Below are 64,106 nucleotides of genomic sequence, written 5' to 3' on the forward strand. Positions count from 1 at the left end.
AAATGTTGAATGAGGCCAACGCGTGTTTTTTTTGGGTTGCTTTGGCGCGCACAAGCAAACAACACACATCGCGTTCCTCAACAACGCTAATATAGAACAGACGAATTGTCTGTTCTATATTAACTAGCTTGTTAGCCCGTCCAAGGACGGGTGTGTTGCAGTAAATCTGAAATATTCAATAGAAAAATTGTTCAGCTCATGATTATTAATGAGGGGGGGGGGGGTTGCCCTTCATATTTACGTGCTGTGAAAAAGGGTCGTTGCCCGAAACGTCGCCTATTTTCCCTTCAAGCACACAGTTGTTGACAGCGCAGGCTTCAAAGCGCGATGTTGTCAGCAGATGGCAGTGGCGTTCCATTCTCCCGCCGCTTATCGACAACGCGCGCCTCCACCCACGGAGTGGCGTCGGTGGAGTACGACAAACATAATCCCCAAGCCCGATAACGGCGGTCGGGGAGGCCCTCATCCAGCAGTGGATCGATAAAAGATCGATAAAAGATCAATGAGAGGCACGTGGCATTGGACTCATTGACTCCATTGATTTCACGACATCGGGAGCAAGCCGCCCACGTGTGTCGCTTTACGACTAACTGCCTTACGGCAGCCGGCTGTCGTGAAGGACGCGTGACGGTTGAACCGTCGTAAATGAAGCGTTACGGCAACATGTCGCAAAGCGTGACTGAAGCTGGGTCGTAAAGTGGGTTTACAGGGGAGCGCTTTGCGACAGTCGTCTCCAGCCCAACGTGCAGCGGTGTTGTGGTGAGTGTGTGTGGTGTGTGTAGTGAGTGTATGGTGAGTGTGTGTAGTGTGTGTGTGTAGTGTGTGTGTGTGGTGTGTGTAGTGAGTGTGTGTAGTGAGTGTGTGTAGTGTGAGTGGTGAGTGTGTGTGTGTGGTGAGTGTGTGTGTGGTGTGTGTGATGAGTGTGGTGAGTGGTGAGTGTGTGGTGTATGTAGTGAGTAGTGAATGTGTGTAGTGTGTGTATGTGTGTAGTGTGTGTATGTGTGTAGTGTGTGTAGTGAGTGTGGTGTGTGTGTGGTGAGTGAGTGTGTGGTGTGTGTAGTGAGTGTGTGGTGAGTGTGTGTGTGGGGTGTGTGTGTGTGTGGTGAGTCTGTGGTGTGTGTGGGGTGTGTGTGTGTGGTGAGTGTGAGTGGTGTGTGTGTGGTGAGTGTGTGTGTGGTGAGTGTGTGTGTGTGGTGAGTGTGGTGTGTAGTGTGTGTGGTGAGTGTGTGTAGTGTGTGTGGTGAGTGTGTGGTGAGTGTGGTGTGTGTGTATGTGGTGAGTGAGTGGTGAGTGTGTGGTGAGTGCGTGGTGGGTGTGTGTGTGGTGAGTGTCTGGTGATTGTGTGGGTGTGGTGAGTGCGTCTGTGGTGTGTGTGTGTGGTGAGTGTGTGTGTGTGATGAGTGTGTGTGTGTGTGTTGTGAGTGTGTGTGTATGTTCAGATGAGCGTGTGTGGGGAGCGGTGGTGTAGCGGTTAGCGCGCTGCACTACGAACCCGGCCACCCGAGTTCGATTCCCGCTCACGACCACCACCGGTGACGATTAACTAAACCGGTCCAGAGCCTCCCCTAGGTCGACTCAGCCTCAATTAAGTACCTGGTGCGGTGTGTAGTAAACATTGCCACTGGGGAGACAAAGGCGGCCGGGCGTGGTGCTGGCCAACCACCCCCTCGTGTGCCGTGCCGGCCTTCATATGTGCTCGCTAACAGCACTTGCCCCTACAGTCTGTTAAGGCTATATGGGGGATCTTTGTGTGGTGAGGGTGAGTGGGTGTGCTTGAGAGAGAGGGTGAATTGTCAAGGTATATATTGCGAGTGGTGTGGTGAGGATGTGTGGTGATGGTGTGGTGAGAGGGTTTTGTGAGAGATTCATTTGTGTGGTGAGGTGATGGTGAGTAAGTTTAGGATGTGAACTCGGTGGCAAGATGTTAACTCCCTCGCCTGGTATACAGGAGGTCGTGGGTTCGATCTCGACCCTTGACGCCTGCTGCGGTATATTTGGAGTTTGCGTGTCTCTCTCTCTCTCATAATCACGGTGGCTAGGAGATGTTAACTACCTCGCCTGGTATTCAGGAGGTCATGTGTTCGATCTCGTCCCTGACGCCTTCTGTATATTTGAAGTTTGCGTGTCTCTCATCATCATCATCACAGTGGCTTGGAGATGTTGACTACCTTGCCTGGTATACAGGAGGTCGTGGGTTCGATCCCAACCCTGACGCCTGCTGTATATTTGGAGTTTGCGTCTCTCTCTCTCATCATCATCACGGTGGCCATGATATGTTAACTACCTCGCATGGTGTACAGGAGGTCGTGGGTTCGATCCCAACCCTGACGCCTTCTGTATATTTGAAGTTTGCGTGTCTCTCTCTCATCATCATCACGGTGGCTAGGAGATGTTAACTACCTCGCCTGGTATACAGGAGGTCGTGGGTTCGATCCCAACCCTGACGCCTGCTGCTGTATATTTGGGGTTTGCGTGTCTCTCTCCCCGTGGTCGCGTGGATTTTTCTTCGGGTCCTCTGGTTTTCCCCTCCACATTAAGAACCCACGTTCCTTCAGAGTAATTGGCTGCTATACATTTCCACACGCTAAGCATTCATTTCCGATAGCCAGGTCGCTTCTGAAAAATAACTATACAGCTCAGTGGGCCTCACCTGGTTAACTAAAATGTCGTTCATTTTTGGCCATTCCCACAGAGTTCATTTGAACACTTTTCTAACTAAACGTTCCAATCTGCTGTAAACCGTAAGTGCGTCAATGATCCCAGCCCAGAGGTCGCAAACGGGTTTTGATTCCTTACCCGTACCCGTACCCGGCCGCACCAGGGTCGCAAATGGGTACCCGTACCCGTACCCGGCCGGGTACGGGTACCCGTTCCCTACCCGTACCCTACCCTACCCGAAATGAGTGACAAACGGTTACTCACCAGTGACTCACGGCCTACCCGTACCCGTACCCGGCCGCACCAGGGTCGCAAACGGCTATCCATACCCGGCCGGGTACGGGTATCCGGGTATCGGGTAGGGTACGGGTATCGGGTACCCGGTTGCAACCTCTGTCCCTGCCCCCTCTGCGCTGGAGAAGCCGGCCCGGTCGACGGTGGACCGTGCACTGCATAATGCGGTAAATATATTTCCAAACGTCGTCTTTGTGGAGCGCGTGGCAAGTGCGTGTACATTTCCACGGCCCAGGTTCACGACGTCCCGTGAGCCGTCTTGTTGAGAGCGTGGGGGGCACGGGGGCTCCTCGACTTACGAGCGAGTTTGGGGTTCCAGAGGCGTGTTGGTAAGTCCGCTTGTTCGTAAGTCTAACTTTACTCCGTTCGATTTCAAACGTGTTGTGCGGCGTGCATACTAAAAAACGGGGGATGGCTTTAAAAGTTGCGTGATCTCCTGTAGATGTGATTTCGGTCATCCTGACAGTGGCTTTTGTGGCTGGCCATCGAACAAAGACGGTGGCTGCATAACGCGCGGTTTCAGATGCGCTTTTGCGGCCGTCTGGAACGCTCTTCCTTCCGATATTAGGAAGCCGCTGGAGCTACGCAACTTTAAAATCATCATCTAGATTGACTTGACAAACTCATTTATTTAAAAGTGATTTTAACGTTTAGTTTGTTATCCCTCCGCCGCACCTCCGATTAGCACGGTTGGCTACATACGGTGTGGAAGAAGTTCAGCGTACATACGTATAGCAAGCAGGATGACAACTCGGGGAAATTTGTTAGCGTCATCAAAATCGCCTCCCCCCCCCCCCGATTTTTTTTGTTGAGTTGAGCAGCTTGCTGTCTTCCAAAGCAGAAATGTCACTTTTTTCAGTGAGGCACTGATCAGAGCAGTCTGTGAGTGAATGCGATTTGTCACACGGAGCTCATATCTCTTTGCCATTCATTTCACTGAAGTTCAACGTGCATACGGACGAATGCTAACGAAGGAACGCACAAATGCACATTTAAAACCGTCCACAAAGGTAGCTAAGTGGGCTAGTGCCCACTTAGCTACCTTTGTGGACGGTTTTGCCAGGGCACGTCGTGCGGTAGGAGCGAAGGTGGCAGCCGACACAGAGGGCATCCACCGTGGAGGTGGAGCAGTGAAATCCGTTTGGGGCGCAAGCTGCCGAGGCAGTGGATCGTTGCGAACGCGGAGCCCGTGGCGGGATGATGGCAGCAACCTCGAGGGGTGGGGTAGAACGCGTCGAGCAGCTGATTGAGCGCGGCTCACGACGACGACGACGCGCGCGTTTGGCGACGTACGGTGCCAGAGAGCTTCACAACGCGCACACGAAGGCGGCGTTCATGACGGCCGTCGCGAGATTGTTTTCGCGATCCGCTGCCAACTGCTTTTTGTTTTCGGGGCTTTGTCGCAGTGACGGGCTTATCGGCTTGCGCAGCGCTCGTGCGCTCCGTTAGTCAGTCGCCGGACACGGCGTGGACTTTTTTGCCAGCCCCCCCCTCCGCCCCGCATGCAACATTTTCAACCCGCGACGTTTTGCGTTTTGCTCGCAACAAGTCACGACGGAGCGGCTGCACGTCGACGACCGGGGGCCGCGTTTTTGGGTCGCGTTCGCGCAATCCCCTCGACACAAAGCCTCGTCGCGCGGGGGGAGGGTGGTGGCGGGGGGGGTGGTAGCGGGGGGGTGGCGGAACCCTCGGTTGACCCCGCGTTGCTGGTTACAGGTTCGCGTGTTTGGAGTGGGGCGCCGAACAAAACGAGGGCTGAGGTGGACGCGGCCACGTTTGTTTGAGCGACCTCTCGCAAGGGGGGGTGGGGGGGGTGGGAGTAGCGGGGGGGGGGGCTCCTGAGAGCGCTGCCTGAGAGAAGACGAGGAGGGTGAGGAATGTCGGTCACCCCGGGCTGCAAGCCCCGGCATGCGTCCCGCACCTCCAGCTCGCTGGCTCGCAACGCCGCTCATGAAATATCTGACGTGGAAATCCTTTAATATGTATAAACAAGGGGGGGAGAGGCTTTTTTTATATATTCACCTTTGTGTTCTCGTGCAACGTCAACACCTCCTTTGGGTTTGACCGTTTTGGCCGGCACCTCACCTGGCTTGCCAATGACGTTGGCACGTGCGTGCGTGCGTGTGTGTGCGTGTAGCCGTGTGGGCCCCCGACTTATGAAATGCAAGTTCCTGTTGAGTTTTTATTTTTATTGCAACAGGAACAAAACAAGCGGCGTGTTTGCTCACGCAAGCCCCACCGACCCTCGAGGGGGCCTGTTGCGTAGCATTTGTTGCAAGGTGACTCGCCGCGGTAGCAAACCTTTACGGTATTCGTATTCATAATAACGATGCACGTTGCGTGATCGGAAGGGACTCGCGGAGTCTCACAAATCCTCAGGTGGATCCCGCTACGTTTGGGCGCCGCGGTGGCTAGGATATGTTAACTACCTCGCCTGGTATGCAGGTGGTCGTGGCTGTGATCCCGACCCTGATGCCTGCTGCTGTATATTTGGAGTTTGCGTGTCTCTCTCTCTCATCATCATCACGGTGGCTAGGAGATATTATTTGGTTCTTTCGGTTAAGTCAGATAAAATAATAATTCCTGCAGTCACGAAAGTTCTAAAATTAAGATTGGCTAGGAGATGTTTACTACCTCGCCTGTTGTGCAGGAGGTCGTGGTTGTGATCCCGACCCTGACACCTGCTGCTGTATATTTGGAGTTTGCGTGTCTCTCTCATCATCATCATCATCACGGTGGCTAGGAGATGTTATCTACCTCGCCTGGTTTACAGGAGGTCGTGGGTTCGATCCCGACCCTGACGCCTGCTGCTGCAGATTTGGAGTTTGCGTGTCTCTCGCTCTCCCCGTGGTCGTGTTGATTTTTCTCCAGGTCCTCCGGTTTTTTCCCTGCACATTTAGAATCAACGTGCGCTTTGAAGTATTTGGCTGCTATACATTTCCACACGATAAGCCACTTCGTTGGGCTATCACTTGTGGCCAGGTCGCTGTATAGCTCAGTGGGCCTTACCTGGTAAAATAAAATAATGTTTAGTTTTGACGTTGGGATGTTTGGCCAGTTTCCCGAATGAGAGTTTGGGGGGAAACCGGAAAACCCAAAAGGACAAAACGCCGCGCTGAACTGCGTGGAGGTTATTCCCCAGCACCACCATCTCCTGGCCGCACCGCGTGCACCTCCACGCCTACAACACCTGGCAAGCCCGGATCGGTGGCGGGTCACCGAAGCGAGCGAGTTGTGACGAGATCGGACGCGTCCCGCCGATCGATATGACTGCGGGGACAAATGACGGTGTCCAGGACCGCTGGACTTCGTCTAAGCGAAGGACTTTTTAAAAGTTTCCTGTTTAGGAATTCCCCGCTAATGATCCCCCGTGGCACCGCTAACGAAGAAAACGAGCGTGTGGCACACCTGAGATGTCTCGATCGCATCGGAGTATTTGTCTTGCGAGTGAAGCTTCGTCTGCTTCGTGGTCAAAGCCCCAGACACACAGTGCCTAAGCTTGTGCAAGTGCCGTTATTACTTACCGTCACCGAAACAATCGCCACCATCGGCTACCATCACCACCAGCACTTTCCCCACTACTACCAGCAGCATCACCACTGTCATCACCACAGCCATCACCACCACCATCATCACTACCACCACCTTCATCACTATCCTCATCACTACGATCACAACCCACAACACCGCCATCACCGCCACTGTTGCTATTCGTACCTCCGATTAGCAAGGTTGGCTATGTACGGTGCGAAAGAAGTTCAACATACACACACGTACATACACACACGCATACATTACTGCTACCACACCGTAACTTGCTGACCTGCCCGTACTGGACACCCGCAAAAAAGTGCTGCTCTCAGCTCGTTGGATTCCTCCTCGAGTCTAAATAAAGATTCTGATTCCAAACTTGCCACGAGTCTAATGGTGATCTTTGCGCGATCCGCCAACCCCCGCAGACGTCCGCCATGGACGAGGAGGAGCAGCGCCTGTACGTGGAGCGCCTGCGGGCCGAGTTCTACGCGTGCTGCTCGCCCCGCTCGCCCCGCTCGCCCTCACCGCACGGTCACCGCGACGATCACCGCGGCGATCACCGCGACGATCAACGCGGCGATCACCGCGGCGATCACCGCCGAGAGCCGGAGCTTCGCTCGGACCACGCGGACAGAACGACGTCCCGAGATGGAGACGGGGTAGACGGGAGGATAGACGAGCGGGCAGGCGTGAGGTCGAGCGAGCGGGTGGACGTGAGCCCCCCAGAAGGCGGAGCGGACCGGCGGCTCGGAGCGGACGGCCTCTGGGAGCTGTGCCGCCGGCTGGAGATGCAGGACAGCGCGCCGCTGCTGCTGCAGACGCTGCTGGGAGGAGGAGGCGGGAAGGTGTGTGCGTGTGCCGCTTTGTGTGTGGGTCTATGTGTGTGTGTGTGTGCGTGTGCCCGGGGGGTCAGGCTTTTATGACGTCTCCTGGCCAAACCCCATTTGGCGGAGCCAGGAGATTGAATTTTAACCCTCGGGGCTCCTCCAGTAACAACGAAAAACCATTGCGGATGGCCACGTGGAATGTTCGAACGCTCACTGCGGAGGAGAGGCTGCCACTCCTCTGTCGGGAGCTGGACCGGTACCGCCTGGATCTCTGTGGCATTCAGGAGGTCCGGTGGACCGGTTCTGGCTCCTGCCACCATGAGGGGTGGACAGTCCTCTACTCGGGGCAGGAGACTGCCAAACAACAGGGTGTGGCTCTTCTTCTGAACAAAAGAATGAAGGGGGCGTGGGAGCGTGGCGGTGAGGTGTGGGAAGCTGTAAGCCCCAGGATACTTTGGGCTCGCCTTCCCATCAACCAGAGGCGAGGAGTGGTGGTCGTGGTTACTTACGCCCCCACCGAAGACGAACATCCGTGGAGGGATGCAGGCAAAGCCGATGAGTCAGACGCTTTCTATGACCTACTGTCACAGGTGCTGGCTAAAGTGGCCACTCGGGACAGAGTCATCTTGTTGGGTGACTTCAATGCCCGAGTTGGTCATGATGCTGGCACCTGGTCTGGAGTGATTGGAAGGCATGGGCCAGATCAGCTCAATAACAACGGTAGGAGGCTGCTAGATTTCTGTGCAGCCCATGGGCTTGTAATTACCAACACGCTCTTCCGGCATCGGCGCATCCACACAACATCATGGATGCATGCCGGGTCCAAGCAAGAACATCTGCTGGACTACGTAGTGACGGACCAGCGGATGCGAGCCCATGTCCTTGACACCAGGACCTACCGTGGAGCTGATCTGCCCTCTGACCATCGACTAGTCATCTGTAAGATGCGCCTGCCATTCTTCCACTCCGGTGGTGGGTGTACACCCAGGATCCCATTCCAACCAAAAGTGGCCTGGTCTAAGTTAGCTGATGAAAGTTGCAAGCGAGAATTTCATCATCGCTTGCAGCTGGGGTTGGCATCGTCCCCCACTCCACCTGATGTCGAGGGTAAATGGGCGAGGTTTAAGACTGTGACTCATGCAGCTGCAATGGCTGCTTTGGGTACGCGGTCCAGACCTCCCCGGGAACCCTGGCTGACGGAGGAGGTGTTCAGGTTAATTGAGAAAAAGCGACAGGCCCACTCTCATCGCCTACAGCATCCCACGTCAGAGAATGAGGAGGTTTACCGCAGCCTTCGCTCGGAGGTTCGGAGAGCCGTAAGGCGCTGTAAGGATGGGTGGTGGTCGCGGGTTGCTGAGGAGATGGAGTCTGCCTCAGTGGCCCGCGATCACAAATCACTATTTAACTCCATCAAAAAAGTAACCTGCAGCGCCACACCTATTACCATCATTAGAGGAAAAAACGGTGATCCAATCTCCGACCCCCAGGAACAGGTTTGCAGATTTGCTGAGCATTTCTGTGAGGTCCTGGGGGAGGGAAAATCTCTCAGCCAGGAAAACATCATGGCACAAAGTGGGGATAACCCTGCTGAGGCTGCGGTGCCTCAAATATTGGAAGAGGTCACCCCCTGTGAGTGGCTGGCTGAGGTACCGGCTGTTGAGGAAGTACTGAGGGCGATCCGGAGTCTGAGACCAGGGAAGGCACCGGGCAGAGATGATCTCCCAGGCGAAATGCTGAGGGAGGGTGGCGTTTGTGCACAGACTGCCCTATATGACATCATAACAACAGTCTGGACCACTGGACGGGTTCCGCAGGACTGGAAGGATGCCCTGGTGGTCCCCCTCTTTAAGAAGGGGGACCGCACAGACTGTAACAACTACAGGGGCATCTCACTCCTCAGTGTGCCGGGTAAGGTCCTGGCAAGGATTATTCAACATCGCCTTGCTAGGCATGCTGAGGAGAGGCTTGCGGAGCCCCAATGTGGTTTCAGGAAAGGGCGGTCCTGCACAGATGCCATATTTTCTGTCCGTCTGCTACAGCAGAGGTGTAGGGAATTCCAAAAAGACCTACATCTCTGCTTTATTGACCTGGTCAAGGCCTATGATACCATCAGTAGGACTGGGCTCTGGGTTGTTCTTCGTGCTTTCGGAGTCCCTGACCCTCTGCTCACGATCATTAAGGACCTTCATGATGGTGAGCGGGCCCGGGTAAAACTACGTGGCCGGGAGTCGGAGCCTTTCCCTGTACACCTTGGGGTGCGACAGGGATGTCCTCTGGCTCCCACATTATTTAACATCTATTTCGACTGCGTAGTTCGTGAAGCCTTCAATAGCTGTACCGGGGGAATTACCATTTGGTACAGATATAATGGGAGGCTGATCGACGCCCGGGTGCGATCAAGGGATGGCTCCCTATTGGTCAACCACGTTATGTATGCCGATGATTTGGTAATAGCTGCTCATTCAGAAGAGGAGTTGGAGACGCTGCTGCTGAGGCTGGAGTGTGCCACTAAGAGGTGGGGCCTTACCATCAGCCCCACCAAAACTAAGCACCTGCCTGGGTATTTTGTACCATCGGGCACTCCGCCCCCACAACTCCCAATCGGTGATGGGGCAGTTGTGGAGAGAGTAGAGAGTTTCCCATACCTGGGCAGTGTGCTCATGACCAGCTCCAGTTTATCAGCAGAGGTCTCACTCCGAATCAGTCGAGCGGCAATATCTTTTCATCGGTTGCGTAACGCTGTGTGGAAGCTACCTGGTCTGTCGCTCCGCACGAAGCTTCAGGTCTTCTCGGCCACGGTCATTCCCTCCCTTCTCTACGCTTGCGAAACGTGGACCCCCCTAGTGGAGCATCTTCGCCGGTTGGAAACATTTAGGCTGGCCTGCCTACGATCCATCCTGGGTTTGACCAGGCTGGATTGTGTGAGGAGCTCACAAGTCCTTGAAAGATCTGGGCAAAGTCCCATCAGTGAGCTCCTCCGGCAGGCAAGGCTGCGTTGGCTGGGTCATGTAGCCCGCATGCCCAGCCACCGCATGCCTAAACAGCTTTTGTTCGGCCGGATCGAGGGGGCTAAACGGGCGCGGCACGGGCTAGAGAAGAGATGGAGTGATGTGGTACAGGAGGACGTGGAGCTGAGTGGACTTGCCGATGACTGGTACCAGCGGTGTCAAGATCGGCCTCAGTGGAGGAGGCTCGTGAAGGACGCTACTGGGCAGTTGGAGGCAGTCGCCCTCCAACAACAACGGAGGGCGGAGGAGCGACGCTCACAACAACGAGCGGAGCGCCGGGTGGCTAAAGCACAGCAAGTTGGCACAGTAGGGGGCACAGGTGGTGCATCAGCCAGTCATCTCGGTCATCTCGGTCAGTCGACCCGTGGCACCTGGGTCTGCCCCGTGACCTCCTGCCAGCGGGCGTTCGACACTTCACGTGGCCTCAAGGTGCACATGGCCTGGCACAAGCGTCGTGGTGACGTCACCGCCACTTAGTGGCGAATGGCGGTTGTTGTTGTTGTTGTGCCACTGTGTGTGTGGGTCTTTGTGTGTGTGTGTCTATGTGTGTGTGTCTGTGTGCGTGTGCCGCTGTGTGTGTGGGTCTTTGTGTGTGGGGAGCGGTAGTGTAGCGGTCAGCGCCGCTGCACAACGAACCCGGCGACCCGAGTTCGATTCCCGCTCACGGCCAACACCGTTGACGGTTTTCCGAACCGGTCCTGGCCCTCTCCTAGGGCGACTCGGTCTCAAATGAGTACCTGCGACGTGTAAACATCGCCACTGGAACAATGAGAATCCGAATATTTAAAGGTGGCCGGGCGTGGTGCTGGCCACCCACCCCCTCGTGTGCCGTGCCGGCCTTCATAGGTGCTACTCGCTAACGGCACTTGCCCCAACGGTCTGTTAACGCTACACAGGGGATCTTTGTCTCTGTGTGTGTGCCGCCGTACGTCGGCAGGTGTCGTTTGACGAGTTCAAGGAGGGATTCGTGGCTGTGCTGTCCAAGGTGCTGACACTGAGCTCCTCCTCGGACGAGGAGGACGATACCAGTTTCCTCGAGCCCGGTGCGTCGCGCAGAACCACACCGCAATCGCACCGCAACCAAACCGCAACTACAATGCAGCCACACCGCAACCAAACCGCAACCAAACCGCAACCACCCCACAACTACAATGCAGCCACACCGCAACCAAACCACACCGCAATCACACTGATACCACACCGAAACCGCACCGCAATTGCACCAAAATTACACTGCAGTCACACTCAAGCCGCACCAAAATCGCAACCGCACCCGAACTACACCGCTTATCACAGCGCAACCACACCGCCATCACGCCGCCATCACACCGCAGCGCAACCGAATCGCCTGTTAGGATCTCCGCGATACGGCGATGCTCCGAAACACCGTACGATGTCAGAGCCGCGACCATCGCCTCGTTCGTTTTTGGGAAGAACATCGTCGCGTCTTGATGAGCGTTCCTCGTTTAATATTGCTCAACGATTTCATTTCCCAACAAAATCATCCGTTCGAACGACGGACTTCGAGTGACTGCACTTGTCAATAAATCCAGCTGTCGTTTCCGTTAGTTTAGCGGGGTGCAAAATAGTGGGGCGTTTTTTTTCTTCCCCCCCGCCGACGCATTTGACGTCGCGGTTCGTCGCCCCATCGCTCGTGTGGCTGGCCGCACGTGTCTAGTAACGCACACGCGTGTCTAGTAATGCACACGCGTGTCTAGTAACGCACACGCGTGTCTAGTAACGCACACGCGTGTCTAGTAATGCACACGCGTGTCTAGTAACGCACACGCGTGTCTAGTAATGCACACGCGTGTCTAGTAATGCACACGCGTGTCTAGTAACGCACACGCGTGTCTAGTAATGCACACGCGTGTCTAGTAATGCACACGCGTGTCTAGTAACGCACACGCGTGTCTAGTAATGCACACGTGTGTCTAGTAAAGCACACGCGTGTCTAGTAACGCACACGCGTGTCTAGTAATGCACACGCGTGTCTAGTAAAGCACACGTGTGTCTAGTAACGCACACGCGTGCACGTGTCTAGTAACGCACACGCGTGTCTAGTAATGCACACGCGTGTCTAGTAAAGCACACGTGTGTCTAGTAACGCACACGCGTGCGCGTGTCTAGTAACGCACACGCGTGTCTAGTAACGCACACGCGTGTCTAGTAACGCACACGCGTGTCTAGTAACGCACACGCGTGTCTCATAACGCACACGCGTGCACGTGCCCAGTAATGCACACGCATGCGCGTGTCTAGTAACGCACACGCGTGTGCACGTGCGCGTGGCGGTTGAACATTTTTCGCCACCGCACGTGCCCAACCGTGCCGATCGGAGGTGCGGCGGCAGCGGTGGGAGCAGCCGCCGCCGTCGTCACCATCGCCGCAACGATGGTGACGACACGCGCCCCGTGCGCTTGCTCCGACTGTCGTTAATAATGCACGTCCGTTCACGCAGCACTCGGACAGCTGCTGTTGTCTAAACACAGCCAGACGCACGCACGAGACAATGACAAAATATCCCCCGTGTAGCCTTGAACAGACTGTCGGGGCAAGTGCTGTTAGCGAGTAGCACCTATGAAGTGGGTTCGTGGCCAGCACCGCGCCCGGCCGCCTTTGTCTCCCGAGGTATTCATTTGAGGCTGAGTCGACCTATGGGAAGGCCAGGATCGGTTCAGATAATTGTCACCGGTGTTGCCCGTGAGCGTCAATCGAACTCGGGTCGCGGGGTTCGTGGCGCGGCGGCGTAGCGCCGCCCGCTACGCTGACGCTCGCACACAGAAAGACAAAGTCACACGCGCCGACACACTCGCTCGCACGCACACCCACAGGCGCCGCCCTTTGTTCAGACGCACCACCCCCACCCGCCCGCCCACCCGCCCACCCGCCTCTGCTCGCAAAACAACATCTGTTGGCCCCGAAGCCAACTCGGAAGCAGCGCGTTGACTTTGAGAGTGCGCAGGCGGTGCAACTGCACGGGGTCCCGCTGGCCGGAGGGGCACAGACACAAAGCGGGGAATGGAAATTGCACAAAGAGGGGCGCCTCCCCCCCTCCCCCCCCCCATCCAATTACTTGCACCGGAGCTCGCGCCAACTGTGTGCCACGCCAGTAGCGGTGCCACCTGTCGCCCGCCACCCTCACGCCCACTCACGGCTCTCCCTGGCGGTGGCGGTGACGCCGCTGTTTTGCCGCCGTCTTCCACCGCGGCCGTGACTCGTGAGCGGTCCTTCGCGCTTGCTCCTGTGGGCGCCTGGTGGTCCTCCACCGATTCCTCCTCCTCCCGTTGATCATCCTCATCGTCGTCGTCCTCCTCCTCCTCCGTCGCCGCGCTGGTCCCGCGCGTGCGTGTTGCCCGTGCGTTTGTTTCTCCCATCTTCATATCATCGTCATCATCGTCGTCGGCGTGCGTGCGCGCGCAGTGCTGGAGACGCGGCCCCGCATGGTGAGGGGCGGGAAGCGCTACGGCCGTCGCTCCGTCCCGGAGGCCGCGCTGCGCCGCTCGCCGCCGAGCGGCACCGCAGCCACCGCCGGGGACACCGGGGGGGCGGCCGCCGTCGCGAGGGCCGGGGGGCGCGCGCCGTGCCGCTCCACCTCCCTCGACAGCGTCGACGTGAGTCCACGGCTCGGCAACGCGCACTCCCCGCAGCTCGCCAACACTCGCTCGCCAACACTCACCAACACTCACCAACACTCGCTCACCAACACTCGCTCGCCAACACTCGCTCGACAACACACTCACCAACATACACACTCATCAACCGAAGGGTCGCTGACAGCAGGTCTCGGGACAGACCCACCTGTGCCCCCTACTGTACCAACTTGCTGTATTTTAGCCGCCCGGCACTCTGCTCGTTGTTGTGAGTCTGAACCACCTTACCGGGTCCCCCCCCCCCCCCCGGCACTGACCGGCGCGGTGAAGTACGGTCAAATCACATCCGCGACCAACACGGCACGGAGGAAGCTCCCTGCCATTCAGCAGTCGGGCAACACGGAGAGCCGTAAAAACACATATTATAATAACGTCATTATAATAAATCCTCCTGTACAGAGTTTGCCGAGCGAGGAGGAGGAGGAGGAGCTGATGGGCGAACGCGACCTGGAAACCGAGACGCTGGAGTCTGAAGGTGACGCTCGACCCAGCTACACCGGCTCACCCGCGACCAGCACCGCGCTCGTGCCGGGCTGGTGCGGCGTGTTGCCGTGCCTGGCGCTGGCGGTAGTAGCCGTAGCAGGGGAGAGCGGTGGTGCAGCGGTTAGCGCGCTGTGCTGCGAACCCGGCGACCCGAGTTCGATTCCCGCTCACGGACCACCGGTGACGAATATTTGAAACGGTCCTGGGCCTCGCCTAGGTCGACTCAGCCTCAAGTGAGTACCTGGTGCGGTGTGTAGTGAACATCCCCACTGGGGAGACAAAGGCGGCAAGTCATGGTGCTGGCCACCCACCCCCTCGTGTGCCGTGCCGGCCTTCATAGGTGCTCGCTAACAGCACTTGCCCCAACGGTCTCTTAAGACTATACGGGGAATCTTTGTCTTCGGTAGTCGGAGTGGTCGTGGTGGTAATGATGGCACTGATAATGATGGTGGTGACGGTGGCAGCCTTGGGTGAAAGAGATGGTGGTTTCAATGTTGGTGGTATTGTGGGTAGTGCTGGTGGCAGTGATGGCTGCGTTGTGGGTAGTGCTGGTGGTGGCGTCGGCGCCGGCGGCCGTTGTTTGAATGGGAGTGGTGGCGGCAGCAGCAGCAGTGGCGTTCCGCTTGCCGCGTGTTCCCGCAGGCCGCCTGCCCTCCTCCGGAGTGGACTGCTACATCCGTTCGCCCACGCGCACCTCCACGCCTCGCAAGGTGGTGAGACCGTGCGCCACTGATGCCTCCCACGGCTGTCCACTGGTGCTTGTCCCTCGCAGTCCGTGCCAGGCGCTGTGCCGGCTCATTGGTCCATGTTATCATCGCGCTGACGAGATGTCAACTACCTCGCCTGGTGTACACGAGGTCGTGGGTTCGATCCCAACCCTGATGCCCGCTGCTGTATATTTTGAGTTTGCGTGTCTCTCTCTCTCTCTCCCCGTGGTCCTGTGGATGTTTCTCCGGGTCCTCCGGTTTTTCTTTCCACATTAAGAACCAACATTCCTTTAGAGTTATTGGCTGATATAAATTTCCACACGCTAAGCAATCATTCGTGATAGCCAGGTCGCTTCTGAAAAATAACTATATCGCTCAGTGGGCCTCAGCTGGTAAAATAAAAAATAATTTAGTTGAATAGCTTTAGATCTTGTCATCCAGTTTAACTTGGGTTGTATTACTTCTTACCTTTCACCATGCCTTGTAAGAAGGCGGCCGGGCGTGGTGCTGACCACCCACCCCCCTCGTGTGCCGTGCCGGCCTTCATACAGGTGCTTGCTTAACGGCACTTGCCCCAACAGTCTATTAGAGGCTACACGGGGGATCTTTCTCTTGTGTGCGTCAGGGCTGCCGGGCAGTGACCCCTCCCCTCTCCTTCCTCGACGATGGCTCTGGGCTCGTCCCGGCTGCCCGATTGGTCGACTTCTGGCAGCAGGAAGGAGTCCCCGATCCACAGGAAGTGCTGCAGGTAAGAGGCATTGTGGGTAACGAGTGTTAGAGCATTTGATGATGATGATGGTGGTGGTTTTGTATTCGTGTGTGTTTGTGTGTATGCGCAAAAACAGCGCTTGCCTCAACGGCCTGAATCTTTGTCTGTGTGTGCCGTGAAATATATTGGGGGGGGGACATTTTGAGCATATTTGAATATTGGGGGGGGGGGGGATATGTCCCCCCCCCCCCCAATATATATTATAATTACGGTGTTAGGCCTACTCTCCATCCATCCCCCACCAGGTCAATTTGGCTTTGAATGAGCATCTGGTGCGGTGTGTAGCAGTCTTCAAGGCTATATGGGCGTCTCTGTGTCTCTGTAGCTATGTGTCTGAGTGTGTGCGTCTGTGTCTATCTGTGTGAGTATCTTTGTTTCTAAGTGTGAGTGTGTGTGCAGTCTCTGCTTGTGCGGGGAGCAGTGGCACAGTGGTTAGCGCTGCGCTGCTGAACCAGTCGTGGGCCTCCCCTACGTCGACTCAGCCTGAAATGAGTACCTGGTGCGGTGTGTAAATGCATCGCGTGGTGCTGGCCACCCACCCCCTCGTGTGCCATGCCTGCCTTCACAGGTGTTACTCGCTAACAGCACTTGCCCCAACGGTCTGTTAAGGCAACACGGGGGATCTTTGTCTTTGTCTGCGTGCAGTCTCTGGGTGTGGGTGGTGGGGGGCTCGTGTCCCTGGCAGAGTTGTGGGGGGCCCTGGAGGGGGAGTTGAGAGCAAGCGGGCACCCCGCTCACAGGGCAGCCCTCGCCACCTTTACCCAGGAAGTGTCGCACACGCGGTGAGTGACACGCACACACACACACACAAAGACAAAGATCCCCCGTGTAGCCATAACAGACTGTTGGGGCAAGTGCTGTTAGCGAGTCGCACCTGTGAAGGCCGGCGCGGCACACGGAAGGGGTGGGTGCCCAGCACTTGCCCCGCAAGTCTGTTGAGGCTATCCAGGGGATCTTTGTCTTTGTCTCCGCAGTGCGCATGTGGGGAGCGGTAGTGTCACGGTCAGCGCGCCGCGCTGCGAACCCGGCGCCCCGAGTTCGATTCCCGCTCGCGGCCAACACCGGCGACGATTATCTGAACCGGTGCTGGGCCTCCCCTAGGTCGACTCGACCTCAAACGAGTACCCGGTGCGGCGTGTAAACGTCGCCACTGGGCAGACAAAGGCGGTCGGGCGCGGTGCCATCCACCCACCTCCTCGTGTGGCGTGCCGGCCTTCGTAGGTGCTCGCGCGCTAACAGCACTTGCCCCAACGGTCCGGTTGAGGCTACACGGGGCGTCTTTGCCTTTGCAGCGCGCACGCGTGGCGGGTGCGGCGTGAGCGCGCCGCCCTCAAGGCCGAGCTGGAGCGAGCGGAGAGGAACAGCGCCGAGTTGGCGCGGGAGGCCGACGAGCGGCTCGCGGCCAGCGCAGCACAAATACGGTACCGCCGCCAACGCCGTCGTCATCGTCGTCGTCGTCGTTATCGTCGTCATCGTCGTCATTGTCGTCATCGTCGTCATCGTTGTCTTCATCGTCACCGCCATCACAATGACCATCCTCGCCACCGTTGCCATCATCGCCATCACGATGATCAACGTCGTCGTCGTCGTCACCATCGTCATCGTTGTCTTCATTGCCACCGCCATCACAATGACCACCGTCGCCACCATTGCCATCATCGCCATCACGACGATCAATGTCGTCGTCGTCACCATCGTCATTGTCGTCTTCACCGTCACCGCCATCACAATGACCATCGTCGCCACCGTTGCCATCATCGCCATCACGATGATCAACGTCATCGTCGTCGTCGTCGTCATCATCGTTTTCATCGTCGTCTTCACCGTCACCGCCATCACAATGACCATCGTTGCCATCATCGCCATCACAATGATCAACGTCGTCGTCGTCACCATCGTCACTGCCATTACGACCAACACACACCTCGGGCACAAATCCAGCCTCAAATCAACACTCGGTGTGGCGAGCACCACTTCGGGCCGCCTTTGTCTCCCCACGCAAACTCCAAATATACAGCAGCAGGCGTCAGGTTCGGGATCAATCCCACGACCTCCTGTATAGCAGGCGAGGTAGTTAACATCTCATAGCCACCGTGATGATGATGATGAGATAGAAAGACGCAAACTCCAAATCTACAGCAGCAGGCATCAGGGTCGGGATCAATCCCACGCCCTCCCGCACACCAGGCGAGGTAGTCAACATCTCATAGCCACCATGCTGATGATGATGAGATAGAAAGACGCAAACTCCAAATATACAGCAGCAGGCGTCCGGATCGGGATCTGACCCCACGCCCTCCCGCACACCAGGGGAGGTAGTTAACATCTCATAGCCACCGTGATGATGTTGAGAGAGAGAGATGCAGACTCCAAATATACAACAGCAGGCGTCAGGGTCGGGATCGAACCCACGACCTCCTGTATACCAGGGGAGGTAGTCAACATCTCATAGCCACCGTGGGTGGGAAGCAGGGAGCTGGAGCAGGAGCGAGCGGCGCGGGGACGACGCGGCGAGCGTTGGCCGAGCTCCGGGGACCGTGAGGAGCTGGAGGCCTGCGCACGGCTGCAGGCGCAGCTGCAGGCGCAGCAGCTCGGGGAGGCGACGCTTCGCGCTCACATCGCGGCGCTCTGCAAGGTGCGCCGGCGCGTCGAGGGGGCGCCGCGGGTTGGCGAGATGTTAGCCACCTCGCCCGGTGCGCAGGAGGTCGTTGGTTCGATCCCGACCCTGACGCCTGGCGCGGTGTGGAGACGTCGCCGCTTGGGGGAGACAAAGGCGGCTGGGCGTGGTGGTGCCCGGCCACCCAGCCCCTCGTGCGCCGTGCCGGCCTTCGTAGGTGCTGCTGCTCGCTAACAGCACTTGCCCCGACGGTCTGTTCGGGCTATAGGGGGGATCTCGTCGGCGAGATGTTAACTACCTCTTAGTTCTTTCGGTAAAGTCACGTAGGTAAAAAATGAAATTAAAATTAATTAAAATAAAACAAAAATTTTTATTTCATTTTTTACCTACGTGACTTTATCGAAAGAACTAAGAGTAGGAATCCTTGCAGTCACGAAAGCTTCAAATCTAGAGTTAACTACCTCGCTTTGTATACAGGAGTTCGTGGGTTCAATCCCGACCCTGACGCCTGCTGTTTATTTGTCTCTGTCCCTGTGGTCGCGTGGATTTTCCCTCCCCACTTCCAATCAACATCACGCGTTCAGAGTATTTGGTTGCTATGTAAATTGCCACGTGACGACGATGAGCCGCTTCGTTGAGCTATCATTTGTGGTGGCCAGGTCGCTTCCCAAAGAGCTACGTAGCTTGAGTGGGGCCTTACCTGGTAAAATAAGAAATAGTTGATGGTGTCACACAGTCGGGACGAGTGCTGTTAGCGAGCAAGCGCCTCTTGAGTCCAGCACGGCACGCAATGGGGGGGGGGGGGGGGGGGGTGCGGGTGGCCAGCACCACGCCCGGGACGTTTACGCACCGCACGAGGTGTTCATTTGTGGCTGAGTCGACCTTGGGGAGGGAGGCCCAGCGCCGGTTTAGAAGAGGCCTGGACCAACCCCTCCTTAACACTCTCGTGCCTGTTCTCTTGTTTAACAACAACACCAACAACACCAACAACAACAGCAACAACAACCCCACGCTTCATCTCAAACCACTGTCATCTCGCGTGCAATTTTCTAATCGCTGTGAAGCGCCTTTGGAGTAGGCGCTGTCTCGATTTCGATCAGATCGTCGCCGGCGTTGGTGGCCGTGAGCGGGGATCGTCCCCGGCGCGCCGGGTCTTGTAGCGCAAGCGCGCTCGCCGCTGTGCCGCTGCTCGCCGCTAGTCATTATCACCACCAGCACGCGCAGAGCGGGGCTCTCCAAGGCCCTGCGCTCACAAGCACCCACACGCTCGCAGAGGTGTGACTGTGTGCATCATCAACAAAGACGAAGATCCCCCATACAGCCTCAACAGACTGTCGGGGCAAGTGCTGTAAGCTGACAGCACTTGTGAAGGCCGGCGCGGCACACGAGGGGATGGGGTGGCCAGCACCACGCCCGGCCGCCTTTGTCTCCTCAGTGCCGATGGTTACTACACCGCACCGGGGTACTCGTTAGAAGCTGAGTCGGCCCAGGACCGGTTCAGATAATCGTCACTGGTGTTGGCCATGACCGGGAGTGGAACCCGGGCCACCGGGTTCCTAGCGCAGCGTAGCGCTAACCGCTACGCTACCGCTCATCACCACCACACACACACGCACGTGCGTTACGAAGTCGACTCGCCCATTACACGAGTACCTGGTGCCGCCGTGGACACAAAAGCCTCGGGGAGACAAAGGTGCAGTAACCCTGGCTCGCCAGGAGAAGGCGGTGCTCAGCAAATGTGGACTCCCTCCACCCCCACACCAGAGGTCGCAAACGGGTTTTGATTCCTTACCCGTACCCGGCCGCACCAGGGTCGCAAACGGGTACCCGTACCCATACCTGGCCGGGTACGGGTAGCCGGGTATCGGGTAGGGTACGGGTATCGGGTACCCGGTTGCGACCTCTGGGATGAAGCCATGTTGCAGGCGCGGGTGGGTTGATTCTAGGAACTTGAATTGTGAGAAGAGACAAGACGTTGGGAAATGAGTGACAAACGGTGACTCACCACAGTGACTCACGGCCTACCCGTACCCAGCCACACCAGGGTCGCAAACGGCTACCCGTACCTGGCCGGGTACGGGTAGCCTGGTATCGGGTAGGGTGCGGGTATCGGGTACCCGGTTGCGACCTCTGCCTCCTGGACCACCTTGGGCACCGCTCTGAGCGTCGTCCCCTGCCACTGAGGTGGATGCGAGCCCAGGCTCCTGATCCCCCCGTGCGCCTCCAGGGCTTGACCTCTCACTCAACGCCGCCAGACCGGAGCACGTGTCACGTGACCAGTGGTAGCCGGAGCACGTGAGCCAGCGAGCGGGAGGGGTATACTGGATGTGGTGTGCCGCAGGGCAAGGAGTGTCTGGAGCGGGAGCTGCTGGACGTCTCGTCGCGGCTCTCCGAGTCCCAGGACTCGGTGCAGAGACTCGCGCAGGACGTGGAGACGCTGCTCACGGACAAGGTGGGGGGCAGGCGTGTGTGTGTGTGCGCGTGTGTGTGCGTGTGTGTGCGTGTGTGTGTGCGTGTGTGTGTGCGTGTGTGCGTGTGTGTGCGCGTTTATGTGTGTGGGGAGCGGTAGTGTAGCGGTTAACACGCTGCGCTATGAACCTGGCGACCCGGGTTGGATTCCCGCTTACAGCCAACACCAGTGACGATTATCTGAACCGGTCCTGGGCCTCCCCTAGGTCGACTCGGCCTCAAATTAGTACCTGGTGCGGTGTGTAAACATCGCCACTGGGGAGACAAAGGCGGCCGGGCGTGGTGCTGGCCACCCACCCCCTCGTGTTCCGTGCCGGCCTTCACAGGTGCTACTCGCTAACAGCACTTGCCCCTCCAGCCTGTTACAGGCTGTCCTGTGGATCTTTGTCTTTGCAGTTGGCGAGGAGCGATGAGGAGGTGGGGGACGATGTTCTCGTCGAAGAGGAGCGGTTTCAGCACCTCGTCGCCCAGTACGAGCAGCAGTGCAGGGTGGGGCCTCCCTCCTCTACGTATCACCAACTCCTCACCATCCCTCGCATCCTCTCACCTCATCGCCACCACCTCCTCACCATCCCTCTCCTCCTCCTCGTCACCGCCACCTCCTCAACGCACATCTCTCCGCTTAAATTTTGATTTAAAGCTTTCGTGACTGCAGGGATTCATCTTCTTGGTTCTTTCGGTAAAGTCACGTAGAAGGGAAATAATAAAATAATAAAAATAAAACATAATAAAATACAATTCTCACGACGTTTTGGCCACAACGCAAGCAGCCGTCCTCAGGTGAAGAACAGGTCTGTCGGAAAGACAGCGTCTGAATGAACACCACCACGCTTGGCAGCGTATATTTAAGCTCTTCCCCCTCCAACCCAGCTTAAATATACACTGCCAAGCCTGGTGGTGTTCATTCAGACGCTTTCTTTCAGACAGACCTGTTCTTCACCTGAGGACGGCTGCTTGAGTTGTGGCCGAAACGTCGTGAGAATTATTGTATTATGTTATATTTTTAATATTTTATTATTTCCCTTCTACGTGACTTTACCGAAAGAACCAAGAATATCTCTCCGCTTCTTCGTCATCGCCGCTTTGATCACCATCCCTCGCTGTCCCTCCCACGCACCTCTTCACCGTACATCTCTCCACCTCTCACCTCCTCCTCGCCGCCGTCTTCTCCCCACTTGCACGCACGCTGAACTCTCTTCGTTTCGCACCGCACGCTGAGCCAACCGTGACGATGGGAGGTGCGGGGTTCGTTGCGGTTGAACGGTGGAACGCCGGGAACGACGTTGGGTCAACGCTTTGCACGTTTACCAGGCCTACGCTCTGCGGGTGAGCGGCGTCGGCCTTAATAGGTGCTCGCTAACAGCGCCTGTCCAGACGGTGTCTTTTTGTGTCGCCTCTCGTCGTCGTCGTCATGTGTCCCCTCTGACACCCCCCATGTGACCCTTGACCTCTCACCCCTTGCCTCCTGCTGATGTGGCCCAGCGCGTCAAGGTGAGTGGCAGCGCAGCACGGCGCTGCTTCCTGTGACGACAATGACGATGACGACGATGACGACAATGATGACGATGATGACTGATGATGACGACGATGATGACGATGGTAACGATGGTGACGATGGTGACGATGATGACGATGATGACGATGATGACGACGATGATGACGACGATGACGACGACGATGATGACGACGATGATGATGATGATGATGACGATGGCGGTGACAATGATGACAATGGCGGTGGTAATGGTGGTGGCGCTGGTGGTGTGATGGCGGTGTATGTATTTTGAACTTATTTCGCACCATACGTAGCCAACTGCACTAATCGTAGGTGTGGTAGTAATCGTAACCACGATGACGGTGATGACCACGATGACGGTGCTGGTGGTGACCATGGTGATTACGACGATCGTCTTGGTTACGACGATGGTGTTGATATCCGCGACGATGGTGACGGTGTTGGTGATGATGTAGGAGCTGCGGGACAGGAACGATGAGTTGGAGGCTGAGCTGGAATCGGTGCGCAGAGCCGCACAGAGACAACACAGCGTCCACTCTGGTACGGGCACCCCCCCCCCCCGCACCCCCCTGCATCCCCCCACCCCTCCGCCCACCTCCCCGTACCTACCTGTACCCCCCCCCCGTACCCCCCCTTGTACCTCCCTGCACCTCCCTGCATCCCCCGCACCCCCCCTCCCGTACCTCCCAGCACCTCCCTGTACCCCCCCCCCCGTACCTCCCTGTACCATTAACAGCACCTGTGGTGAGAGTTGGTGAGGATTCTGTGTGTGTGCACGTACATGTGCGTGTGTGTGTGTGTGGTGCGTGTGTGTGTGCACGTACATGTGCGTGTGTGTGTGTGTGGTGCGTGTGTGTGTGCACGTACATGTGCGTGTGTGTGTGTTGTAAACATCGCCACTGGGGAGACAAACGCGGCCGGGCGGGGTGCTGGCCACCCACCCCCTCGTGTGCCGTGCCGGCCTTCATAGGTGCTGCTCGCTAACAGCACTTGCCCCTACAGTCTGTTGAGGCTACACGGGGGATCTTTGTCTTTGTGCAGACACCTCGGAGGTGGGAGACAGGAAGTCACCTGAGACGCGGGGAAAAACCCTCAACGGCACGCACAGCAGTAAGGGCAACCACCACCATCATCAGCAGCATCATCATCAGCAGCATCATCTTCACAACATCATCATCAGCAGCAGCATCATCAGCAGCATCATCTTCACAACATCATCATCATCATCAGCAGCAGCATCAGCAGCATCATCTTCACAACATCATCATCAGCAGCAGCATCATCAGCAGCATCATCTTCACAACATCATCATCAGCAGCAGCATCATCATCAGCAGCATCATCTTCACAACATCATCATCATCAGCAGCATCATCAGCAGCATCATCTTCACAACATCATCATCAGCAGCAGCATCATCAGCAGCATCATCTTCACAACATCATCATCATCAGCAGCAGCATCAGCAGCATCATCTTCACAACATCATCATCAGCAGCAGCAGCATCAGCAGCATCATCTTCACAACATCATCATCAGCAGCAGCATCATCATCAGCAGCATCATCTTCACAACATCATCATCATCAGCAGCATCATCAGCAGCATCATCTTCACAACATCAGCAGCAGCAGCAGCATCATCATCAGCAGCATCATCTTCACAACATCATCATCAGCAGCAGCATCATCAGCAGCATCATCTTCACAACATCATCATCATCAGCAGCAGCATCAGCAGCATCATCTTCACAATAACATCATCAGCAGCAGCATCATCAGCAGCATCATCTTCACAACATCATCATATATCAGCAGCAGCATCATCAGCAGCATCATCTTCACAACAACATCATCAGCAGCAGCAGCATCATCAGCAGCATCATCTTCACAACAACATCATCAGCAGCAGCATCATCAGCAGCATCATCTTCACAACAGCATCATCAGCAGCAGCAGCATCAGCAGCAGCAGCACCCACCGCACGAATTGCTACCTTCGTCGTCGACGTCGTCACCTGTCTACGTCGTCATCAGCGTCGTCATCGTCGTCATGCGTGCGTGTGTTCGCGCGTGTTGTCGGCCACCCACTCCCTCGTGCGCCGTGCCGGCCTTCATAGGTGCTGCTACTCGCTAACAGCACTTGCCCCGACAGTCTGTTAAGTCTTGTCCTGAGTGGAGCGGTAGTGTGTAGCGGTCAGCGCTACGCTTAGCTACGAATCCGGCGACCCGAGTTCGATTCCCGGTCACGGCCAACACCGGTGACGATTATCAGAACCGGTCCTGGGCCTCCTCTAGGTCGACTCGGCCTAAAATGAGTACCTGGTGCGGTGTGTAAACATCGCCAATGGGGAGACAAAGGCGACCGGGCGTGGTGTTGGCCACCCGCCCCCTCGTGCGCCGTGCCGGCCTTCGCAAATAGCACTTGCCCCAAACCGTCTGTTAAGGCTACACGGGGGACCTTTGTTTTTTTTTTGTTTTGTTCTCGCGGCAGGCCTTGGCTCGCCTAGCCCGAGCCTGCCGCTGGAGGCCGAGATGGCGATGGAGCGGCTGAGGCAGCGACACCAGGAGGAGGTGCAGGACCTGAGGATCAAGCTGGAAACCAAGGTGACCGTCTCCACGGCAACCATCACCGGTGGCGACCGTTGGCAGGGACACTCGTGGCAGACGGGAGGGGGCGGGGGATTTCCGAATCTGACAAATGTGATGGGCCCTCTTGTAGGTCCGCTCAGACTGAAATGAGCAGCCGCTCATGGCAAGTCGGAGTGGAGCCGTTTGCGTGCTCAATGAGCATGCAGCGGCAATAACTTCCCGATTGTAACTGTCTGTGATTGGACGGAATCTGTCACGTGTGGCTTATGCACGCTTCCCGAATGTAACTGTGTTGTCGATTATGGGTATTGTTAACGACGATGATGATGACAATGACGATGACGATGATGATGACGATGATGATGACGACGACGATGATGACAACGATGATGACAACGATGACGACGAGATGATGACGGTGATGTCGACGATGATGACGATGACGATGATGATGACGACGACAACGATGATGATAATGATGATGACAATGACGATGATGATGACGATGATGATGACGACGACGATGATGACAACGATGATGACGATGATGTCGACGATGATGACGATGACGATGATGATGACGACGACAACGATGATGATGATGATGATGATGACGGCTATCACGACGATGATGACGACGATGATGACGACGATGATGACGACGATGATGATGACGACGATGATGATGACGACGATGATGAAGATAATAACAACGATGATGACGACGACGACGATGATGACAACGATGATGACGACGATGATGATGACGATGTCGACCGCAGACCAACTACTACGAGCGCGAGCTGGAGCGCGTGCAGCGCGGCGCGGAGGAGCTGCGGCGCAGCGTGGAGCAGAGCTTCAAGCTGGAGCTGAGCGACCTGGAGGAGCAGCTCTGCCAGAGGGACTCGGACCTCCGCGACGGGGACCTCCGCCACAGGGACGCTTGGCAGCGGGAGGCGGCGCGCAGAGACGGCCTGGAGGCGGAGCTCCGCGGGGAGACCAAGACGATGAGGTTGGTAGATGGCGTCGTGCGGGCGGGGAGGGTTTTGCGTTACCACCGAATCTTCTCCCTCCGTACGGCCGCTGATGTAGACGCAAGGCAGCAACAACTACTGCCTCACAGCCGTGTCAGGAGCAGCGGTGTATCGTTGCTGTGATGTCTCCTTCGTATTTGTGTATCAGGCATTGCGTCGTTATACGTTAGTGGGCAGTGTTGAGTCTGTGGGCAGTGTTGAGTCTGTGGGCAGTGTTGAGTCTGTGGGCAGTGTTGAGTCTGTGGGCAGTGTTGAGTCTATGGGCAGTGTTGAGTCTGTGGGTAGTGTTGAGTCTATGGGCAGTGTTGAGTCTGTGGGTAGTGTTGAGTCTGTGGGCAGTGTTGAGTCTGTGGGCAGTGTTGATTCTATGGGCAGTGTTGAGTCTGTGGGCAGTGTTGAGTCTGTGGGTAGTGTTGAGTCTGTGGGCAGTGTTGAGTCTGTGGGCAGTGTTGAGTCTGTGGGCAGTGTTGAGTCTGTGCGCAGTGTTGAGTCTGTGGGCAGTGTTGAGTCTGTGGGCAGTGTTGAGTCTGTGGGCAGTGTTGAGTCTGTGGGCAGTGTTGAGTCTGTGGGTAGTGTTGAGTCTGTGGGTAGTGTTGAGTCTGTGGGTAGTGTTGAGTCTGTGGGCAGTGTTGAGTCTGTGGGCAGTGTTGAGTCTGTGGGCAGTGTTGAGTCTGTGGGTAGTGTTGAGTCTGTGGGCAGTGTTGAGTCTGTGGGCAGTGTTGAGTCTGTGGGTAGTGTTGAGTCTGTGGGTAGTGTTGAGTCTGTGGGCAGTGTTGAGTCTGTGGGCAGTGTTGAGTCTGTGGGCAGTGTTGAGTCTGTGGGCAGTGTTGAGTCTGTGGGCAGTGTTGAGTCTGTGGGCAGTGTTGAGTCTGTGCGCAGTGTTGAGTCTGTGGGCAGTGTTGAGTCTGTGGGCAGTGTTGAGTCTGTGGGCAGTGTTGAGTCTGTGGGTAGTGTTGAGTCTGTGGGCAGTGTTGAGTCTGTGGGTAGTGTTGAGTCTATGGGCAGTGTTGAGTCTGTGGGCAGTGTTGAGTCTGTGGGCAGTGTTGAGTCTATGGGCAGTGTTGAGTGTATGGGCAGTGTTGAGTGTATGGGCAGTGTTGAGTCTGTGGGCAGTGTTGAGTCTGTGGGTAGTCTTCTTGGTTCTTTCGGTAAAGTCACGTAGAAGGGAAATAATAAAATAATAAAAATAAAACATAATAAAATAATTCTCACGACGTTTCGGCCACAACGCAAGCAGCCGTCCTCAGGTGCAAACCAGGTCTGTCGAGGCGACAGCGTCTGAATGAAACAGCACCATGCTTGGAGCATATATTTAAGCTGGGTTGGAAGAGGGGGAAAGGGCGCCTTGACAAAATAATTTGCATATCCTGCATAATGCACGGGCATAAGTAGTACTAATCACATACCTGCATTACTCATATCCCCTCCCTTTGAGGCTGCTAATCCTGCATAATGCACGGGTATAAGTAGTACTAATCACATACCTGCATTTCCCATAAATATGCAAAATTCTTCTTGATATGCAAATTATTTTGTCAAGGCGCCCTTTCCCCCCCTTCCAACCCAGCTTAAATATATGCTCCAAGCACGTGTGCTGTTTCATTCAGACTCTGTCGCCTCGACAGACCTGTTCTTCACCTGAGGACGGCTGCTTGCGTTGTGGCCGAAACGTCGTGAGAATTATTTTATTATGTTTTATTTTTATTATTTTATTACTTCCCTTCTACGTGACTTTACCGAAAGAACCAAGAAGATGAATCCCTGCAGTCACGAAAGCTTTACATCGAAATCTATGGGTAGTGTTGAGTCTGTGTCTATCACCATCGCTGTGGCGTCTCCGTCGTGTTTGCGGATCGGGGCATCGCGTCGTTGTACGTTGTCACGCTGCATTCTAGATGACGCTGCCTGATCGCGACTCTTAAATAAAAAAATAAAAAAGCCTTTCTTTAGTTTTTTTCCAGTTGTCATTAAGGAAGATGTAAACTTGTGTCAGACGGCCCCGGTGCGTACACACACACGCACGTAAATAGTCTGCATCTACAAGGGCCGTACGCGTGTTTGTGCAGCTTTAAGCGACAAGGGGGGAGCTGCTGAGGTGGGCTCCTGGTCCAGAGGTCGCCGGTTCAAACGGCCGGAGAAAGTGTGGGGACTCCCACCTCTGCCGTGATACCAGTAGAAGATGATGTCTCCACTTTGGGTGCGATCTCCCTCCTGAGCAAGCGGTTGCAGGGGCTGCGTCTTTGCCTTGCTGTGAAGGTCAAGGGGTCAAGGGGTCAAGGGGTCAAAGGGTCGAGGGGGGCGGTCGCTGATGCTGGTTTGTGGTCACAGGGCACAGCTGGAGGCTGCGACCTCTGACCTCTCGGAGCTGCGGGCCCGGACAGGGGCAGCGCAGGAACTGCAGGCGCAGGCAAGACCCCTCACCCTCCTCACCCTCACCTCCTCACCCTCCTCACCCTCACCTCCTCACCCTCCTCACCCTCACCTCCTCACCCTCACCTCGTCACCCTCACCTCCTCACCCTCACCTCCTCACCCCCACCTCGTCACCCTCACCTCGTCACCCTCACCTCCTCACCTCCTCACCCTCACCTCGTCACTCTCACCTCCTCTCCCTCACCTCACCCTCACCTCCTCACCCTCACCCTCACCTCCTCACCCTCCTCACCCTCACCTCCTCACCCTCCTCACCCTCACCTCGTCACCCTCACCTCCTCACCCTCACCTCCTCACCCCCACCTCGTCACCCTCACCTCGTCACCCTCACCTCCTCACCTCCTCACCCTCACCTCCTCTCCCTCACCTCCTCACCCTCACCTCCTCACCCTCACCTCGTCACCCTCACCTCGTCACCCTCACCTCCTCACCTCCTCACCCTCACCTCGTCACTCTCACCTCCTCTCCCTCACCTCCTCACCCTCACCTCGTCACCCTCACCTCGTCACCCTCACCTCCTCACCTCCTCACCCTCACCTCCTCACCCTCACCTCCTCACCCTCACCTCGTCACTCTCACCTCCTCTCCCTCACCTCGTCACCCTCACCTCGTCACCCTCACCTCGTCACCCTCACCTCGTCACCCTCACCTCGTCACCCTCACCTCCTCACCCTCACCTCGTCACCCTCACCTCCTCACCCTCACCTCCTCACCCTCACCTCCTCACCCTCACCTCCTCACCCCCACCTCGTCACCCTCACCTCCTCACCCTCACCTCGTCACCCTCACCTCGTCACCCTCACCTCGTCACCCTCACCTCGTCACCCTCACCTCCTCACCCTCACCTCCTCACCCTCACCTCCTCTCCCTCATCTCCTCCACCATCCCCCCTACCTCGTCACCCTCACCTCCTCTCCCTCACCTCCTCTCCCTCACCTCCTCACCCCCACCTCCTCACCCTCACCTCCTCACCCTCACCTCCTCTCCCTCATCTCCTCCACCATCCCCCCTACCTCGTCACCCTCACCTCGTCACCCTCACCTCCTCACCCTCACCTCCTCACCCTCACCTTCTCTCCCTCATCTCCTCCACCATCCCCCCTACCTCGTCACCCTCACCTCGTCACCCTCACCTCCTCTCCCTCACCTCCTCACCCCCACCTCCTCACCCTCACCTCCTCACCCTCACCTCCTCACCCTCACCTCCTCTCCCTCACCTCCTCACCCCCACCTCCTCACCCTCACCTCCTCACCCTCACCTCCTCTCCCTCATCTCCTCCACCATCCCCCCCACCTCGTCACCCTCACCTCCTCTCCCTCACCTCGTCACCCTCACCCTCGTCACCCCCACCTCGTCACCCTCACCTCGTCACCCTCACCTCCTCACCCTCACCTCCTCACCCTCACCTCCTCACCCTCACCTTCTCTCCCTCATCTCCTCCACCATCCCCCCCACCTCGTCATTCTCACCTCGCGCTTGTGCCGTCGTCACCGCGGTCCGCTCGTGCAGGTGCAGCAGGAAAGCACGCAGAGACAGAGGCTTGAGACGGAGCTCCGCGAGGGGACCAAGCAGGCTGCGGAGCTGGAGTCGGAGCTCCGCGAAAGGGCCCAGAGGGTCGTTGGGCTGGAGGCGGAGCTCCACGAGAAGGCCCAGCAGGTTAGCAGGCTCGAGGTGAAGCTCCGTAAGGAAGCCCAGTGCCTGGACAGACTGAAGGAGGAACTTCGTGAAGGAGCTCGACAAGCCAGTGGCTTGGAGGTGGAGCTCCGCGACAGGGCCCAGAAGATTGTTGGGCTCGAGACGGAGCTGCGTGAAAAGTCTCAGAATGTTGTCGGCCTGGAGGCGGAGCTCCGTGACAGGGCCCAGCAGGTCGCTGGGCTGGAGGCGGAGCTCCACGGGAGGGGAGAGGCGGTGAATGGCCTCACGGCGGAGGTGGACAGGCTGAAGCAAGAGAACGAGGAGCTGGTGACGGAGCGGCATGTGCTCCGCACGGAGGTGCGTGGTGACGGGGCTGTGTGTCCGTGTGGGGGGGCGGGCGGGTGCGGGGAGTGGTGGCGCAGCGGTTAGCGCATCGCGCGACAATCTCAGCGACCCGAGTTCGATTCGCACTCACGGCCAACGTCGGTGACGAGTTTCTGAACCGGTCCTGGGTCCTCCTGTAGGTCGGCTCAGCCTTAAATGATTACCTGGTGCGGTATGGATCAGACGAGCGGGCTGCGGGCTGTGAAGAGGGTTGCTGTTGCTAACGATGACGACGACGATGATGATGATGATGCTGATGATGCTGCTGATGATGCTGATGATGACGATGACGATGCTGATGCTGTTGCTAACGATAATGACGACGATGATGATGATGCTGATGAAGCTGATGATGCTGTTGCTGATGGTGTTGCTAACGATGACGACGACGATGATGCTGATGCTGATGCTGTTGCTGATGATGATGTCAGACGAGCCTGCTGCAGGCTATGAAGAGGGAGTTGTTGCTAACGATGACGATGATGCTGATGCTGTTGCTAGCGATGACGATGATGCGGATGCTGTTGCTAACGACGACGACGACGATGATGCTGATGCTGTTGCTAACGATGACGACGATGCTGATGATGATGCTGATGATGATGCTGACGATGCTGATGCTGCTGATGATGATGTCAGACGAGCGGGCTGCAGGCTGTGAAGAGGGAGTTGTTGCTAACGATGGCGATGATGATGATGCTGATGCTGTTGATGACGATGACGATGATGCTGATGCTGTTGCTAACGATGACGATGATGATGACGATGATGCTGATGATGTCAGACGAGCGGGCTGCAGGCTGTGAAGAGGGAGCTGTCGTCTCTGCATGAGGAGAGGAGTCTCCTCCTGGAACAAAACCAAGCGGCGCTCTCGCGCCTGGGCTCACTGCAGCACAAGGTGATACACTACTTCCTCCACGAGTCTGTGGTGGGTCTCTGTGCGAGTCTGTGGGTCTCTGTGCGAGTCTGTGGGTCTCCGTGCGAGTCTATGGGTCTCTGTGTGAGTCTGTGGGTCTCTGCGAGTCTGTGGGTCTCCGTGCGAGTCTGTGGGTCTCTGTGTGAGTCTGTGGGTCTCCGTGCGAGTCTGTGGGTCTCCGTGCGAGTCTGTGGGTCTCTGTGTGAGTCTGTGGGTCTCCGTGTGAGTCTGTGGGTCTCTGTGCGAGTCTGTGGGTCTCTGTGCGAGTCTGTGGCTCTCTGTGTGAGTCTGTGGGTCTCTGTTCGAGTCTGTGGGTCTCCGTGCGAGTCTGTGGGTCTCTGTGCGAGTCTGTGGGTCTCTGTGTGAGTCTGTGGGTCTCCGTGTGAGTCTGTGGGTCTCTGTGTGAGTCTGTGGGTCTCCGTGCGAGTCTATGATTTGGATCTCCATGCGAGTCTGTGGGTCTCCGTGCGAGTCTATGTGTGAGGTCATGGTGAGGTCATGTTCTCTGTGACCCCCGCCCCCCGTTCCACAGGCCCTCTCCGCAGAGGGCTCTCTCCGTAGCCGCGAGCTGGAGCTAGCGCGCCTACAAACGGAGCTCCGCCGCGGGGCGCAGGACAAGGAGGGCCTCACGGCGGAGGTCGCGGCCCTCCGCGAGGAGGCCGCGGCGCTGGGCGGCGAGGTCACGACCCTCAGGCGGCGTCTGCGCTCGGCCGAGGAGCAGGCGAAGCGGTGTCCGCGGCTGGAGCAGGAGCTGAAGATTGTGCGGGCCGAGCGGGACGCGCTCACGCAGGACGCGCAGGAGGCACGCGACAAGGTGAGGGCCCAGTGAGCCGGGCGACGTGTCACTCGCTGGGTGACGTGTCACTGGCTGGGCTGGCTGGGCGACGTGTCACTCACTGGGCTGGCTGGGTGACGTGTCACTCACTGGGCTGGCTGTGTGGCGTGTCACTCACTGCGTGGCATGTCACTCGCTGGGTTAGCTGGGTGACGTGTCACTCGCTGGGTTAGCTGGGTGACGTGTCACTCGCTGGGCTGGCTGGGTGACGTGTCACTCGCTGGGCTGGCTGCGTGGCGTGTCACTCGCTGGGTTAGCTGGGTGACGTGTCACTCGCTGGGCTGGCTGGGTGACGTGTCACTCGCTGGGCTGGCTGCGTGACGTGTCACTCGCTGGGCTGGCTGGGTGACGTGTCACTCGCTGGGCTGGCTGGGTGACGTGTCACTCGCTGGGCTGGCTGCGTGACGTGTCACTCGCTGGGCTGGCTGTGTGATTTGTCACTCGCTGGGCTGGCTGGGTGACGTGTCACTCGCTGGGCTGGCTGGGTGACGTGTCACCCGCTGGGCTGGCTACGTGGCGTGTCACTGGCTGGGTGGCGTGTCACTCGCTGCGTGACGTGTCACTCGCTGGGCTGGCTGGGTGGCGTGTCACTCGCTGCGTGACGTGTCACTCGCCGGGCTGGCTGTGTGATGTGTCACTCGCTGCGTGACGTGTCACTCGCCGGGCTGGCTGGGTGGCGTGTCACTCGCTGCGTGACGTGTCACTCGCCGGGCTGGCTGCGTGGCGTGTCACTGGCTGGGTGGCGTGTCACTCGCTGCGTGACGTGTCACTCGCTGGGCTGGCTGTGTGATGTGTCACTCGCCGTGTGACGTGTCACTCGCCGTGTGACGTGTGACTCGCTGGGTTAGCTGGGTCTGAAGGCTACACCGGGGATCCTTTGTCGTTGCGTACATACTCAGTTACCTGTGTGTGTGTGCTGTGTGTGTGTGTTGTGTGTGTACTGTGTGTGTGCTGTGTGTCTGTGTGCTGTGTGTGCGTGTGCTGTGTGTGTATGTGCTGTGTGTGTGCTGTGTGTGTGCTACAGATTTTGGAGCTGAACGCCGAGCTCTGCCTGGCCCAGTCCCAGCACCAGAGGGAGCTGCAGCGAGTGCGAGCGGACACACAGGGGGAGCTGCACGGGGAGACGGGGGGGGACAGGGGGGGGGGACAGGGGGGGGGGCCGACGGGGCGAGGGAGAGGGCGGCCGCGGCAGCAGCGGCGGCGGAGAGCGACTTGAGGGCCGAGTTCCAGAAAGTCGTCGCCACGCAGCAGGTGTGGGTGTGTGTGGGTGTGTGTGTGTGTGGGTGTGTGTGTGTCCGCGTGTGTGTGGGTGTGAGTGTGCGTGGGCGTCCGCGTGTGTGTGGGTGTGCGTGGGCGTCCGCGTGTGTGTGGGTGTGGGTGTGTGTGTGTCCGCGTGTGTGTGGGTGTGGGTGTGCGTGGGCGTCCGCGTGTGTGTGGGTGTGTGTGGGCGTCCGCGTGTGTGTGGGTGTGGGTGTGTGTGTGTCCGCGTGTGTGTGGGTGTGGGTGTGCGTGGGCGTCCGCGTGTGTGTGGGTGTGTGTGGGCGTCCGCGTGTGTGTGGGTGTGGGTGTGTGTGTGTCCGCGTGTGTGTGGGTGTGTGTGTGCGTGGGCGTCCGCGTGTGTGTGGGTGTGTGTGTGGGTGTGCGTGGGCGTCCGCGTGTGTGTGGGTGTGTGTGTGTGCGTGGGCGTGTGTGTGGGTGTGTGTGTGTGTGTGTGCGTGGGCGTCCGCGTGTGTGTGGGTGTGTGTGTGTGTGTGCGTGGGCGTCCGCGTGTGTGTGGGTGTGTGTGTGCGTGGGCGTCCGCGTGTGTGTGGGTGTGTGTGTGTGTGTGTGCGTGGGCGTCCGCGTGTGTGTGGGTGTGTGTGTGTGTGTGTGCGTGGGCGTCCGCGTGTGTGTGGGTGTGTGTGTGTGTGTGTGCGTGGGCGTGTGTGTGGGTGTGTGGGTGTGTGTGTGCGTGGGCGTCCGCGTGTGTGTGGGTGTGTGTGTGTGTGTGCGTGGGCGTCCGCGTGTGTGTGGGTGTGTGTGTGCGTGGGCGTCCGCGTGTGTGTGGGTGTGTGTGTGTGTGCGTGGGCGTCCGCGTGTGTGTGGGTGTGTGTGTGTGTGTGCGTGGGCGTGTGTGTGAGTGTGTGTGTGTGTGTGCGTGGGCGTCCGCGTGTGTGTGGGTGTGTGTGTGCGTGGGCGTCCGCGTGTGTGTGGGTGTGTGTGTGTGTGCGTGGGCGTCCGCGTGTGTGTGGGTGTGTGTGTGTGTGTGCGTGGGCGTCCGCGTGTGTGTGGGTGTGTGTGTGTGTGTGCGTGGGCGTCCGCGTGTGTGTGGGTGTGTGTGTGTGTGTGTGGGCGTCCGCGTGTGTGTGGGCGTGCGTGTCCGTGTGTGCATGTGGGGAGCGGTGGTGTAGTGGTTAGCGCGCTGCGCTACGAACCCGGCGACCCGGGTTCAATTCCCGCTCACGGCCAACACCGGTGGTGATTATCTGAACCAGTCCTGGGCCTCCCCTAGGTCGACTCAGCCTCAAATGAGTACCTGGTGCGGTGTGCAAACATCGCCACTAGGGAGACAAAGGCGGTCGGGCGTGGTACTGGCCACCCACCCCCTCGTGTGCCGTTGCGGCCTTCATAGGTGCCTGTGTGCATCGGCCCAGTCATCTCGGTCATCTCAGTCATCTCAGTCATCTCAGTCATCTCAGTCGTCTCAGTCAGTCGACCCGTGGCACCTGCTGGGTCTGCCCCGTGACCTCCTGACGGCGGGCGTCCGACGCTTCACGTGGTAGCCTCAACGTGCACCTAGCCTGGCACAGGCGCCGTGGTGACGTGGCCGCCAGTTGGTGTCTAATGGCGGTTGTTGTTGTTGTTGTCCTTGTGTGTGTGTAGGAGGAGCACACTGTGGCTCTGCGTGTGATGGAGCAGAAGCTGCAGGAAGTGGAGATGAACCTGAGGAACGTGCGCGCCATGCTGCAGGAGAAGGTGGAGCAGCTCAAGGGGCAGGTGAGACGTGGGCCTCACCACTCGCTGCACACACCCCGAGCTAACCACACGCCACTAACCACACAACACTAGTTACACACCACTAACCACACGCCCCCCCCGGGCTGCCCCCCCCCCCCCCCGCGTCACAGACGGTGCGTTCGTCACGCTCCGACGTGGCGCTGCGCGAGCTCTACGTGGAGAACGCGGCGCTCTCGCGACTCGTGGCCCACGCCGAGGGGCGGCTGAGCGCGGCGGCGCTGAGCGAGCACCGCCTGCACGAGCGGCTGGGCGCGCTGCACCGTGTGCTGCGCCGCGTGGCGCCAGCGGCGCTCTCCGCCGCGTGACCGGCGGGGGGGGGGGGGGTGGTGAGGGGGGAGGAGTGGGGGGAGACACGGGGTGGTGCGGAGGAGAGAGAGAGGGAGGGAGGGAGATTGAGAGAGAGGGACTTGACACTAAACTGGGCCCCTCTACCTTACCCTACACCTACACACTAACCCTCGTCCTAACCCGAGATCTAACACACTAACCCTCGACCTTACCCTACACCTACACACTAACCCTCTACCTTACCCTACACACTAACCCTCTACCTTACCCTACACCTTCACACTAACCCTCGTCCTAACCCTACACCTAACACACTAACCCTCACCCTAACCATTACAACTTCCCCCTCGACTTAACACCAACATGAGCCCCTACACCTCACCCGAACCCTCCATCACCGTCATCACCACGATCCGCTCGCCTCCACTGTCGACACTCACCCCTAACCCCGTAGCCTTCATCCTGGGCCCTTGAGCCCTAACCCCCTGTGCCTAAACCCTAACCCTGGTCTGAACTCCCAACCCCTAGCGCCGTGGGGGTGTGTCTGTCGGGCCCGCGCGTGATGCAGTATTTAAAGCAATCATTCCAAAGAGTCGGAGCTGGGCGTGACCCCGGCTCCGGGCAGTAACCACAGTCGATGCTGATTGTGTTGTTTTTATTTGTATTCTCGTGAAACTCCGCGTGATAACGAAATTAACATTCGACGACGATGACGACGATGACGACGATGACGACGACGACGACGTCGCAACCCGAAAAGCGCTCGCAACCCGCTGCTAGCGCCGTTCCGCTTGAGTTGTGCGTGCGCTGATCTTCCTTCGCACCGTGCGTAGCCGACCGCGCTACATCGCAGGTGCGCGGGTAAGGAGGAGAAACTCAACACAAAAAAGCGGTTCTTAACTAATGGGTTGTCAATCGTGATGAATTAAAAGTGCATGGCTGTCAGTGGCTTCCTCGTATCGGAAGGACTCTGAGGCCCAGCGAGAGACCCACGGAGATCCAGAGACTCGTATAGAACCACAGAGACCCACAGAGAGCCATCGAGACCCAGACCCACATGTACGTATGTTGAACTTCTTTCGCACCGTACGTAGCCAATCGGAGGTGAAAGACAACAAACTAGACACACAAATCTATCCTAAAGAAATGAGTTTGTCAATCTCGATGATGATGATCATTTTAAAGTGCCACAGCTGCCAGTGCCTTGCTAATATCGGTAAGGGGAAGAGCGTTCCAGACGGCCACGGAAGCAGCGCAGCCGCGTGCGGTGACCCTCGGCCTCATGAAAAATGTGCGGCAGTCACCCCGCAGCAGTAGCGCTGGGGGGCGCTATCGCCGTGCCGCGAGTGGTCTTAGTGATTCACTTATCACGTGGATGAAACTTGAACCGGTTTTTGTGGCACGGCGTGTTCTGTAACACGGTAGGAGCTGCGTTCCTGAGGAACATCGCGTTATGGGAAAATCTCGTTATCACAATGTATGGATTCGGGTAAAGCGCAGTCCGCGATAACGCGTGAGATGCGTACGCAGGCCGGACAAAGATTGAGGCGTGTAAGGGTAGCCTTCTGGAAGTCATTCGGCAGCATCCCGCCCCGTGCGATCGCGTTGTACCCAATCCGCATCGGCGTTGTAACAAACAAAAAACGCATTCCCGAATTACGTTCCTCACCGCGTTGTCCCCAATTCGCGTCGTCAAAGCAACAGGCGGCGTCCCAGGAGAACCGGGGGGCTGTGTTGGACAACCCCGAGACACACGCGGAGTACGAGGCGTCGGTCAACAAGCTGCGGTGGGGCTTGTGGGTCGTGACTTCCTGTCGAGCCGGGCCGCCCCCCCCAACGCACCTGAGCACTCGGGTTGCGCGACCGCACGGCTCTCTCGAAGTCTCGCGGCTCACAATCGTCACCCCCCCCCCCCCCTTGAGTCTGCACGGCGCGCCCGGAGCGGTTTGCGAGGACGTTGGGAAGTGAACCGAATACGTTGAGACGATCGTAACGGCCCGTTGCTTGTCGCGTGCGCGGCGCGTGGCGTGACAGTCCGTCGCTGCGTCGATCGGCGCTTGAAATGTAGCTCGCTGCGAGAAGCTGCTCGCAACCTGTTGCAGAGACGTCGGCGTGCAAGCGATTCGGTTGCGTGCCAACCAAGTTGCGTGCAACCGATTTGCCACTGCAGTCAACCGGTTGCGCAACCACATGCAACCGCTTGATTATAACCAGGTTGATTGCAAGCGGTTGCGCGAGCTAATCAGTTGCACGCAACCAGGTTGCAACCGGTTGCCTGAGTAGCAACCAGGTCGCAGGCGGCAGCTGTGGGACACGCAGTTCAAGGTGCGGATGAGCAACAAGTTGCGCTGGTGGGGTTGCGCCGAGTTGCACGCAACTCGGCGCAACCCCAAGTGTCGAGCGAGCACTCTCCGGCTCGGGTGTGGAACTTGTTATTGTTATTGGCTGTGCCGGTGACGTCGTCGTCGTAGTCGTCACGTGTCGCGTGTTGTTCTCGTTATTCACGACGCAGTATTTCGGGGTGTCGTGGGCGGTGGCCCCTTCCGCCATCTTGCCCGGTGATCATGTTGGTAAATGTCCGTTTTGGTACCGAATTTGTTTGTTTTTTAAATAAAGTGTTGGTTTTGTGGTTTGCTTGTTTAAAGAAAATGTTTTGTTCATAAGTAGCCGCCTGCGCCGTGCTTTTCGGACGTGGCCGTCAATGCGTCAGTCCGTCCAGCCAGCCAGCCAGCGAAACTTTTGATTTGCGCGGGGTAACATGGCCGGGATGGAGGGCCTTTGTGACGTCAGCGTGACGTATGAACCCGGCTCAATGCTGTGGGGGGGTGCGGGTGACGTCATCACCGCGCACGTGCCTGCATGCCAGCCAGCCCTCCAGCCAGCAAAACACGACAGCAGTGCAAAGTAACGAGAAAGGTAAACGGATCACCCAAACACGTGCGAACACAACTGAACCATTCCCATCCTAACAAGGCAAAGCCATCTGAGGTATTAACCAATTAGTGAGGTGTCACGTAAATAAGTAATATTTAAAATACTTTTTTTTAAACACGCTTTCATTAAATGTACCGTACGAGTAATGGCAGAACTCCACGACTCCAGGAAGTGGCCCCGAAGCTTCCCACAACGTAAGGGACTGTGGTGATTTACAGCCAACGTCAGTTGAGCGTGGACAATTAGACCCAAGCCGAAACATAACGTAAAAAAGATTGTTTAAAATTGTTTTTTTAATGATATAATATAGTATTGTCATCAGTATGACATAAGTATACCAAGTTTGCAGTCGATAGCACATTGGGAAGTGGGTTAAAATTGAGTTAGAAGATTTGAGGATGTGACAACAAGACCGAGTGAGTTGCATAAAAGCGTGTAATAACAAAATGTGCCCATTCGTGACGAGTACAGCACACACCGATTGTGTGTTGGAGAGTAAACCCACTACAACATTTACAAATCAAGTACCGTGACATGTACACGGTGCCTGTACTAAACGTCACAGTGCATGTGCGGTGTCGTAGGTTTCTTCCTTCTCGAGGCTTGTGTGTGGGTGGCGTGTGTCGCGCACACACTCAGTCCGAGACGATGTCGTCCATCGCGGGAGGCACCGTCCTCATTCTTATTGAGTCCACGCCACCGACTCCGGCCCCCTCTCTCTCGCGACCACGCTGCCGCACGGCCCAGACACGACCCCGTCCGCACCGCCGGTGTCGACCGGGACGGCCAATCGCTGTCCGGCCGCGCGATGATCGGGTGAAGACGACGAGACGAGTCGACTCCCAGAACCGGCAGCCCAGAGCTCCCCGCTCTCCGTTGCTTTTATTCCCCTCGGCGCGGCCTGGCTCTGCCCCTGGCCACGCCTCCCTTCTCGAACCCTCCAGAGGGTGATCCAGGGGCCTCCCCACGAGGTCTACTGTGACCCCTTGCCCAGAGGTCGCAACCGGGTACCTGATACCCGTACCCTACCCGATACCCGGCTACCCGTACCCGGCCAGGTACGGGTAGCCGTTTGCGACCCTGGTGCGGCCGGGTACGGGTAAGGAATCAAAACCCGTTTGCGACCTCTGCCCTTGCCCCAGTTCCTCCGCCCTGCCGGCACCCACACACACACAGCCGTGGACATGCTCGACGGCGTGTGCGCCAAGTGTCCACCTGCAGTTGCAGTTGCTGTACAACAGCGCTGTGTCACTACACTCTGCTCATCAGTATGATGAGCAGAGTGTATTTGAGATTATCCTGAGGAATGTCTGGTGCCGTGTACATTAAAAGTGTTATCATACAACGCCCAACGCATTCGTCAGTAACAAGTATCCGGCTTTCAAAATAAATATATAATAGGCGACCTTTGATTCTAAATGTGGAGGGACAGAGACCGGGAGAAAAATCCACAACCACAGGGAGCGAGAGAGATACACCAAACTACAGCAGCAGGCATCGTCAGGGTCGGGATCGTACCCACGACCTCCTGTATACCAGGCGAGGTAGTTAACATCTCCTAGCCTCCGTGATGATGAGAGAGAAAGAGACGCAAATTCCAAATACACAGCATGCGTCAGGCTCTGGATCGAACCCACGACCTCCTGCACACCAGGCGAGGTAGTTAACATCTCCTAGCCACCGTGGCGCCCACAATGTAGTAGTATTGAGGTATTGTATCTTTACATTTTAGCGGTAGTGGCAGTTGTGGTGTTGGTAATGGTTATCGGAATCTTGATTTTGGCTTCTGCTGCAGGAGGAGGAGGAGGAATCCGATGAGCTATGAAGCTCTTTGTCAACAGAGATGTCCAGGATGGGGCGGGTTAGCAAGTTACAACAACAAGATGTCGAGTTTTAGTCATGGTTATGCTAGTTACGGTAGTGGTGGTGGCGTTCGTGGTTACAACAGCGGTTTCAATATGCATGGTGGTGGTATTTTGGTGGTTGTGACCGTAGTGGTGGTGGCATCCGTGGTGGTGGTGGAGTTCTCTGTAATATTCTGCGCGCGTGTCGCGCACTCATGAAAACAAACAGAAGCCACGTGCACTCGCATTTAATATTCAGCCCTGCGCCCCACACACACACAGAGAAACACAAAGACAAAGATCCCCCGTGTAGCCTGTGACAGACTGTTGGGGCATGTGGCTGTCAGCGAGTTGCACCTGTGAAGGCCGGCACGGCACACGAGGGGGTGGGTGGCCAGCACCACGCCCGGCCGCCTTTGTCTTCCCAGCGACGATGTTTGCTGCAGATCGCACCAGGTGCTCATTTGAGGCTGAGTCGACCTAGAGGAGGCCCACGGCCGGTTCAGATAATCGTCACCGGTGTTGGCCGTGAGCAGGAATCGAACCCGGGTCGCCAGGTTTATAGCGCAGCGCGATAACCGCTACACTACCGCTCCCCACTACACACACACACTCCCCTACACACACACTCACACACTCCCCTACACACACACTCCTCTACACACTCCCCTACACACACTCCCCTACACACACACACTCCCCTACACACACTCCCCTACACACTCCCCTACACACACACTCCCCTACACACACTCCCCTACACACACACACTCCCCTACACACACTCCCCTACACACTCCCCTACACACACTCCCCTACACACACTCCTCTACACACTCCCCTACACACACTCCCCTACACACACACACACTCCCCTACACACACACCCCCCACACACACTCCCCTACACACACACACACACACTCCCCTACACACACACTCCTCTACACACTCCCCTACACACACACTCCCCTACACACACTCCCCTACACACACACACTCCCCTACACACACACTCCCCTACACACACACACTCGCCTACACTCACACACTCCCCTACACACACACACTCCCCTACACACACACACTCCCCTACACACACACACATCCCCTACACACACACACTCCCCTACACTCACACACTCCCCTACACACACACACTCCCCTACACACACACACTCCCCTACACACACACACTCCCCTACACACACTCCCCTACACACACACACACACTGCCCTACACACACACACCCCTACACACACACTCCCCTACACACACACACTCCCACACACACTCACACACACACACTCCCCTACACACACTCCCCTACACACACACACCCCTACACACACACTCCCCTACACACACACACTCCCACACACACTCCCCTACACACACTCCCCTACACACACTCCCCTACACACACACACTCCCCTACACACACACCCCTACACACACTCCCCTACACACAAACACCCCTACACACTCCCCTACACACACACCCCTACACACACACACACTCCCCTACACACACACACTCCCCTACACACACTCCCCTACACACACACCCCTACACACACACACACTCCCCTACACACACTCCCCTACACACACACCCCTACACACACACCCCTACACATACACACTCCCCTACACACACACACACACACCCCTACACACACACCCCTACACACACACACACTCCCCTACACACACACACCCCTACACACTCCCCTACACACACACACACCCCTACACACACACACACTCCCCTACACACACACACTCCCCTACACACACACACTCCCCTACACACACACCCCTACACACACACACACTCCCCTACACACACACCCCTACACACACACACTCCCCTACACACACTCCCCTACACACACACCCCTACACACACACCCCTACACACACACACTCCCCTACACACACACACTCCCCTACACACACTCCCCTACACACACACACACCCCTACACACACACACACTCCCCTACACACACACACTCCCCTACACACACTCCCCTACACACACACCCCTACACACACACCCCTACACACACACACTCCCCTACACACACACACTCCCCTACACACACACACACCCCTACACACACACACTCCCCTACACACACACACTCCCCTACACACACTCCCCTACACACACACCCCTACACACACACACTCCCCTACACACACTCACACACTCCCCTACACACACTCACACACTCCCCTACACACACACACTCCCCCGTCCCCACGTGCGTCTGTAGGCGGCTCCGCGCCGCCACGCTCCGCATATTGAAGAGAAGGACGAGACACGGGGGGGGGGGCAGAGAGAGAGGAAGGGGGGGGCACAGGGAGAGACAGGGGGAGGGAGAGAGGGGGTACAGGGAGAGAGAGGGGGAGTGAGATAGGAGGGGGGGGGGTTACAGGGAGAGAGGAAGGGGGGGGGCACAGGGAGAGACAGAGGGAGAGAGAGGGAGGGGGAGACTGGGACCGCATACGTTGTGGTTTATTTTATAATCGCCCATGCAGTCTGCGAGAAACCCTCACCACCACCACCAACAACACTCATCATCATCATCAGCGCCATCATCAGTGACAGCAAGCCAGCAGCAGCACCAGCGATCTCATCAAGAGCAACAATCGTCAACGACATCAACATTTGTATCTGCAACAGCGGCAGCAGCAGCCGCAGCAGCAGCTGCAACAGCAACATCAAGAGCAGGGGCAAAATCATTAGCTGTCAATTGAGCAGCAGCAACAACGATTGCAGCAACATCGTAGAAGCAGCAGCAGCAGCATCAGTAGGAGTGAGAGTAACATCGCAGAAGCAACAGCGTCGTCAACCGTAGCCGCAGAAGTCGCACCAACTACAACAAGCAACGACTGATCAACACCGTCGCTTGCTGGCAACATCGCCAACACCACCAGCAGCAGAACCACCACCACCACCATCATCATCTCAATCACTTCAAGCATCACCATCACAACCGGCATCACCATCAGTACCACCATCATCAACAGCACTTCCTACACCTTCAGTATCATCACTGTCATCACCCCTCCAACATCATCACCGTCACAACAACGAACACCACCACCCCATCACCACCACCACCCCATCACCACCACCACCCCATCACTCCTCCTCCACCACCACCCCATCACCACCACCCCATCACCACCACCACCCCATCACCACCATCACCACCACCCCATCACCACGACCACCATCACTCCTCCTCCTCCACCACCACCCCATCACCACCACCACCACCCCCCATCACCACCACCACCCCCACCACCCCATCACCACCAACCCATCAACCCCATCACTACTCCACCACCACCCCATCACCACCACCACCACCCCATCACCACCACCCCCATCGCAGCATCACCACCACCCCCATCACCACCACCACCCCACCCCCATCACCCCACCACCACCACCCCATCACCCCACCACCATCACCCCATCACCACCACCACCCCCACCACCCCACCACCACCACCCCATCACCCCACCACCACCACCCCATCACCCCACCACCACCACCCCATCACCCCACCACCATCACCCCATCACCCCACCACCACCACCCCATCACCCCACCACCATCACCCCATCACCACCACCACCACCACCGTGGTCGTGGCGATGTTGAGACGAGAACGCGTGAGGATGTCGGAGCGTCTGGAGGCGACCGTGGCGGCTCTCTGTGAGCTGCGCATTCTGCGCGAGCGACAGGACCGCCTCGTCCACCGCGAGTTGACGGCTGCGCGGGGCCCCGAGCCCGAAACGTCGGAGTCGAGCCCGGGGTCGAGCCCGGGGGGGTCCCGGGGGGGTCCCGGCGACACGGAGAGGCCGCTGGGAGAGGCGCTCGAGCTGCTGCGGGATCAGCTGGTGAGAGACACACACACACACGCACACGTACACACACACACGTACACACACACACATACACACACATACACACACACGCACATACACACACATACACACACATACACGCACACATACACACACACACGCACACGCACATACACACACATGCACACACATACCCACGTACACACACACACGTACACACACACACGTACACACACACACGTACACACACATACACACACACATACACACACATGCATACACACACACACGTACACACACACGTACACACACACACACACGTACACACACACACGTACACACACACGTACACACATACACACGTACACACACGTGTACACACACACGTACACACACGTACACACACACGTACACACACACACGTACCCACACGTACCCACACGTACCCACACGTACACACGCGTACATACACACACACGTACACACACACGCACACACACGTGCACACACGTACACACGTACACACACGTACACACACACGTACACACACGCACACGTGTGTTTGTGTACGTGCGTGTGCATTATATTTTCATCGGTTGCGTAACGCTGTGTGGAAGCTACCTGGTCTGTCGGTCCGCACGAAGCTTCGGGTCTTCTCGGCCACGGTCATTCCCTCCCTTCTCTACGCTTGCGAAACGTTGACCCACCCCCCCCTAATGAAGCATCTTCGCCGGTTAGAAACATTTAGGCTGGCCCTGCCTACGATCCTTCCTGGGTTTAACCAGCAGGCTGGATTGTGTGAGGAGCTCACAGATCCTTGAAAGATCTGGGCAAAGTCCCATCGGTGAGCTCCTCCGGCAGGCAAGGCTGCGTTGGCTGGGTCATGTAGACCGCATGCCCAGCCATCGCATGCCTAAACAGCTTCTGTTCGGCCGGATCGAGGGGGCTAGACGGGTACGGCACGGGCTAGAGAAGAGATGGAGTGATGTGGTACAGGAGGACGTGGAGCTGAGTGGACTTGCCGATGACTGGTACCAGCGGTGTCAAGATCGGCCTCTGTGGAGGAGGCTCGTGAAGGACGCTACTGGGCAGTTGGAGGCAGTCGCCCTCCAACAACGGAGGGCGGAGGAGCGACGCTCACAACAACGAGCGGAGCGCCGGGCGACTAAAGCACAGCAAGTTGGCACAGTAGGGGGCACCTGCTGGATCTGTCCCGTGACCTCCTGCACCTAGCCTGGCACAGTTGGGGGTACGGCGTGTGTATGTGCGGTGGGGAGCGGTGGTGTAGCGGTTAGCGTGCTGCACTACGGAATTCCATTCCCGCTCACGGCCAACAACAACAGTGATGATTATCTGAACCGGTCCCCTAGGTCGACTCAGCCTAAAACGAGTACCTGGTGCGATGCGAAATTTCGCCACTATAGGGAGACAAAGGCGGCCGGGTGTGGTGCTGGCCACCCATCCCCTTGTGTGCCGTGCCGGCCTTCAGAGGTGCTGCTCGCTAACATCACTTGCCCCGACAGTCTGTTGAGGCTGTATGGGGGATCTTTGTTTTGTTTGTGTATGTTGTTGACCTTCTTTCGCACCGTACGTAGCCAATCGGAGGTGCAGTGTTGAGTCTATGGGCAGTGTTCGTCTATGGGTAGTGTTAGTCTATGGGCAATTAGTCGATGGCCAGTGTCTATATAAGTCTATGGGTCTGTTTATAAGTCTCTGGGTCTGTGTGAGTCTATGGGTCTCTGGTGAGTCTATGGGTGTGTATATAATGCTGTGAGTCTCTACGTGAGTCTATGGGTCTCTACGTGAGTCTATGGGTCTCTACGTGAGTCTCTATGTGAGTCGCTACCAGCAAGCAGGCTGAGACCACCATCAGTTCACTCGACCCCCACCGACCCGGTTCAATCGCAGGCAGTGGCCCACACCCGGTTTCGAGCCCAGGCTCTGAGCGGTTTGCCGGCTGGAACGTCTCTGAAAGCCCTCGGCTCCGTCCCAGGGACGCCTCGTGGTGAGTTTTCGGTTTTCCAGTCGCGGCCGCTGGGCGCAACGACCTCTGACCCCCCCTCGTCCCAAAAAGAGGCCACCACGGGAACGGCACCCTCGGAGGAGGTGCACGAGACGAGGAGGGGTCGGCACGCCGCCCTTGAGCTGCGCGACGTCACGGGGCCCAGGGCGGACGGCGGCGGCAGCGGGGGGGAGGGGGGAGGGGGGCATGAGAGGCAGAAATCGTGGATTTGTCCTCGAGAAATCCGATGAGGTGTAAAGCTCTTTTTGCACGGAATGTCCAGCAGTGTCGCGGTTGTCCCAGTAGAAGGGGCGGCGGTGGTGGTGGTGGTGAGGAAGGTGGTGGAGCTAGGGGTTGGTGGGACGCGAGGCGATGGGGGGGGGGGAGCTGGTGATGGTGTCTGGCAGCTGCCCCACGGCTCGAATTATCCCGCGGTAAAAATAAAACTCGGATCCCCTTTCCAACGCCAGCCGGCGGCGGTGGCGGTGGAGGCTGTGGTGGAGGCGGTGGTGGTGGCGGTGGTGGTGGCGGCGGCGGTGGTGGAGGCGGTGGTGGTGGCGGTGGTGGTGGAGGCTGTGGTGGAGGCTGTGGTGGTGGCGGCGGTGGTGGCGGCGGTGGTGGTGGAGGCTGTGGTGGAGGCGGTGGTGGTGGCGGTGGTGGTGGCGGCGGCGGTGGTGGAGGCGGTGGTGGTGGCGGTGGTGGTGGAGGCTGTGGTGGAGGCTGTGGTGGTGGCGGCGGTGGTGGTGGCGGCGGTGGTGGAGGCGGTGGTGGAGGCTGTGGTGGAGGCGGTGGTGGTGGCGGCGGTGGTGGCGGTGGTGGAGGCTGTGGTGGAGGCTGTGGTGGTGGAGGCGGTGGTGGTGGCGGCGGTGGTGGAGGCGGTGGTGGTGGCGGTGGTGGAGGCTGTGGTGGAGGCTGTGGTGGTGGAGGCGGTGGTGGTGGGGCGGCGGTGGTGGTGGCGGTGGTGGTGGTGGTGGTGGTGGCGGCGGTGGTGGTGGCGGTGGTGGAGGCGGTGGTGGTGGCGGTGGTGGAGGCGGTGGTGGTGGCGGCGGTGGTGGTGGCGGCGGTGGTGGAGGCGGTGGTGGTGGCGGTGGTGGAGGCTGTGGTGGAGGCTGTGGTGGAGGCGGTGGTGGTGGAGGCTGTGGTGGAGGCTGTGGTGGAGGCGGTGGTGGTGGCGGTGGTGGTGGTGGTGGTGGCGGTGCTGGTGGTGGCGCAGTGGCAACACTCGCGCCTCGAGCTCCCTGGGTTCCAATCCCGACACGTGGTTCGGTTCCCCCCCCCCCTCCCAACAGCGACTCGAAGCAAGCGACGTGAACCGCTTTTCATCAAACAGCCAAATGTAGCGGGACCTCTTGTAGTGTAAAAGAACAAACCTAACCCTTCTCATCGTGTATATATGTGTGTGATACATAGATGATGTGGAGTGATTCGGAGTCGGCATGTTTGCTCTGGGTGGAATCCGCGAGTTTGCAGCTCCCAGAGCCGCCACCACAGCGGCGTGCTGCGATAATTCAACACAGAACTCACTTCCTGCAGCACACAGCCTCGACACCACCACCCCCACCCACTCAGCCCAGCACACCACACCACCACCACCACCACCCCACCCCCCACCACCACCACACCACCCCCACCACCACCCCCCACCACCACCCCACCATCACCACCCACCACCCCCACCCCCCACCACCACCATCACCCCACCACCCCCCCACCACCACCACCCCACCACCACCCACCACCCCCCACCACCACCACCCACCACACCACCACCACCCCCCCCACCACCACCACCATCACCTCCCACCACCACCCCACCACCACCACCACCCCCCCACCACCACCACCACCTCCCACCACCACCACCCACCACCCCCCACCACCACCACCCCTCACCACCACCACCACCACCCCCCACCATCACCCCCCCCACCACCCCACCACCACCACCACCACCACCACCCCCCCCCACCACCATCACCACCACCACCCCCCCACCACCATCACCACCCCTCACCACCACCCCCCACCACCACCCCACCATCACCACCACCACCCCACCACCCCACCACCACCATCACCCCACCACCCCCCCCACCACCACCACCCCCACCACCACCCACCACCCCCCACCACCCACCACCCCCCACACCACCACCACCCCCCCACCACCACCCACCATCACCTCCCACCACCACCCCCACCACCACCACCACCCCCCCACCACCACCACCACCTCCCACCACCACCACCCACCACCCCCCACCACCACCACCCCTCACCACCACCACCACCACCCCCCACACCATCACCCCCCCCACCACCCCACCACCACCATCACCACCACCACCCCCCCCCACCACCATCACCACCACCACCCCCCCACCACCATCACCACCCCCTCACCACCACCCCCCACCACCACCCCACCATCACCACCACCACCCACCACCCCATCACCACCATCACCCCACCACCCCCCCACCACCACCACCCCACCACCACCCACCACCCCCCACCACCACCACCCCCCACACCACCACCACCCCCCCCACCACCACCACCATCACCTCCCACCACCACCCCACCACCACCACCACCCCCCACCACCACCACCACCTCCCACCACCACCACCCACCACCCCCCACCACCACCACCCCTCACCACCACCACCCCCCCACCATCACCCCCCCACCACCCCACCACCACCACCACCACCCCACCACCACCACCACCACCCCTCACCACCACCCCCCACCACCACCCCACCATCACCACCACCACCCCACCACCCCACCACCACCATCACCCCACCACCCCCCACCACCACCACCCCACCCACCACCACCCCCCACCACCACCACCCCCCACACCACCACCACCCCCCCACCACCACCACCATCACCTCCCACCACCACCACCACCCCCCCACCACCACCACCACCTCCCACCACCACCACCCACCACCCCCCACCACCACCACCCCTCACCACCACCACCACCACCCCCCACCATCACCCCCCCACCACCCCACCACCACCACCACCCCACCACCACCACCACCACCCCTCACCACCACCACCATCACCACCACCCCCCACCACCACCCCCCCACCATTACCACTCACTCACCACCACCACCCCCCCCCACACCACCACCACCCACCACCACCCCACCACCACCACCCACCACCACTCCACCACCACCACCTCCCACCATCAGGAACCACGCGAATTCGCGTGGTTCCTGATGGCCGATTGATGAACGATCCCTACCCCGGGCTGACACGTGCGTGACGAGGGGGGGGGAGGGCAGGCCCTGGGGGCAGCTCCGGCACGGCCGCTGTGAACCTTCTCTCCACGACCACCCGCCCACCCGCCAGCCCCTCCACTCTTCACGGTGTAACGTTAACCTGCACCTCCTCGCCCTCCGCATTTCATCAATTCATGAATTGATCGACGCATTCGGCGTTTGCATCTGAGATGACCCTCAGTCGAACGCCGTCGCCGTTCCGTTATCCGAGATGCGTTCGTCCAGGGCTCAGTTAGGCGGTGGCAGCAGCCCCGTGCCCTCAGGGCAAGACCCGTGCCCTCAGGGCAAGACCCGTGCCGTCAGGGCAGGCCCCGTGCCCTCAGGGCAGGCCCCGTGCCCTCAGGGCAAAGCCCCGTGCCCTCAGGGCAAGGCCCCGTGCCCTCAGGGCAGCTCCCGTGCCCTCAGGGCAAGGTCCCGTGCCCTCAGGGCAGCTCCCGTGCCCTCAGGGCAAGGCCCCGTGCCCTCAGGGCAAGGCCCCGTGCCCTCAGGGCGGGCGTTCTGGGAGCGCTTTTTGGCTGCGCAACCGCCCGCCCAGATGTGGACAGAGCAGTCGCGGGCGGCGATTTGAGTTGCACGACGTCGACGGCGGTGCGGGTGAGCGGCTGATCGCTCTAGGTGTGGTCACCGCTTAATGTCTCCCCCCCACCGTCCCCTCCCCACCGTCTCCCCACCGTCTCCTCCCCACCGTCCCCACCGTCTCCTCCCCACCCTCCCCACCGTCCCCACCGTCTCCTCCGTCTCCTCCGTCTCCTCCCCACCGTCTCCCCCCCCACCGTCTCCCCCCACCATCTCCCCCCCACCGTCTCCTCCCCACCATCTCCTCCCCACCGTCTCCCCCCCACCGTCTCCTCCCACCTCCTCCCCACCCTCCCCACCGTCTCCTCCCCACCCTCCCCACCGTCTCCTCCCCACCCTCCCCACCGTCTCTACCCGGCAGCGCTCGCTGCGCCGTCGTGACGCCAGCCTCTACCTGCAGCTCAAGAGTCTGGGGGACCGACTCGGGGAGATGGGACTCGGTGGGCCAGCACAGGCGCTGGATCGGTAAGGGCTCCCCCCCCCTTACCCTGACCTCAGGGCGCCACGGTGGCCATGAGATGTTAACTACCTCGCCTGGTATGGAGGAGGTCGTGGGTTCGATCTCTGGACCCTGACACCTGCTGTATATTTGGAGTTTGCGTGTCTCTCTTTCTCATCATCATCATCATCATCACGGTGGCTAGGAGATGTTAACTACCTCGCCTGGTATGCAGGAAGTCGTGGGTTCGATCCCGACCCTGACGATGCCTGCTCATGGTGGCGCCAGTTTGTTTGTTTTTCCACTGCAGGAGTCATGCTGGCTGACGTCACACGCGCGTAGCAAACACATCGTTAGCCCCCGCCCCTGGCCCTGCTTGGCCCCGTGAGCCCGGATTCTGACGTCTTTCCCGTGAGGTCCAGGGTCTTTGTTGTTGAGAAAGCGTTTTGTCAATCGTCTGTAACCCCCCCCCCCCCCACCTCTCCTCCCCTGTCTCTGCCCCCTGCCCCACTCACCAACGAAGACGGCGAGAGGAAGCCATGTTCGAGCAACTAGGCGAGGAGAGGCCTGGGCGCGTCACGCAGGCCCCGCCGCGGTTGCCGGGCGGAGCCGAGAAGCGGAGCAGCCGGAGGAGGCCGAGCTCCGGTGGGGGCTTCCCCCCCCCCCCTAACCCCCTCGCCCCCTCGCCCCCCCCCACCCCCCCGCCCACCAATGCCCCCCGCGCCGTGTCGCTACGTTTGAGGGGGCTCCGCTGTGCACGCTCGGGGAATGCAGCAGAGGTTGTGGCTTTAGCTGGGATAGCTGAGAGAGCTGGGTTAGGTAGGGTAGCCGGGTTAGGTAGGACAGCCGGGTTAGGTAGGGTAGCCGGGTTAGGTAGGACAGCCGGGTTAGGTAGGGTAGCCGGGTTAGGTAGGGTAGCCGGGTTAGGTAGCGTAGCTGGGTTAGGTAGGATAGCCGGGTTAGGTAGGGTAGCCGGGTTATGTAGGGTAGCCGGGTTAGGTAGGGTAGCCGGGTTAGGTAGGGTAGCCGGGTTATGTAGGGTAGCCGGGTTAGGTAGGGTAGCCGGGTTAGGTAGGGTAGCCGGGTTAGGTAGGATAGCCGGGTTAGGTAGGGTAGCCGGGTTAGGTAGGGTAGCCGGGTTAGGTAGGGTAGCCGGGTTAGGTAGGGTAGCCGGGTTAGGTAGGATAGCCGGGTTAGGTAGGGTAGCCAGGTTAGGTAGGGTAGCCGGGTTAGGTAGGGTAGCCGGGTTAGGTAGGGTAGCCGGGTTAGGTAGGGTAGCCGGGTTAGGTAGGGTAGCCGGGTTAGGTAGGGTAGCCGGGTTATGTAGGGTAGCCGGGTTAGGTAGGGTAGCCGGGTTAGGTAGGGTAGCCGGGTTAGGTAGGGTAGCCGGGTTAGGTAGGGTAGCCGGGTTAGGTAGGGAAGCCGGGTTAGGTAGGGTAGCCGGGTTAGGTAGGGTAGCCGGGTTAGGTAGGATAGCCGGGTTAGGTAGGGTAGCCGGGTTAGGTAGGGTAGCCGGGTTAGGTAGGGTAGCCGGGTTAGGTAGGGTAGCTGCGTTAGGTAGGGTAGCCGGGTTAGGTAGGGTAGCCGGGTTATGTAGGGTAGCCGGGTTAGGTAGGGTAGCCGGGTTAGGTAGGGTAGCCGGGTTAGGTAGGGTAGCCGGGTTAGGTAGGGTAGCCGGGTTAGGTAGGGTAGCCGGGTTAGGTAGGGTAGCCGGGTTAGGTAGGGTAGCCGGGTTAGGTAGGATAGCCGGGTTAGGTAGGGTAGCCGGGTTAGGTAGGGTAGCTGGGTTATGTAGGATAGCCGGGTTAGGTAGGGTAGCCGGGTTAGGTAGGGTAGCCGGGTTAGGTAGGGTAGCCGGGTTAGGTAGGATAGCCGGGTTAGGTAGGGTAGCCGGGTTAGGTAGGGTAGCTGGGTTATGTAGGATAGCCGGGTTAGGTAGGGAAGCCGGGTTAGGTAGGGTAGCCGGGTTAGGTAGGGTAGCCAGGTTAGATGGGACAGCGTGTTGAGCAATCATTGGGCACGTGTAGTGTGCAACTCCCCACGACCCGCACGGCTCGGGGAGGCCATCATCCAGCAGTGGACTGACTAAAGTCGGGGCTAGTTTCTGGACTCAAATTGGTCCACTCGTTCCCCGCCTGCAGCGTGCGCGAGTGAGTGCGTGTTGTCCCGGGCTTCCCTTAGGTCGACTCGACCTTAAATCAATAACCGGTGCGGAGTGTAAACATCCCCACTGGGGAGACAAAGACGGCCGGGCGTGGCGCTGTCCACCCGCCCCCTCGTGCGCCGTGCCGGCCTTCATCGGTGGCTGCCACTCGCTAGCAGCCACTTACCCCAAGAGCTACACGGGGGATCTTTGTCTTTGTGCGCGTGAGTGTGCACGAGGAACCGTGGCGTAGTGGTTAGCGCACTGCACCTCAAAGAACCGGCGACCCGAGTTGAGTTCCCGCTCGCGACCAGTACCAGCGGCGACTTTGTGAACCCGGCAGGTTTCTCCGAGTGGAGCGGAGGCCCCGATCGCCGCGTCGGCTCCGAATCCGACGAATCAGAGGGCAGCGACGAGCACGTCACGACCCCGGGCAGCTGGGGTCACAGCGATCCTGGTGAGTGAGCTGAGAGAGAGACTTTTGGCCACGTCCATCGCCACAGCGCGCGTGTTTTTATTGTGTCTTTGTATTGCGTATCGAAATCGCCTCCAGTGCTGTTGCTGCTAGTCTATGGGTAGTGTTAGTCTATGGATAGTGTGAGTCTATGGGTAGTGTTGAGTCTATGGTGCAGTGTTGAGTCTATGGGCAGTGTTGAGTCTATGGGTAGTGTTGAGTCTATGGTGCAGTGTTGAGTCTATGGGCAGTGTTGAGTCTATGGGTAGTGTTGAGTCTATGGTGCAGTGTTGAGTCTATGGGCAGTGTTGAGTCTATGGGTAGTGTTGAGTCTATGGTGCAGTGTTGAGTCTATGGGCAGTGTTGAGTCTATGGGTAGTGTTGAATCTATGGTGCAGTGTTGAGTCTATGGTGCAGTGTTGAGTCTATGGTGCAGTGTTGAGTCTATGGTGCAGTGTTGAGTCTATGGGCAGTGTTGAGTCTATGGTGCAGTGTTGAGTCTATGGGCAGTGTTGAGTCTATGGTGCAGTGTTGAGTCTATGGTGCAGTGTTGAGTCTATGGTGCAGTGTTGAGTCTATGGTGCAGTGTTGAGTCTATGGTGCAGTGTTGAGTCTATGGGTAGTTCTAGATTTGAAGCTTTCGTGACTGCAAGGAATCATATTCTTAGGTTTTTTTTTTTCGGTAAAGTCACGTAGGTAAAACATCAAAATTAATGAAAATAAAATAAAATAAAACAAAAATCACGACGTTTCGGAGGCAACACAAGTCTCCGTCATCAGGTGGGACCGTCACATCAGGTGGGACCATCACAGCCGAATTAGCTGCATCAAGTGATGATGGGACCATCACAGCCGAATTAGCTGCATCAAGTGATGCAGCTAATTCGGCTGTGACGGTCCCACCTGATGACGGAGACTTGTGTTGCCTCCGAAACGTCGTGATTTTTGTTTTATTTTATTCTATGGGTAGTGTTAGTCTATGAGTCTATGGGCAGTGTTGAGTCTATGGGCAGTGTGTATGTTGAACTTCTTTCGCACCGTACGTAGCCAACCGCGCGAAACGGAGGTGCGGGGGAGAAGGAACAACAAAACTAAACACAACGCAGTTTAAAATAAATTGGTGTTCAATCGAGATGATTTAGAACTGCATAGCTCCAGTGTCTTCCTAATAATGAGGTTTCATTGGGGGGGGGGGTCTTTGCACGATTGTTGGTGACCGTCACCTCCCTTAACCCCCCTCTCCCACCGGGCCCCTCCCCCCCGTAGCATCCCCGGTGAGCCCCGGCACGCGCCGCTTCGCTCGGGACGTGCCCAGCCTGGACGGCTCGGGGCTGTACCGCTACCCGAGCGCGCTGCACGCCGTGGCCATCCAGAGCCCCGCGCTGCTGCTGCTCCGTGACGGCGACGCCCCCCCCGGCGATCCCACCGAATCCGGCGAACCCAGAGGAGCCGGTGCACTTGACACGTCCGGCACGCCCCCAACACCTCGCGCGTCTGCCGATTCCGGCGCGGCCGGAGCTCTACGCGCATCCGGCGCGTCTGGGGGATCCGGCACGTCCGGCAAGTCCGGCAAATCTGGCCAGTCCGGCATGACGTCCGGCATATCAAGCCGATCGAGCACGTCCGGGGAAGCCGGCACATCATCCGGCACATCATCCGGCGGAGCGTGCACGACTGAAGAATCCGCCGTCCCTGCCGCAACTTCCACCGACGGAGGAGCCGCGCCGCGCTCCCCGCCGTTTGCCGAGCGTTTCCCGTCGGCCGGCAAGCCGGACGATTACATCGCCCGCCTCCTGGAGAGGAGGAAGTGGCGGCAAGCGGCGGCGGCGAAGGCCCCGGCGCTCGCCTCGTCGAAGGCCGCCGCCGCCTCGTTCTCCTCCTCGCTGTCCTCGTCCTCGTCGTCGTCCGGCAGGGGCTCCTCCGTGCCGTCGCTCCCGGCCGCGGCGAACGCCGCCGCCGGAGAAGAGTCCGAGACGAGCGTGAGGTTGTCGCTGCGCTCCCCCCCTCCTCCTCCTCCTTTCCTGCTGCCTCCCTTCCTCCCGACCGCATCGCCGTTGCCGTCGTCGTCATTATCGTCCGGTTCGAAAGCTTCCCTCCCCCATCCGCCACCGGCACCGGCAGCACCGCCGCCGCCGTCGCCGCCGCCGTCCCCGTCGCCGCCGCCGGGTCGGCGCGCGACGCGGCTGGTAGCGAGCGTGCCGCCGATGAAGCACGGCATCGTGCGCGGCGTCTCGCAGTTCCTCACCGGCGGGCGCCTGCACGCGGGCAAGCGCGCGGCAAACAAACAGCAGCAACAGCCGCAACAACAGCGGCAGCCACCGCCGCCGTCGAAGGCCGCCGTGCGCCGCTGCAAGTCGGCGTCGCTCGACCGCGTCGCTGAGTGGCGGCCGCCGCCGCCCATCGAGTCGGCACCGTTCAAACGCGCCACCACGTTCGGGGCGCCGGGCCGGAACAGGGACGACGGCGGTGGCGGTTTTGGCAGCGGCACGGGGCGTCCACTCGTCTCCGCGTCCTCCCGCTCCATCTGGGATTTCTTTGCCGCCGAGAGGGGGAAGATGGCGGCGGCGGCCGCGGCCTCGGCCGAGTGCGCGGACTACGCGGCGCCGCTGTCCGTGCGCCGCCTGTGCCGGGCCGGCGACGCCGGCGGGGACTGGGCGCCGCTCGTCGGCGGAAGCTGCGGCAGCTGCTGCTGCTGCTGCGAGGAAGTGACGAGCTGCGGCTGCCCGGGGTCCTGCGACGGCGACAACGACGACGACAATGACGATGGCGGCGGTGACGACGATGGTGGTGGTGGTGGTGGCTTCGCCTCGGCCGACCGCTGTTACCCCAGTGCGGCTGGTTTCCACGACAACCGCTTCGGCAGCGGAGGACCCCTGCAAGGGAATGCCGGTTTCCGCGGCGACGGCTTTTGTTTTAACGATGGCGGCGGCGGAAACGGTTTCCGCGGCAACAGTTTCCACGGCAACGGTTTCCGCGGCGACGGTTTCCACACCGACGGTTTCCACGCCGACGGTTTCCACGCCGACGGTTTCCCCCGCAGCGGTTTCCAGGGGCACAGTTTCCACGGCGTCGCCAAGCTCCCCCGCGGCAGCAACGGTCTCCGCGGCAACCCGATGCACGCGGGTAGCGCCGGTTGCCTCAGGGACGGTTTCCTCGGAGACGGTTACCGTGGCGACGCCTGGCGCCGCGGCGACGCGAGGCCGCAGCAAGGCAAGGCGAGCACGGGGTTCGGACCGGGCTGGGGGCGGCCGGGCGCTGGAGGGGCCGGGCCGCAGGCCGGCGGTGGCTGGTGGGGGGCCGGCCCCGGCGGCCTGGGGGTCGCGGGGGGCCGGTCCAACGGGCCGGGGCCCCAGGTGAGCGTGGCCCACGTGGTGCCCGTGGGGCCGGCAGGGCTGGATGGCCCCGCCGCGCGCAGGAGGGCGCTGCTGCGGTGCCACTCGGTGGAGCCGGCGCTCACCACCACCGTCTAAAGCGGCCGCCATTGCTCCCCGCATCTTCCGGCGTGTCTCCCGGCGTGTCTCCCGGCGTGTCTCCCGGCGTGTCTCCCGCCGTGTCTCCCGGCATGTCTCCCTGCGAGTCTTCCGGCACGGTCTTTGAATCTTAATGGCTGTCCCTGGGTGTCCCTGGGTGTCTCTGGGTGTCTGTGTGTGTCCCTGGGTGTCATTGGGTGTCTCTGGGTGTCCCTGGGTGTCTGTGTGTGTCCCTGGGTGTCCCTGGGTGTCCCTGTGTGTCCCTGGGTGTCTGTGTGTGTCCCTGGGTGTCTGTGTGTGTCCCTGGGTGTCCCTGGGTGTCCCTGGGTGTCCCTGGGTGTATCGAGGGTGTCCATGTGTATCCCTGGATGTCCCTGAGTCTCTCCAAACTCGCTGGGTGTCCCTGAGCATCTCTGGGGTTGTCTCGAGGTGTCTTCAAAGTTTGGGGTGTCTCTGCGTCTCCAGTTTTCTTGAATCCAAATCTTCCTAAGTGTCCCTGACGGTCTCTGGGGAGTCTTGAGTATCTCCAAGTCTCCCTGCGTTCTCCCCCTCTCTCCCTCTCTCTCTCTCTCTCGAGGTGCCCAAGGCTTTCTCCAGACGTCTTGGACGTGTCTCTCGATGTCTTCAATCATCTGGTGGCTGTACACCCAAAGGTGTCTCTGTGTTTTAGACCTCCTTGAATGTCTCCGGGTGTCCCGGAGTTTTAGTTTATTTTAGTTGTTACACGGACGATGACGCTGATGACGACAACGATGATGACGACGATGATGATGCTGACGACGATGATGACGATGATGATGACGACGATGACGACGATGATGACGACGACGATGACGATGATGATGACGATGATGACGATGATGATGATGATGACGACGATGATGACGATGATGACGACGATGATGACGATGACAATGACGACGATGATGATAACGATGATGATGACGATGATAATGACGATGATGATGACGATGATAATGACGATGATGATGACGACGATGATGACGATGATGATGACGATGATGATGACGATGATCCCACCGTGTAGCCGCATTTGCCCGGCTATTTCACAAAAGGGAAATCCGTGGTTCATGCACGAGCACAACAATAACAACAAACATATCCTAAACACCGTGATGATGATGATGAGACTCGCAAACTCCAAATATACAGCAGCAGGCGTCAGGGTCAGGATCGAACCCACGATCTCCTCTATACCAGGCGAGGTAGTTAACATCTCCTAGCCACCATGATGATGATGATGAGAGAGAGACGCAGGCTCCAAATATACAGCAGCAGCAGGCGTCAGGGTCGGGATCGAATCCACGACCTCCTGTAAACCAGGCGAGGCAGTTAACATCTCCTAGCCACCGTGATGATGATGATGATGAGAGAGAGAGACACGCAAACTCCAAATATACAGCAGCAGGCATCAGGGTCGGGATCTAACCCACGACCTCCTGTACACCAGGCGAGGTAGTTAACATCTCCTAGCCACCGTGATGATGATGAGAGACACGCAAACTCCAAATATACAGCAGCAGGCGTCAGGGTCGGGATCGAACCCACGACCTCCTGTACACCAGGCGAGGTAGTTAACATCTCCTAGCCACCGTGATGATGATGAGAGAGAGACACGCAAACTTCAAATATACAGAAGGCGTCAGGGTTGGGATCGAACCCACGACCTCCTGTACACCAGGCAAGGTAGTCAACATCTCCTAGCCACTGTGATGATGATGATGATGAGAGAGAGACACGCAAACTTCAAATATACAGAAGGCGTCAGGGACGAGATCGAACACATGACCTCCTGAATACCAGGCGAGGTAGTTAACATCTCCTAGCCAGCGTGATGATGAGAGAGAGAGAGAGACACGCAAACTCCAAATATACAGCAGCAGGCGTCAAGGGTCGAGATCGAACCCACGACCTCCTGTACACCAGGCGAGGTAGTTAACATCTCCTGGCCACCGTGATGATGATGAGAGACACGCAAACTCCAAATATACAGCAGCAGGCGTCAGGGTCGGGATCGAACCCACGACCTCCTGTGCACCAGGCGAGGTAGTCAACATCTCCTGGCCAAAGTGGCACCGCAGTGTGGACCGCGGCGTTTGGCGCCAGGCGCACCGTCACTTTTTAAATCCCCGCGGTGAGAACGGTCGGCGCAAACTCGCGACAGCTTCACCTCCCTTCTCCACTGGACACAACCGAGCCGAGCCCTGCCCACTGACGTCACGCGCGATGGGCGTGGCCAACTGACGTCACGCGCGATGGGCGTGGCCAACGGACGAACGCGCCGTTCTGGCCACGCCCCCTGGCCCTGCTTGGCCCCCACCCCCTCCCCGGCCTGCAGACGCGGTTTCGCTTCCCCGCTCGGCACGGGCGAGCAGCCGCTAGGGGGGGGGGGGAATAAAAACCTTCCCCGTGTGTACGTAGCGTGCGTATGAACGCACGTGCGTTGAACTTCTTTCGCACCGTACGTAACCAACCGCGCCAATCGGTCAGTATCTCATGCGCACCACCCCCCCACCGCCAACCCGTGCCCCCCCCCCCCCCGCAAGGCAACTTACTGCCCTCGCGGTCGCGACGGATCTTACTGGATGTCCCCAAGTGTCTCTGCGTGTGGTGGAGGGGGGGGGGGTCTAACCGGCGCCGTTGAGTGCACGAGCCGACCACGTGGTCGGGGTGATCGGTGAGGTCTGCGGATGTCTCCCGTGACGCGTTACGGGGGGGGGAAGATGACCTCTGACATGGGAAGGGGGCGGCGGTGGAAGGGGGGGGGTAAAAGATCAGGGTTCAAATAAGCCTGTTTTAAATAATTATTTTCAAAAGTAATAATGTTCAATAATAATATGAAATAATACTTTAAATAATAATTTTGAATAACTATAATTTTTAATAAGAATTTGTGCTAATTTTAAATAACAAATTTTCTAAGAATAATAATAAATAATAACCATTTTAAATTATAATAATTTGCAATTATTATTTTAAAGAGTTATTTCAATAATCATTTTAAACAATAAATAAATAACAATTGTTAATTTTTATAATTTTAAATAACGTTTTTCAACAATCATTTTCAACAATAAATTAATAAATAATAATTGTTAATCTTCATAATTTTTAATGACGTTTTTCAACAATCATTTTCAACCCCCTTCGTCAAAAGATCGCGATCCGCGTCTTCGCCCGCCGCTCCGCCATCGTCATCGCCATCGTCATTGTCTCCGTCATCACCATCGCCATCACCATCATCATCGTCATCGCCATCGTCATTGTCTCCGTCATCACCTTCGTCTCCGTCATCACCATCGTCTCCGTCATCGTCATCGGCTCTCGCCAGGGAGCTGCTGCTGCTGCCGATGCGCCTGGGCGCTCCCTCCCACACGAGCCCCTCCACCCCTGAGAGAGAGAGACACCTGCTGTGTGCACTTCTTTCGCGCCGTACGTAGCCCTCTATGGGTCTCTGTGTGGTGAGTCTATGGGTCTCTGTGTGATGAGTTTATTGGTCTCTGTGTGGTGAGTCTATGGGTCTCTGTGTGATGAGTCTATGGGTCTCTGTGTGGTGAGTCTATGGGTCTCTGTGTGGTGAGTCTGGGTCTCTGTGTGAGGAGTCTATGGGTCTCTGTGTGATGAGTCTATGGGTCTCTGTGTGATGAGTTTATGGGTCTCTGTGTGATGAGTTTATGGGTCTCTGTGTGGTGAGTCTATGGGTCTCTGTGTGGTGAGTCTATGGGTCTATGTGTGGTGAGTCTATGGGTCTATGTGTGGTGAGTCTATGGGTCTCTGTGTGGTGAGTCTATGGGTCTCTGTGTGATGAGTCTATGGGTGTTTGTGTGAGGAGTCTATGGGTCTCTGTGTGATGAGTCTATGGGTCTCTGTGTGATGAGTCTATAGGTCTCTGTGCGATGAGTCTATGGGTTCTGTGTGAGTCTATGGGTCTCTGTGTGAGGAGTCTATGGGTCTCTGTGTGAGGAGTCTATGGGTCTCTGTGTGATGAGTCTATGGGTCTCTGTGTGATGAGTTTATGGGTCTCTGTGTGATGAGTTTATGGGTCTCTGTGTGGTGAGTCTATGGGTCTATGTGTGGTGAGTCTATGGGTCTTTGTGTGATGAGTCTATGGGTCTCTGTGTGGTGAGTCTATGGGTCTCTGTGTGGTGAGTCTATGGGTCTATGTGTGGTGAGTCTATGGGTGTTTGTGTGAGGAGTCTATGGGTCTCTGTGTGATGAGTCTATGGGTCTCTGTGTGATGAGTCTATAGGTCTCTGTGCGATGAGTCTATGGGTCTCTGTGTGAGTCTATGGGTCTCTGTGTGAGGAGTCTATGGGTCTCTGTGTGATGAGTCTATGGGTTTTTGTGCGATAAGTCTATGGGTCTCTGTGTGAGTCTATGGGTCTCTGTGTGAGGAGTCTATGGGTCTCTGTGTGATGAGTCTATGGGTCTCTGTGCGATGAGTCTATGGGTCTCTGTGTGAGTCTATGGGTCTTTGTATGATGAGTCTGTGAGTCTCTGTATGATGAGTCTGGGTCTCTGTGTGATGAGTCTATGAGTCTCTGTATGATGAGTCTATGAGTCTCTGTGTGATGAGTCTATGGGTCTCTGTGTGATGAGTCTGTGAGTCTCTGTGTGATGAGTCTATGGGTCTCTGTGTGATGAATCTATGGGTCTCTGTGTGATGAGTCTATGAGTCTCTGTGTGATGAGTCTATGGGTCTCTGTATGATGAGTCTATGAGTCTCTGTGTGGTGAGTCTATGGGTCTCTGTGTGATGAGTCTATGAGTCTCTGTGTGGTGAGTCTATGGGTCTCTGTGTGAGGAGTCTTTGGGTATCCATGTATGTAAGTTGAACTTCTTTCACACCGTACGTAGCCAACCGTGGTAATCTGAGGTGCCGGGGGGGCAGAAAGACAACGAACTAGACGCAAGCAGCAGATCTAAAGTAACGAGTTTGTCAATCTCGATGACGACGATGACGACGACGACGATGATGATTTAAGAATTGCAAAGTTCCCAATCGCAGGGAAGAGCGTTCCAGACGGCCGCGGTGACCGCCGCATTTGTTCGATGTCGGCGTGCCGACGTGCCGTTTGTGCGCTTTGAATTAAGGTCTGTAGCCCGAAACGTCGCCTGTAATATATATATTTTCCTTTTAAGGCCACACACACACACGCACGCAGTTGTTCTTGACGGATGTGCGCAGGCCATTGTCATCGTTGTGCTTTTGAAACCACTGCCAACGCAGCGGCGGCAGCAATCGCCAAAATAATTATCGTCAGTTTCTTGTGTGTTTTTTTTTAAAGATGGGTCACGGTAAATAAACAATGTGGAGAGTTGTAAGAGGGGAAAAAGAGCCTTAATGATGATTGTTGTTGTTGAAAGTAGAGAGAGGGTGGTGTGGGCTGCTTTGTCCTCTCTTGGTATGCAGGCGTCGTGTGGAAGGGCAGCAGGGAGTTGATGGGGTGATGAGGGGCAGCAGGAAGATGATGGGGCTGTCAGGGCAGCAGGATGATGATGAGACTGTCAGGGGCAGCAGGGAGATGCTGGGGCTGTCAGGGCAGCAGGGAGATGATGGGGCTGTCAGGGCAGCAGGGAGATGATGGAGTGATGAGGGCAGCAGGGAGATGATGGAGTGATGAGGGCAGCAGGGAGATGCTGGGGCTGTCAGGGCAGCAGGGAGTTGATGGGGCTGTTAGGGCAGCAGGGAGATGATGGGGTGATGAGGGGCAGCAGGGAGATGATGAGGTTGTCAGGGCAGCAGGGAGTTGATGAGGCTGTCAGAGCAGCAGGGAGTTGATGGGGCTGTGAGGGCAGCAGGGAGATGATGAGGCTGTCAGGGCAGCAGGAAGATGCTGGGGCTGTTAGGGCAGCAGGGAGATGATGAGGCTGTGAGGGCAGCAGGGAGTTGATGGGGCTGTCAGGGCAGCAGGGAGATGGTGGGGTTGTCAGGGCAGCAGGGAGATGATGAGGCTGTCAGGGCAGCAGGGAGTGGATGGGGCTGTCAGGGCAGCAGAGATATGATGAGGTGATGAGGGCAGCAGGGAGTTGATGAGGCTGTCAGGGCAGCAGGGAGATGATGAGTTGATGAGGGCAGCAGGAAGATGATGAGGCAGTCAGGGCAGCAGGAAGATGGTGGAGTGATGAGGGCAGCAGGGAGTTGATGGGGCTGTCAGGGCAGCAGAGAGATGATGGGGCTGTCAGGGCAGCAGGGAGATGATGGGGCTGTAAGGGCAGCAGGGAGATGGTGGAGTGATGAGGGCAGCAGGGAGATGCTGGGGCTGTGAGGGCAGCAGGGTGATGCTGGAGTGATGAGGGCAGCAGGGAGATGATGGGGCTGTAAGGGCAGCAGGGAGATGGTGGAGTGATGAGGGCAGCAGGGAGTGGATGGGGCTGTCAGGGCAGCAGTGATGCTCTCTCGGGGTGTTCGTGCCGAGTGACAATCGCGAGGAGACGTGGGGGGGGTGGCGAGGCCTCCCAAGCAGCACGTGGGCGAGCTTCACCCTTGTCGGTCGCAAAATGTTAAAATATAAAAAAAATATATAAATAGGCAATGCACCTATTAAAGTATATTTTATGTCGCCAAAATACAAACATTAAACATATATATTAAACAAAAGTCACTTTTTTTCTTCTCTCGTTGCGTTTCTTGTTATCTGTGTTGTCTATCTGGTCCACAGTTACCCCATCTGGTTCACAGTTACTCCATCTGGTTCACGGTTACCCCATCTGGTTCACAGTTACTCCATCTGGTTCACAGTTACCCCATCTGGTTCACGGTTACCCCATCTGGTTCACAGTTACTCCATCTGGTCCACGGTTACTCCATCTGGTGCACAGTTACTCCATCTGGTTCACAGTTACCCCATCTGGTTCACAGTTACTCCATCTGGTTCACGGTTACCCCATCTGGTTCACAGTTACCCCATCTGGTTCACAGTTACTCCATCTGGTCCACGGTTACTCCATCTGGTGCACAGTTACCCCATCGGGCAGAGATGATCTCCCAAGCGAAATGCTCAGGGAGGGTGGCGTTTGTGCACAGACTGCCCTATATGACATCATAACAACAGTCTGGACCGCTGGACGGGTTCCGCAGGATTGGAAGGATGTCCTGGTGGTCCCCCTCTTTAAGAAGGGGGGCCTCACAGACTGTAACAACTACAGGGGCATCTCACTCCTCAGTGTGCCGGGTAAGGTCCTGGCAAGGATTATTCAACATCGCCTTGCTAGGTACGCTGAGGAGAGGCTTGCGGAGCCCCAATGCGGTTTCAGGAAAGGGCGGTCCTGCACAGATGCCATATTTTCTGTCCGTCTGCTACAGCAGAGGTGTAGGGAATTCCAACAAGACCTACATCTCTGCTTTATTGACCTGGTCAAGGCCTATGATACCAT

At 58.0% G+C, this 64,106-nt stretch overlaps 1 protein-coding gene across 1 annotated transcript; it reads left to right on the forward strand.

The window, feature by feature from the left end:
- Positions 1 to 685: 685 nt before the first annotated feature.
- Positions 686 to 35,661, forward strand: LOC144734620 (uncharacterized). The gene is made up of 23 exons (XM_078616888.1): positions 686 to 759; positions 6,912 to 7,331; positions 11,259 to 11,364; positions 13,745 to 13,935; positions 14,374 to 14,449; positions 15,100 to 15,170; positions 15,790 to 15,912; positions 16,579 to 16,715; positions 17,226 to 17,354; positions 18,406 to 18,568; positions 20,892 to 21,002; positions 21,416 to 21,508; positions 22,991 to 23,075; positions 23,577 to 23,645; positions 25,026 to 25,138; positions 25,906 to 26,135; positions 28,486 to 28,564; positions 30,099 to 30,581; positions 31,393 to 31,506; positions 32,057 to 32,338; positions 33,384 to 33,566; positions 35,222 to 35,335; positions 35,467 to 35,661. Exons 2-23 carry the CDS (start codon positions 6,921 to 6,923, stop codon positions 35,659 to 35,661), a joined length of 3,558 nt encoding a protein of 1,185 aa, XP_078473014.1. The 5' UTR covers positions 686 to 759; positions 6,912 to 6,920.
- Positions 35,662 to 64,106: the final 28,445 nt, after the last annotated feature.

This window comes from Lampetra planeri, chromosome 52, assembly GCF_965212315.1.
Source record: "Lampetra planeri chromosome 52, kcLamPlan1.2.h2, whole genome shotgun sequence".
Lineage (NCBI taxonomy): Eukaryota > Metazoa > Chordata > Hyperoartia > Petromyzontiformes > Petromyzontidae > Lampetra > Lampetra planeri.

What these genes read in the sequence shown, in the direction of transcription:
- LOC144734620 (XM_078616888.1), top strand. Translation starts at nt 6,921, where the DNA reads ATGGACGAGGAGGAGCAGCGCCTGTACGTGGAGCGCCTGCGGGCCGAG. An exon ending in CGCAGGAACTGCAGGCGCAG is followed by an intron (nt 28,565 to 30,098) that starts GCAAGACCCCTC and finishes CCGCTCGTGCAG; the next exon opens with GTGCAGCAGGAAAGCACGCA. An exon ending in TGGAGCAGCTCAAGGGGCAG is followed by an intron (nt 35,336 to 35,466) that starts GTGAGACGTGGG and finishes CCCGCGTCACAG; the next exon opens with ACGGTGCGTTCGTCACGCTC.